Source organism: Drosophila bipectinata, chromosome XL (genome assembly GCF_030179905.1).
Source record: "Drosophila bipectinata strain 14024-0381.07 chromosome XL, DbipHiC1v2, whole genome shotgun sequence".
Lineage (NCBI taxonomy): Eukaryota > Metazoa > Arthropoda > Insecta > Diptera > Drosophilidae > Drosophila > Drosophila bipectinata.
The window spans coordinates 14,982,278-15,037,804 of NC_091734.1; the positions used below are offsets into that span (position 1 = coordinate 14,982,278).

The window sequence follows — 55,527 nt, forward strand, 5'->3', positions numbered from 1 at the left end:
ATCAAGCCCATAAGGGCAAAAATATATACGAATCGCAACACTCACCATACAAGGAGTTGGGGGCAGGCTGCTCGGCGTAGATGGTCGGTGACTGCGTCTGCGGCTGTTGCAGGAAGATGCGTTGCAACTGCAACTGCGGTTGCTGCTGCTGCTGTGGGTGCTGGACGTGCGAGGCCAGGGGCTGGAAGATGAGCTGGGTGGGCTGGTAGGAGGCCGCAGGGGGCTGGTGCTTCGCGTAAATGGCCTGGAGGTGCTGCTGCTGGTGGTGTTGCTGCAACTGCTGGGCGGCGGCCAGCAGGATGCTGGTGGGTATTTGAAGATACTGCTGATGCGGCGGACCCCCGGTGGGTGCCGGCGCACTTGCGGCGTCCGATTGGTAGTAAGGACGGCCCAGAGGACCAAGGAGCTGCACCGCCGGATGCCGCAAGGCGGGGGCCGATGGAGAGGGCGGCGGTGCTGCACTCGAGGTTGTTGTTGTGGTGCTGCTTGCTGTGGCCGTCGGTGGCGCCAAGAAGAGTTGCTGCTGCTGCTGTTGCTGCTGCTGCTGCAGTTGGCGCATGTACGACAGTGGTATGGCGATGATATACTGGATACGTTGTTGCTGCTGGTACTTGGGCGACTGTTGCTGCGGCGGCTGCTTGTGGCTCAGCTGCGGTCCCGCACGCTCGTAAGTGGCGCCACTTGCGGTGGCAGGCTCTGCCTGCTCCACCTCCCCGTAATTGAAAATCTGTGGCGGGTGCGGGGGGGCGTGTGTGTGAGCGTGCGGGTGGGGCGGCGAATTCGATGACTTAATGGCCACCGGACGCTGATAGAGCGCCACTTGCGGCGGCACGGCGAAGCTGAAGCGGTGTGTGGGCGAGGGTGCCGAAGGTGGCGCTCCCTGCTGGGCGTATTTGGGGCCGACATAGCGGAGGGCGGAGTGTCCATTATCCGGTCGCTCGAAATAGGACTACACCGGAAAAATTGAATGATTTTTTAAATAAATAAATATAGTTTATATTTATATTAATTTTTTTTTTCGTTGGATTTCTTTATATAATTATTTTTCTTTTAAACTAATACTATTTTTCTGTGTACTTATCAAGTGTATATAAAGTTAGTAGGTGGTAATTAAAAGAAAGTGTCATACCTGTGGAGCCGCCTCGGCCGCCGTATAGCGGATTGTGGTTGGGCCGAAGATGGGGGTTTGTGTCTCCGCTGTGGCCGCCTCATAGTAACCGCTGGAGGGATAAAGAGGCCGGAAGGGTGAGTCCTTGGGAGTAGGACCAATGAAAATGCCACCTGAGAGTTTAATAAAAATTGAAAATATTAGTTTTTAAAATTTAAAGGAGAGTGGCGTGTTAATCTTAAAAACTAAATCCAACCTGTCTGATCTGAAGAGTCCCTCTTCTCAGTCTTACTCTTGGAATCGTCCGAGGTGCTTGGCGTTAACTTTGTTGTGGCAACTGCAGCATCGACTTTCTCCGTCGACTTTGTGGCAACTGCCTCGAGGTCCTCGCCACTCGCCAGGCCAATCAGGAGGCAGGCCAGCGTGGCGAACAAAACCTTGATGTATAAACAGGATTAAGGAAAGGATTAACATTTTTCAAAAACAATTACAGTTTAAGCGACAAACAGAAATCAACTCGATAAATTATTGGCCTTTTTTGCTGGCGAGTGCCAGTTAATTAAAAATATTTGCACTGTAATTCATAATTATGATTTAATTAAATTGATTTGCAAATGCAATTACGGAGCTGCCATTAAACCATTGGAGCGAATGCAAACATTATTTTTATGTTTTCCGAATTGCAGTGCACACAATTAATAACTAATACTCGTAATTATGACGACTCCGTGGACAATGAACCTGCCGCCAAAGGTAATTATCAATTTTAATGCCATCTGGGCCCAGGGGCCTTGCCGCTCTTGTTGATTGTTTTTGTTGGGGTTTATGGTAATCCCGCTTCACGGATATTTATTCATATGCCGTAAATCTGATCCGATCAGGTTTACGGGTCTTGTGGGGGTGCAGCTCGGGGGGGATTGCGACTCCCATTTGTTCTGAATGATTGCCGTTGCAGGCCTCTCCTATCTGCGATGGCATTAATATTCTCCAAGGATGTTGGCAAGGGTTTCCCATCGTTGAATTATCCTTGTTTATGTAGGCATTGTTCTGGTTTTAGGGAGTCACAATGAATGTGCCTTAGGGTCATGCTTGTGTAGGTTTAAGTACTAGGCATAGGTACTAGATCTTCATAGGTAAGTAGCATAGCAAAACTTAAAGTTAAACTTAAAGCATACCTTTTTATGACTTGATTATTGTACTGATGTTTTACTATTTTTATCATTCATTTGTTTTTAAATTTTTTTGGAAGACAGTTTTTTATATAGATATTAGTAGTATTGTATAATAGATATGCTTGAAGTTCAAAGATACTTGTTTTATATCTAATGAAAACTTGCAGTGACTTATCTGAAGAAAATGAGAAATCAGTGTTCTAAAATAAAAAAAAATCTTTCAGCATTGAGAAAAAAATTAAAACCTTAAATACTTCTAATAAAAAATATTTGATTACTAAAGCATTTCCAAAAAAAAAAACCTTTTATTAATTATCTACGATATAAATGAATGTTATTATTCAACCGAAATAAACTTTAACAAATTACAGAATTAAAAATATCTTTTTTAACATCTATAACAAAAAAATACCCTTACAATTTATGATATCTGAGACCGTTCTAATAAATTTAAACAGAAAACATTTATAAAATGAAGAAATTATAAAATAACAAGCGCCCGAAATCAGATATGATGGATTTTTTATGGACCACTCGATACTATAGTATACTTTATTCAACCATTTATTTCCCTTCGCTGGAGTGGCAATCGAGTGGAAATAATCAAAACAGTGGCCGGTTCATATCATTATCAATATTTGATGGCCGACTCTCGGCGAGTTTGATTTCAGTTTGTGTGATTTTAATCCCATTTTGCATTATTCACCCGTATGGAAGACATTATTCCAGCGCCAGTTGCTGCCTTTTTATTTATTTAGGCCAGTATATACACAGGCTGGCGTATATATATGGTAAATAATATATATTTAATTTATTTGTGTGTATGCACTTTTCCACTTTAATTTCGTTTCCGTCTGTCACTCAATTAAAATTCCCTCCATGGGGCGAACGAAAAAAAAACAACAACAAATAACCAAAAAAAAAAAAAAAGGAAACTAAAACAAATAAATTTCATAAACACTTTTCACGCAGTTATTTATTTAATGGAAATGAATGTTAGTTTGGACTTCTGCGGTTAAAACAGCAAACAAATGGCAGGGAGTCGCGCCGAAGTCGCGCGCGCGTTTAAAGTCGCTGGCTCGCGTGTTGGCTAACAAAGTGAGAGTGAAATGGTATCGGCGTCTTAGCGGCGTTTTATACTCGATGCTGGCCACTTGCCACTTGCAGCTTGCAGCTTGCCACTGGCTTGGCAACATGCAGGCTTACAGCGCAAATTGCAAAGCCATAGCCAAAGCCGACTTGCCACCGTTGGGGGCAAGCACCTTGTGGTGTCGCCGCGATCCGTCTGTTGCCATTTGTGGAGCACAATCACGGCCATTAACCGACTGCAACAAGATGCTATTCCGATTCCGATTCCCATCCACCGTCCATTGCCTTGGTCACTTTTCAGTTGCATCATCTCGTGGCAAGCGGGTCTCAGGTGGCGCCCCGAAAGGTCTCTGAATTTTTACTTCAATTTAGTTTTATTTGGAATTTAGCATCGTTGCGGAAAGAGTGACTAGTTTGCTTGGTGTCTGTAATTACGCGCTCAGAGTTAATTTGTTGCTTAATTAAGGCTGAATATTTGCAATTGTTTGTGGCAAAAATTAGAGGCACTCATAAATTGTTTAATTGCTTTCAGTGTGGCTTTTTGCGGCTATTCTGTTTAAAGGTGATTTATTAGGAGCACAAATAACTACAATAAAACTTTGTTTATTGCTGCAATAAGTTCATAAATGTTTTTAGTATTTTAACAATTCTATTTTTGACTATATGATACCCGGTACTTGCCTGCACTTTATGTTTTATGTAATAAACAAATAGAAACTTTTTTTTATTGTTTGGGTGTTAGAAACAGAGATTAAATATAAATGTTATAAATATCAATAAAAGTAAATACCATATCATAACCATTTTTTATTTTATGGAAATGTATAAATAATAAGAAACTATAATACATAGTTATGAAATAGTTAAAAAAAAAGCTTAAAATGCACTTACTAAATAATAATAAATATACCTTGAGAACTTGGTTGTTTAAAGCTACATGACACCCTATACTGAAGCAGTTCTTTTGTCTGTTACTCAACCCTAATATTAACTAAATATTTTTCAAGTAATAAATATGACAAATGTTAAGTATTGGTTTACTATTTGATTCCCTGTTCTTTACGTAAATTTTTTCTTTCCTTAACAGCCTAAAATAAATATCTGCAAAAAGAGTTTAAATACAAATGAGTAAGGAGTTTACCTAGTAGTTTCAGAAACAAAGATTATTAATTTTAAAATAGAATAAAGAGATTCGCTTTTCTTTTTCCACCCATTTTAGGTGCAATATCGATAACACTTTGAAAGAGCTCTTCTGGGGCTCAATTAAATTTCCACTAATTCTCCACATTACTACTAATGGCCGTTTGCCACTCACGGGATTAACTTGGCACTCATTAGGAGTTTTTATTCGCTGGCTGATATCGTAGGGCTGCCTGGCAACCCTGGGCTAGACGGTTCTCCGTTTCAGGTCCCCTGGTTTTTGGCCATTTGCGTTGAACGGCGAACGAAGCGTTTACAACGGACGATGATTTTACGAGCACTCCTAATAAAATCAAGTGGCTTTCCGTAAAACTTAACTGTTACTTTGGCAATAACAACATGCAACAACAGCAACAGCAGCAACTACATCCACAACAATTGACAGACACTCTACACTGCCACAAAAAAAGGGCCAGGAAACCTGTAACTTTTACCTTCTGGCATAGGAAAAAGGGCCATGTTGTGTCAAATAAAAGTCTCCAATTTGCACAAGGATATAGGGATATAAAGCGGTGTGTGGTTGTGTGTGTAAGGGACCCAGCTCCTCGCCTTCCCACCCCCTTAGAATGTAGTTAAAAGTGCCGCCCCCTTTTGGCCCAAAAAGTCTGGTAACATCCATTTAATTGTTCTTCCAAGAGAAATGTCGAATGGACAGGAAAGTGTTATAATTAGTAATGCCAGTGGTGCTGTTTGGGTGGTTTAAAAAGTGGGTGGTGCTCGGGTGGTGCCGGGCTTAGTGGTTGGCTAGGCGGCCGGTGGCTGGGTGGAAGTTGGCAAAAAGATGGGGTCTTCACATGCATGGTTAGTTCTCGTTTAGCAAGTTTGTTGGTTTGAAATGTTTTCCCAGATTCAAAGCCAATGCAAAGTGATGTGGTCTGGCTATTAGACGCAACGAGGGCCACTCTCTCCCTCCGTAGCCGTATTTATTAGCAAATATTTGAACAAAAAGTTACATTTACATGAAATTCAAGTTATCATGAAAATGTGAATTTTTCCAAAAATTCGAGAGCTGTTCAAGGGGCCTGTTTTTATGGGCCCGGGAAATGGAGAAGAGTTTCAACTATAAATTCAAGGCTCTACTTGCGCTTTAAAATACTCGGCCTTTAATGTCGATAAAAGTTTAAGAAACTGAGCTCTTAATGGTCGAGAAAGGGTAAAATTGAATAAATTTTTATTCATTTTAACTTTAAACTAAAGACTAATTAATCTTTTAAAGTCTTGTCATTTTTATCGCAACGATTAATCGTACAGCCCGTTAGTTAAAAAAAAAACAATTCTTCCAAATAATTGGCGATTTGAAACCATAAAATATTCATGGGAAAATGAGTGTAATCGAATTGCAGTGAAAAAAACTAAAATAATCGAATCGCAGAGCAACAAAACCAATTTGCTGCCACGAATAATTGCATCAGATTCATAATGAAATATTTTAATTTGATCCCCGCGTTGGAATACGCACCAAATTATAGACAAAGTTCTGCGTGTGGCGCCACCTACGTGCATAACTATAGGTAGTGCAACAGAAGCTGAACATTCGGAGCCGATCGGATAACAAATTGCGATTGTGTCGACAGTCTGTCATTTGGAAAAGGGGGGGCACTGCATAATTTATGCGCCAAAAGGCTAATTAGGGGGCCAGGGGGCGTACATTGGACGCTGGGCGTTCGAAACTGGGAGGTGGGCGTGGCCAGGAAACTGCGATGCGTTGGGAAACGGATTCTCTTACGCAAGAGGAGAAAAAATCAACAAAATAAAACCAATACCAATCCGACTCGCAATCGAAACTAAATCAGTGCGGCGGGAAAAACCTGTTTCAATTTGCAGAAGGAAGCGTACAAAGTCATATTTTTTTTTTCAACATTTTTGGATACCCTTCTTTAGTCATTGAGACTCCTATAAGATTGTTTTAAAGAAAACTTGTTCATTAGTTTTTAAGCTAACTTCAATAAAACTAAACCGTGTTTAGACAATTTTTTAAAATTCTAGAAGAGGAATTAGCTTCAAAGTCACTTATTAAGTCTTAATGACTCATTGTAATTTTAATGATCCCATGGAGATTCTAAAAACATATAAGCTATAACTTCGAATATACCCCTTATCACCTTTCCATACTTGTTTTTGCTTTTTCTCGGCCAGCGCCAATTATTGTCACGGAAATGCACCTCGGGCTGTCGGCATTTTGGGTGAAATATTCGTACATCAGAGGCCCCCATCCAGGTGGGGATCTTATCCCCTCTCGACGGACATTTGAACTGGTTCCGATGCACTCACTCCTCCTGGACAAGTGCACTACTAGCCTTCTTGGCTGAAACACAGAAAACTAATAATTGGTACCCTATTATTGAGTTACAAGTCGACTCGAATGGCTGTGGGGCTCGCCAATTTTCAAAACTACAAGCTACCACTTTGCAGGCGACAAAATCACTCTTATTACCTTGAAATATTTAGTTGGTAAATAATACAAAAAAGGTTTCAAATAATATAAATTACTTTATAGAGTCTTGGGGCTATAGTTTTTGATTGATTTTTAATCATGTAATATTTAGTTTATTATACCCTTGCAGAGGGTATTATAATTTTGGTCAAAAGTGTGCAACGCAGTGAAGGAGACATCTCCGACCCTATAAAGTATATATATTCTTGATCAGGATCACCTCCTGAGTTGATATGAGCATGTCCGTCTGTCCGTCTGTCTGTTTCTACGCGAACTAGTCTCTCAGTTTTGAAGCTATCGTCTTGAAACTTTGCACACACCCTTCTTTTCTTTGCACGCAGTATATAAGTCGGAACGGCCCGGATCGGCCGACTATATCCTATAGCTGCCATATAACTGATTGATCGGAAATGGTTAAACTTTGGTGTTTTTAGAGTTAGAGAGTTCAAATTTGACACAAGAGCTATTTTTGGCAAAATAATATGACGTGCCAAATTTTATAAGGATCGGTCGACTATATCCTATAGCTGCCATATAACTGAACGATCGAAAATGACCCAACTTTCGTGTTTTTGAAGATAGAAAGCTGGAATTTAATACAGATTCTATTTTTGGTCAGTTGATCCAACCTATCAAATTTCATAAGGATCGGCCGACTATATCCTATAGCTGCCATATAACTGAACGATCGGAAATGACCCAACGTTCGTGTTTTTGAAGATAGAAAGCTGGAACTTGGTACAGATTCTATTCTATATTCCGGTTTTAACTGCAAGGGTATATCAACTTCGGCTCCGCCCGAAGTTAGCTTTCCTTTCTTGTTTTTAAAATATGTATGTTGAGTCCGATATAGCGTTATAGCAAGAGGATCGATTTTTTACGAATTAGATGGGATTTCGATTTATGGACAGAGGATTTGAAGTACTTTGGCTTCCGACTTACAGGGGGACGACTTATAACTACTTCTAGACTAATAAAACAAATAAAATAAAATCTTTAACCAAAGTTTATATTTTTAGCTTCGAAGTTTTAACTTAACAATACTCTTATCGTATATAAATGTATGTATATAAAGTTTTTTATTTGTTAAATGAATTAATGTCATCTGAAACGTAAAACATGAAGTTTAAAATTTCATTATATCATAGTAGATGGTAGTATTTTTTAATTCTAACTCTAACTCTAGTTAGTGATGGAATTAATCAAAAAATATAAAAACATGAACTCGTGTTTAAGAAAAGAGTAGAATAAATTTTTAAAACTACTTTTAATAAATTTTTAAAGTATTTAAAAAAAAACTATATGTTATAATATAAGTATAAAATTTAAATATTAAAATAAAAGCTTATGGTAAAAGATTAACAAATTTAAAGAAACGTTTAGCTCCTTTTTTAAACCCCTTTGTAATAAATCATTTTCTCATTTAAGGTAACCCCATATTACGCATACGCCCTGTGGCTCTGAAATAATCCGTATTATTTTAAAACGGCTCTAATCCCCTGAAATTAAATATATATATTTTTTTTGGCCAAAACGAAATCAAAAAGCGACTATCTTGCAATTTGCCATTTCTGTTGGAAAAAACAAACGCGATTGCATTTTGTGAGTTGTGGGTAGCCCGTTATTGGCTTCCTATATGTCTTTCGGGCTGAGCTCTGACGTGCTGGCCCGAAGGGGGCTGGTGTTTTAGCCAGCTTTATGCGAGGCGAGGGAGAGAGGGGGCAAGGCGCTGCCGCCTCTGGCCGGATTTAAAGTGGTTGTCAACGCAACTGAGCCGGGCCAAAAACTAAACCCCAGCCATCCAAACCAGATTGCGTGCCACCATATCTTCGGGCTAGCCCCTCCCCCGGGTCTCCCCCCTTCTGGCCAGGTCCCCCACCGTACTTTCCCCGTCCCCTACCTCCCATCCCCTCTCTTAGCAGTTAAAAGCAAAATTATTCATTACAATTTCCGCGCTGGCGAAAAATAAAAAACGCACACCAGGGGGAGAAGTGAGATTAGAGTAGGGTGGGGGCGGGGGTTCAAAACTTTTCCATGGAAATGCTTCAAATGCTCATTTGAATCTGCCAAGTAATTTGGCTTGCGGTTAACGGGGGAGGAGCGTAACGCTGCTGGGAGGGGGCGTCGTGGAAACGCTCTCGCGTTTTCGGCGCTGTTTTAAACGCGTCGCGCTCGCAGCAATTGACTTTGAATAAGTTTTTGCATTGAAACGATGCCAATTTCTCCTTTCGGCTTGTTTGGCTGTCTAACTGTGGCTGTGACAGTGGCCTCACATCGTTCGGGCCTGGTAAGCGTTTTTGCCTCAAAAGACATTGCGAGAAAATGAGTTAAAATTGTGAAGCAGAATATATTTTTACCAAAGTAGGTGGATAGCAAAGAATAGTAAATACAAATTCTAAATATATATTAAAATATCAAACATTTTTTAACAAAAAAATGAAGCTTAAAAATAATGTTTAACATTGCATATAGTTTATTTTAAAAATTATAATTAAAGTAAATTTAGAATGCAAAATTTATTAAAAATTAACATATTTTTTGGTAACATTTGATAAAATAAACTAAACTATTACCGGTAAGCTATAATATACCAGTTTGGGTCTCTAAATGGAATAATGGTAAGTTTATAATAGTAGTTTAATTAGCAAAATTTAATGCCCATTTAAATATTTTCACTAGAATCTTACTGTTTATATTAACACATTTTTATATATTAGACCAATAAAACTATAATTAGTAAATTTAATAATATAAATAAAAAGTACTAATAATAAATTTGTATCTTGTCTTTTGGATATTATTTTTAAGCCACTTTTCTCTCAGCGCACTGGAATGTCAAACTTTGTTCTTATTGTTATTTGCCAAATTTTAGGATTCTTTTTGCTTACGCAGCTTATCATGCATTCCGTGGGTTACATTGTGTCCTTGGCCACTTGTTGTCACTCCCTCTTGGCCAACACCCCAACGCCCTCCTCTCGCTGTCACCCTCCCGCCCCCCACTTGATCCCTTGACTTCTGAGCCAGGCCAAAAACTTTCTTTAATTTTAATCAAAAAACTTTTTGTTGTTGCTGGTCGTGGCCCGGCTTTTTGTGGGAGGCTGAATAAAAAAAGCGTTTAATTGGACAAGGGAATACACACTACAAACAATCAAGCTACAAACAACCAGAAAAAAAGGGGAGGGGAAAAATTAACGAGAAGCGAAAAACTGCAAAATGTTTATGAAGAACGAAAATGAAAATAAGCTGACAACTAATTTAATCAAAAAGTAAGGCTTCGATTCCATTTCGGCCAAAACGCTTTGGGGCATGACACTTGCAATGGACAAAGAGGCAATTGTCTGGCCACAAAATTGTTGTATTCATTTCAGGTTTTCTGCCACATCTACCCAACTGGCTAAAAACAAAACAAGGCTTGCTGCAGTTGAGTCGAGGGGGCAAAGTTGAAGAGCTTCTGCTGCAATTGGCACAATCTTTTGAATTTCTTTGGGCCAACTATCAGTTCACACAAAATGGCAATATATATTGTTAATTAAAGAACAAAGGGCTGGCATATTAATTTTGTGGGGAAATGTATCTCTCAGATTGACAACCTGCAGGCGCAAATGTAAGCTACAAAGGATTTGCCAAATTTTCAAATTTCATATTTTATTTCACTTTCAGTCTAAGCTTCCGTTTCGGTTTTAATTCAGTTAGCATTTTGAAACGCACTCAAGCGTTTCAAAAAGTGCCCCGCAACTAAGCCAATAAACAAAACAAACGAACAAATGAACAAACATGACATTTATCTTGGTATAAATCACAAAAACCTGCCACTGACAGTCCTGCAACCTTTTCGAATTAGAGCGGACTAGATCGAGGAATAAAATGCCAAGTGCACAGAGAAAAGGTTTGGCTAATAAACCCTCTCAGCCACGCCCACGCCCTCGCCCCGCCCTCTGGCAGTCCAAAAAAAACAGAAACACAGACAAAAATAAAAAATATTCATTGGCCAAAAGCAGTGGCGGCCAAAACAGAAAACAGCGAAAATGTTCAGTCAAATGAAAAACTATTTAAATGCAATTGCTGGCCAAGCGTCGATTTGTTCACTGAATATTTTGTGGATGCATTCCACGGCGGTTAGGGGGCCACGTAGAGCGAAAAGGGCCAACAGGGGCGGGGGAACATAACAGGGCCAAGTAAACATTACGAAACCAGTTAGCAGATAGTATAATTTCCGCTATCGGCGTCTGTGTCCGGAGAACGACAAGGGCATGTTGGCTGCAGGACATTTTCAGTTGCATGGAATCGAAGTGGAAACACTTTACACCGAAAAAAAGTACAGAAACATAGAAAAAGTACTTAACCGTAATTTAATACTGTTTAAAGAACTTTTGGGTATGATTTACTTAATTTAAATTATAAATATAATATGACTGTAAACTTTTTTCAAGTGCACTAAAATAATGGCAATTGGCAATTGCAACGAGCAGTCCGTTCGAGGAGCCACGTTATGAATAAGTTAGCGAATTTGGACTGAGTGCCGGCAATTGAACAAAGTATTTCGGTCATTCCAGTTCAGTTTTGTAAGCCGTAAGGATATAAAAGGCTTCAGAACGACTTGGGTTGCGCTTTTCACAGTGCGATTTCCACAATTTTCGATCGCACCATTGAAACTATTTTTATGCATCAAAGAACAGCTTGTATTTTGTGGCTGCAGTGCACTGGGAAAACAAAAAATATTTACGAGATCGTATGTATTTAGAATCTAAATTTTAGATACAAATTTTAATTGGCGGAGTTTGGAGTTTTTATTTAAATACGTGTATTAAATTAAATTAATTAAATGAATGCGAATATTTAATAGGAATACCAACTTTCGTATTTTTGAAGATAGAAGCTTGGGGCATTTTTCAAATTACATATTTATTTAAATAAATGGGATTCGTAATAAAATTCTTATAACGACATATATCCGATCATAACTGCCAGGGTAAATCAACCGAAGCTAGCTTTTTTTTCTTATTTTATTTTAAGTCTAGAAAAGATTGTATAGGATATTATGATTTGTCGCAGTCGAAAATATCTCCTAATCTGCAAGCCTATAAAGTACTTCTATTCTTGATCAGGATCAACTTATACGTCGATTTAAACATTTCCGCTTGTCTCTTAGTCCGTTTCTACGTTAAAGGTCAATCAGTTTTGGAACTATAGACTTCAACTTTTGCCCACATTATTCTTTCTGGACCACCAACGGATTAAGCCCTGTAGCTGTTATCAAAGATTAAAAGGTATTGTAGTGTCTGAATTGTACTATATAATCTTTGCGCTACGTAACTAAAAATTAAATTATTCTTGTGTTTTTAAAGATACATAGCTATTTTTTCCTAAAGCTACATTTCTATTCAAAATCGTTATACAATGTTTCATAGAAGCTTGGTGCATTTTTCTAAGTTTATACGATATTTCTCTAATATCTCTAATATTAAGGATCATGCATATGTACATATCGCATGTTTTAAAAACGCTTATGTATATGTACATATACCTTACTTACAATGAAATAGAATTTTAACTGCAAAGGGATATAACGTTTAGTAGTAGGTTTAGTAGGAAACACTAAACTATAAATAATGTAAAATAATATAATATGTCGTAGATACACATACTTCGTATTTTGACTATAAGTAAGATTTAACTTTTTCTTTAGTTAAAGTTTATAGCCCTTTACTTACCCATTTATTTGTATTTATTTAATTAATATTTTAATGTTACACAGTAGCACCTCAAATGGTCTGATAACTCCGTTCATGCGGATCGGTGGTTGAAGCGGCGAAACTAAAGGCGGAAAAGTGGGAAATGCGATGCCGAGCCGACGTGGGGCCCGTTTGTAATTGACGCCCCACAAAGAAAAGGGGGCGAAAAAAGGCAAGGGGTGGGCGAGTGGGTGGGGGTGGGTCGGAAAATGCTTCTGGCAATTGGGCTGCTGCTCTGGCAAACCGTGTAAACCAACCGCACACCCCGCCCCGCACACCGTCAGGTTGCAGGCCCATCTCCCAAGAGGCAGTCAAGTGTGCAACACTTTGGGGGCATTCGCAGCATGCGCGGCGGCAACTTTGCATTTAACTTGGCTCTGCTGCCTCGTCCCGCTTATACCCCTGGGTTTTACTCTTTTTTTTTTTTTGTAATTTTTATTTTGAAATTTTCCATTTTTTGCGCAAAGTTGAGTCGAGTCGAGTTGAGTTGAGTCACTCACTCAGTCAGTTAAGTTTCCTGCCCCAGCAATTATATCATTTCCCCAATGCCAAGTGGCAGAGTCTCGTTTCATTCGTGCGTGAACGAATTTAAGCTAATTTGCACATTTTTCATTTTTCCACTTTTTTTTTGTATTTTCTCCTGAAAAAAGAAGCCCATCTCTATACCTCTCACCGCCCACTTTCTGTTCCTTTGAAATGCCGCATTTTTCATTAGTTCCAAAATCTTGTTGCATTTGCCAGCTGAAATGTCGGGCTTAGTTTGTTTTTGACAGGAAAACGGAAGGAAGTGCTACTCCCACGCAATATTTTCAAACACATATAATTAAGTGTCGATTGGAGTAATATTGTTAATTGCTCTAATAACTTCATTCAGGGAAATTTAACGGGCTTTATGGCGTGATTCGGTTTTATATCGGATAATTGTAAACGTTTATAAGAAAATTTGAAAAGTAAATGGGAATATCTTCTTCGCGTTTTATAGATATTTGAATTTAAAAACAAGAAAGGAAAGCCATCTTCGTTATGGGTATTCGGGTATTTTATTTATAGTAAAGCTGTAATGGAGACATCCTCGCCCCTATAAAGTATAAAGTATATATATTCTTTATCAGAATTACCTCCTGAGTTGATATAAGCGTACTGCATTGTATTCTTAATAAGAAGAATCCTAAGAAGGGTCGTTCCATTATATGCGTTATTTTCGATATATGTATAAGTAAATCAATGTATATTGAATTCTTTCTGGTGCTTCCAAACGTATCACTGGCTACTAGAAGAGAAGAAAAACATCCTTCAGTAGTTTTAGTTTTGGCCGAAGCGGGTTTTATTCTACGAGTACCGGGTATTATACAGAGTTCACACTAGAAACCACAATTATTTTGTATGTGAAAATAAGCACATATTTGAAAAGAGAAAGTCTTTAAATTAAAAAAAAAACATACTTAAACATTAATAAGACTCAATTGAATGAATTTTAAATCTTTATCTTTCTTTAAAGGGCCCTCTAATTCCTAAATATAATTACAATTATCAAGCTGATTTTTGGCTTTGATTTTTAATTAATTTCCTCGAATCTCTAAGTGACAGGAATCATTATTTTTGTCTTATACAAATTAGTCAAGTGCTTGTTCATTCGAATGCGAATCAGAATCTGTGACTACGCACACATGCACACGACACTGCCGCAGTATGTGTCCTCCTCGCCGGCCAACGTGTGGTATGAGTAATGAGTTTCAAGCGAAACGCGACAAGGCAACAAAATAAATGAGCAACTGTTTGCGTTCATTTTCCCTCCAAAACAAAAAAAAGAAGTAAAAAGTAAAAATAAAAAATAAAGGGGGGAAGTGAAAGCGACGAGCCGGCTAAGTGGCAAAGGAAATCCCATCCCGACCCAAAGGCGGAGGAAACTCCAGCGGAAAACCTTTAAATGACCTAGAATATTCATGAATTTCTCCCTCAAAATATTAGCACATTGTGCCAAAAACACTATGAAAATAACCATAAATCAGGTATTTTACAAGGTATTTTCCGCACACATTTCTTTCAATTCAAGAAAGAAAACATGATTTTATTTTCCACATTGTTTTTACGAAACCCGGAAAAATGGGAAAAATATTTGCTAGAATTTCACATTAAATGCTACTGTTGCACTTTTTGCACGTTCTGTGTGGTGTTTTCTTTTTCATGGAATTTGAATTCTATTTTATGAATATACTGGGCGTATTCAGAGGTTCATTTTATTAAAATACATTATACTTTGAAATCAAATATTTGCATGGGAATTCTCTGTACAAAAAGTTTTGTTTAATGAAATCAGTTTTGAGTAAACCAATATTTTAATAGTATTGAAAAACAATTGGTTTTTTACAGAATTTGTGATACATACGAAGCGTGAGTTTTCTAAAGCGGTGAGTTCCATTCCTAGCATTGAACAAAACATTCGAAATCCAATTTGTTGTTCACAAATTTATTTATTTATTATACAGATTAATATAGAATTTCTATCTAGAAGCTTAAATTTGTATCAAAATTCTGGAAGATCAAACTTGATCTTGATTTTTTTGATCTGTTGGAAATGGCTTGTGCATCAATTAATGCATCAGTTGGCATTCCTGCATTCATCATAAAGCTTAGAGGCCATGACGACCGAGGGGCGCTCGAGAAACGATTTATTAGTATTTATTAAGCTATTTGTTATTTATTAAGCTAAGAGGAGTTGAAAAGGAGTAAGGAAATTGAAAATACTAGATAGTAAGTTTAAAGGACTGGAAAGAGATGTTATAGAGTGGAGACCAGTGTAGTTTGAACAACAATCTAAGGAATACAGGACTAAAGTTTTGAGTCATTCTATTGGGAATGTTGAAATTTAAACGTGTAAGTAAATGCTGGCTATCTACATCCCAATTGATTAGGTTATGAAGAAAAACTATATCCAGCATTGTCCTACGGTTATTTATTATAAGCTTGGTAATTTTATCAGTAGGAGTCTGCTATTATAACTTGGAAGATGAAGATGTGCAACCCAGTTAAAATTCTAGGTGAAAATTTTAAGAAATTCTGTTGTATGCGGTCCTGATGTACTCCATATTGGGGACTCCAGACACATAAACCGTACTCCAGTATCGGACGGACCAAAGAAATGAATACGGTTTTAGTTATGTAGGGGTCTTTAAACTTTATTGACCTCCTTTAGCGTTATTAACCATTGCACTATGGTTCCAGAAGTCAACTTTTTTGGCATTAATTCTAAAAATAGAGTTACAGACCTCAAACAGATTAAGCTGAATCAGCTGGTTAAATGACCGCGCTAAATTAACAGGGCTGCAATAAAGCTAAAAAAAATGTACATTTATATTTATTTGGAAGATCATTAACCTGAGTTAATTTTTCTAAGCCAATCCCATAGAACGAATACGTAGTCTGCAGATCGATAAAAAGACATAAGCTTGCATTTGACCCATTAAGTATAATCCATTAAGTTTTTAAAAAAGACTCGTTGTGTTCTTCCATCTATGTAGCTGGAGATCCACGTTAGGAGGTCTATAGAAAATCCCAACATATTCAGTTTACTCAACAGGAGAGAGTGATTGACTGAATTGAATTCTTAACTGAAGTCTGTTTAACTAACATCAGTTTGAAATCCCTTTCGGAAGCCATCTATGACAAAAAATGTCAACTCCAGAGAAATGCAAATGTGTTGCAAATGGGGAGTAATTTATTTTTCAAATAACTTTGTAATTTTTCGGAGTTTTTCCCTTTTTTATAAAAGGGAATTATGAAAGATTCCTTCCACTTCGGGGGATTTTGCAGTCTTTATTACAAATACAATGTTCTCTATAATTGTTCTTCATATGTTTCTATAATTTTTTTTTAAGTTATGTCAAGTTCGAAAGTATTGGATGTTTTTGTTGTGGTACAGTAAATGCTTTATCTAAAAACTGTTATATTTTTTACAAATTTACGTAGGTTACATATATATGCTGTACTATCTTTATTATAATCTATGGTTAATCAAAGCTAAGCTTTGTGGCTCCATTTGTATTCATACATTTAATTCTTGGAGTTTGCAACAAAAAGTAAAAGAAGGTTTTTGTTTTGCCCACAGTAACGGTTAAATGTTTCAAATTCTGCATGTCGAATCATTTTACGCTTTACAACACTGGATGCCAACGGACTACCTTAAAGATATTGTATCATTACTAGACACTTTACAGTCTACAAGAGTATACGACTAATTATTTATGCTTTTAAAGCTATGTTTAGCACATACCTTTCATTCTGTCTAAAACTGTTTTTAAATTTAAAAGTCAAACAACACACGGTTTTTTCGGAAATTATTATATTAAGTCTAAAATAAGGTCTGTGACCTTAAATATTTGTATACAATTGTTCAGAAATATGCATTCTAGCTTAAATGTTCTTAATTATAACAGATACTAGCCGTTTATTTAATTTCTGCACAAAAATTACGGGCAATTGTAAAGCTTAAATGGAATCATGAAATTTGCAAGGTAAATGGAAAGTGCCAAAAACGCCAACTTCCCCTGGGCTAATAAGTTACTTACCTCGACCTTCTGGAGTGCGAACTCCAGAATATATATTTTATAAATATATATATTCCAGCTCATCTAGGACCCATTTAGCGGGGCCTTAACACAATATTGCACTGAAAGTGGAGAACTTTTCGGCGAGGCCACAGGAAGTCAAAGTTCGAACGATAGATAGGAGCAGGAAGTGGCGAGGGAACGGTAAGGGGAGACTTAATGGCACGTACACAGACCCACACAGAGAAAGAGGGGGTCAGGACACTCGGTTGAAAGGGATCCTCCCTGGTAGGTCCTTTAATACACTTTCCTATTTGGCGCCTTCGCCTTTTTACATATTTAATGAAATTATTTTCAACAATTTATAATTGCCACGAGCAGTCAGCTCTTGGCCGGGAAACTGGCCATCCTTCGTCCACCACTCTCCTACACACCACCGCCCCGCTTCCCCCTCTTTCTATTATATAGCACCCCATGATGTCCTTGGCAGCGTTTAGTTAAATGCGCCCCGGGGAGAATTTCGCCGGCAAACAAATTATTATAAAGATATACACGAAAATATGTATGTGCCGGAATATGCAGATGTACTGGTTGTTCAGGTTTGGTTCCTGGAGACAGGATACAGGTAGCAGGACACAGAATCCCGTGTCCCTTGGCGGCAATTATATATGCGATGTGATGCGATTTGGCCACCGTTTTTTGCTCAAACGATAAACAATCTAACTAATAAGTTTCTGCATCTCATCAAAAAGACTCCAAGGACAATAGCACAAGGACCAGCGTTCTGAGAATTTGAGAACGTCCGCTGCCAATAGCGGAAAATCGCAATGCTAGGTTCCAAGGCAAGGTTCCTTACTAAACGAGCGCAGTGGAAAACCCTATGGTGGGCTCTCTTCGAATCTGATAATAGTGTGGAGGAGGACAACAGTGGCATGGTGATAAGCGCCATCTGCGAAGTTTTTTTTTATCAACTCTCCCTTAGTTGATAACTAGTTGAACTAGACTTAGTAGAGTCAGATAAGGTACTGGCACTTGGCACTACTGGTACTTGACCAGCTAGAAAACCGAAATTGCGGTCTAAGGCGATGGCAGATACGTATTAGATCCATGGAGAAGCCCCGACTTTTTGGGGTACGAGTAGTTGGCACTTTGGAGACTTTTCATAGAATTTCTGAAGACTTTGAACTGTGAACTCTCAGTATGATAGGCTTTGAAATTTGTCATTTTGTCGAAGGAATCTTTGTCGAACATTTTAGAACTATAAAAATCCTGCCATGTTCAAAATATTATCCTTTTACATAACTTTCATCGAAAGTGTGCATCACAGTGGGGGAGTCATCTAGAATAGAGGAGTGAAAACATCGATGCATCAATGTCTCCATACATCGATGTTTTTGCACCTCTACCGCTTAGTCTGAATTTGGCTTTACAGATGTAAATTAAACTTTGGAATAGATTGGCATTTAACATAGTTAAGGAAACTAACTTTCCTGTACGGGCTCCATAGACAGGGTCAAAATATAAATTTATTTCGTTATTGCTGTATTGCAGGACCCACCAAGCAGACTTTCCCCTCATATCAGAAACGCATTTTACCAACAGATCATACTTGAATATTAGAGGATACGACCTCAATGCCGCTAACCACCCGAACGGTAGAGGTCGCGGGGCGCGGCCATCCTAATTCGCAGCTGCATCAAGTATGAGGCACTTCCAGCCATGTGCGAAGACTGGGTGCAATGTGCCCAAATTAAAATCTCCACTACCAACGGTGACATAACAATCGCTGCAGCATATTGCCCCCCCCAGGCACAACATCCACGAACAGGAATGCGGCTTGCTACTGGATTGCCTCGGCCACAAGTTCATAATCGGAGACGACTTTAATGCTAAACACCCCTGGTGGGGCTCCAGGATTAGGAACCCAAAAGTCTCGGCCCTATACAGGCAGATTCAGTACCGAAACTTCAGCTGTCATGCGATCGGTGCACCCACATACTGGCCTACGGATCCTCACAAAATCCCAGATGTCCTAGACTTCGCCATCTCCGGAGGACTGGATTCTGCCGGAATTCAGGCAAGAGAAGTAGAAGACCTCTTCTCGGACCACAGCGCCTTCGCCATGTCACTTTCCACCCCAGCCTTGCTCAGGTCAGCCCGCAAAAAGCTGATCTACAAGACAACAGACGTTGACAAGTACCAATCTTACCTGAACACATTACCGACCCCAGCCCGACACTTGACTCCCCATTTGACATCGACCCCGCTGTAGAGGAGTTAACCACCTATATCCAGGTGCCAGCTTCTGAAGCCCCTCCAACCGCCCAAGATCCACTGACAGGGACATCCACTTTTGGAGCCCAGAAGTCGAAGAACTCAAATCCTAGTCCCCGGGCGATGATGGTATTAATGCAATAGCATTAAAAAGTGTTACCACCTCCAAGCATTCAGCTAATTATGAGGATCTATAATAGATGCTTGGAGAAAGGGTACACATTCCGTCCACATGGAAACGTGCCCAGGTAACTATGATGCCTAAGCCCGGGAAACCCGAAGCGAACCTTTCGTCCTACCGCCCAATAAGTTTGTTACTAATGTTCTCCAAAATACAGGAACGAGTGTTTTTAAGCAGAGCACTGCCAGTATTTGACGAGGCTGGACTGATCCCTGACCACCAGTTTGGCTTCAGGCGGCGACACGGTACCCCAGAGCATTGCCATTGGGTGGTGCAGTGCATCCTGGACGCATTTGAAACCAAGAAGTACTGCATGGCCATCATGATGGACGTGAAGCAGGCGTTTGACCGAGTCTGGCATCCCGGTCTACTATATTAATTAAAGACTTTCCTACCCCGACCATACTTCCACTTCCTAAAGTCGTTCTAGGAAGACCGTAAATTTGCGGCTAGATGTGGCGAGGCCATCTCCGGTATAAGAGAAGCTCAAGCTGGTGTACCCCAAGGCAGCGTTCTTGGCCCGTTGATGTACAATGCTTACACGGCCGACTTCCCTGTTCTTCAGAGGCCTGGTCTGCTCGCAGCAACCTATGCAGACGACACCGCCTTCCTTACCACTGCCGATAGCGCCATGGGGGCAGCCGAAACGATGCAATTGCAGCTTGACTTGCTCAGCGACTGGCAAAAGCGATGGAACATTGCCGTCAATAATGAGAAGTCCACTGACACCACATGTTCTCTCTGCAAAGCCAACTGCCCTCCAGTTAACCTCAACGGCTCCCCAATCCCACAAGAAGACAATCCCAAGTACCTTGGATTCACCCTAGACAGGAGGCTCACCAGGAGCCCCCATCTGATTAAGAAGAGGAAACAGGCTGATCAAAGACTTCGATCCTTCTACTGGCTCATGGGTAGAAGATCGAAGCTGAGAACTTCCACGAAACTCCTCATTTACAAGGCAATAATACGCCCAATCTGGACGTACGGCATACAGCTCTAGGGCACCGCGAGCAAGACGAATGTCCGAACTATACAAATGTTCGAAAATATAGCCCTTCGAATCGCCACTGGGGCCCACGTCTATCAATACAATCGCACCATCCACGTGGTTCTTAATTTTCCTTGGGACAAGGACGAGATCCAAAGAAGCAGCGCACGCTGGCCGAGCAGCCCAGAAGACTTAAAAGGACACACCCGCTGGACCTCCCCTGGATATTCTAACCATAATCTTTACCATAATAAGCTAAGCTAACTTACTACTCTAATTTATTTCTTCAATATTAATATGTACAATTATCTATAAGTCAAGTTCATGTGATAATATTTAATGGTTGTCCCTAAAGGATACTTTTAAATAAACGTTATCCTGCAATTACAAAAAAAAAAACTTTGGAGTTCATTCCAGTAAATTCCTTCTTTTCTATAAAGTCTTTATTAGACCTAGGTTTGAGTATGCCTATATATCATCAATTCCCCAAATTTTCCCCATTTTCCTATTAAATAAACTCCAGTTGAAATTATTTTTCATCTCGCTGCTGAACTCCCACCCATTTACAGAATTGAATTTACCACAGCTAAAGAGTTAGCCAAATCCTTCGCGTACAGAGTTCCAACTGCTTCACTCTTACCTCTTTCATACTCATAAACTAACACAAGTTTTAGTAGAATCTATACTAAATAAAAAAACATTTTTAATCATATTGCTCTTATCAACCCTATTTTTACTTTCCATTAAAAATGGTCTTTAGACACGATTTTTTTTAAAGGTATCTCCGTTTTCAAAAATCAAGCTAATGAAGTCATTATTTTTACTTTACCTTATGAAAAATTGAACATGGATGAATTAAATGAACATGGAAATTTTCTACACGAACGGTTTGGTTTCAAATACAGTTGATAGTTTCTATACTAACAAAAAGCTGTCGTCTATGACCACTAAAGCTTTGGAAAGACCAATTGATTTTGCGATTTCCAACTGCTCTTCAAAGATAAACATGTTGACGGATAGCCTTGGCGCTATTCAAACGCTTAAAAATAACAGCTCCAACAATTATATTGACCGAATATATATACCAAAATATAAAATTGTACTAGACTATCAAAAGTAGTAGTTCAGCACATACCCAGCCATGCAAACATTTGGGAAAACCAAATAGCTGATTGAGAAGCAAAGAATGCTTGCCTACACGGCTCCTTTTTATATGTTAGATGGACATAAAATGATGCGATCAACTCTGTATTTAATAGAATTCAAAATGATTGGGAAAGACATTATAAGGTTTTCTCTATGGAGCGTAATAAAGGCTACTCAAACAATTGGCCTTTCATCACCAAAAAGCCCTGGTTTCATATTAAAAATAAAAAATAAAATAAAAATAAAATGTTTTTAATTTTTTTCTCTTGCTTTAATATAGTATTAATATTCAATTATTTCATATATTTATTTTCTCTTGCAAGTATTAATATTCAGAATTTTCCAATAGTTTTCATAGGGTTTTCTTAACCTGAGCGTATTTGGTATTTAGTACTGGAAACGGTCAAAGTCGCGTCCGCCTCTTCTATTTCCTCCAAAGCGACCTCCGGCAGAACCTCCGTCCCCGTCACCTCGTCGGTTCTTCATTGCCTGGAAGCGCTTGGCCATATTGTAAAGTTCTTCAGGAACCTCTTGCTCCGCCTCCTTCAGGATGTTGATGAGCTCCTTGGCCATACCCCAGTCTTCGCGGGTAATAAAGCTAATGGAGGTACCTTTGCGTCCGGCGCGTCCAGTTCGGCCCACACGATGCACATACTCCTCAATATTACGCGGAAAGTCATAGTTAATAACGTGCGAGATGTCCTCAATGTCCAAGCCTCGCGAAGCCACATCGGTGGCAACGAGAATGCGGACAACACCGGACTTAATGTCGGCAATGGCTTGCTCACGATCGCTTTGGTCCCGGTTTCCATGAATGCACTGAGTGTAAAAGCCATCCAATGTCAGATCACTGGACAAGTCGTCGGCGCGAGCCTTCCGCCCGCAGAAAACGATTATTTTATCCGTTTTACTCATACTCTTCACAAAGGACTTGATTGCTTTTAGTTTTTCGTCATCGTCCTCGAGCAGTTCAATTATTTGCTTCACCGAATGGGTGGCCGCCAAGTCCAATGAACCGACACACAGCTGGATAGGATTCTTCATGTAGCTCTGGGAAAGCCGACGCACACCAGGTGGCCATGTTGCCGAGGTCATGATTGTCTGCCGATCCGGCCGGATGTCCAGCAGTACCTGACGGATCTGCGGCTCGAAGCCCATATCCAGCATACGATCGGCTTCGTCCAGTACCAAGTACGTGATGCTGCTTAAATCGATCACTTTCGCCTGCACTAGGTCATTCAGCCGTCCCGGAGTGCAGATGATGATCTCAGCTCCGCGCTCCACGACCGAGATTTGCATGCGGCGATCGCCTCCGCCGTAAACACACACTGATCTCATGCCACGGAACGGGTATTTCTTGACCTCCATTTCGATCTGTAGAGCCAGCTCTCGAGTAGGGGCCAGGATAAGGACGTTGGGGCCACCCCTCTGTCCCCTTGGAATACTTTGATACTCAGTGTGTATCATCCCGGGTAGCAGGAATGCCAAGGTCTTGCCAGTTCCCGTTTGGGCTATCCCAATCATATCGTGACCTTTTAGGAGAATGGGCCACGCTTGAGCCTGAATGGGCGATGGTTTGGAGAATCCCTGTTTCATGATCTCGTTCAGCAGGTCCGGGTACTTTGCGAAGCATTGCTCAAACTTCCAAACTGGATTGGGTATAGGAGCCAAAGTTTCCCCATCTTTTGCCCCAAAAACATGCGACACCGTAGTCCCGTTGTTCTGCATCCGTATTTTTTCTGCCTTGGATGGGCTTAAATTAGCCACTTCGGGTGATTCCTCGTAAAAGTCCTTAGTTAGAGGAGGAAGCTTTGCCCAACGAGCTGCAGCAGCTTTTTCCGAAGCTTTGTTTAGAGCATCCCAGTCAATGAGGCCCGTAAGATCACCAGGTTGGGGTGTGTCCACCTTGGGCGGAGGTGCAAAATCATAATTATTTCCACCGAAAGGCTTTCTAGATCCGCCATCGCGACGACCGCCATCATCACGATCACGACCCCTTCCGGAATCGGATACTTGTTTTCGTACAAAATTCATTGCATCGCTTACATTGCTTTGGAGCCTTCCGCTGATTTTAACCGCTGGGTCATCCGTGTCCACCTTGACACGGACATTGAAATCATTCTGAATCCGTTTGATGTTTTCGCCGGCCCGTCCGATAACCTTTCCAATCATTTCAGGGGCAATAGAGAGCGTCTCACTGAAGTCATTTAACTCGAAGTTACTACGACGTGCTCCACTTCCGCCGTAATCACCACGGTGGCTCTTCCCATATGTTCTGCCTCCATCTTGATAGCTACGCGGCTCAGCATCACGCCGCACGCTTCTTTCATACTTTTTATTCATCTGGACAGAATCTCGGGGCTTTACGGGTCCTTCAACATAGTTCGGATCGTCCCAATCGAGGTCGCTCATTGCAGATTCAAAGCAACGTATTATTTTAATGAAATTCGTTTGACTAACAAGACGCACGTGGGAAATTCTGAGTTTGCAGTTCCTTTGACAACTTTGACAACGCTATTTGCGACCAGGGGTGCAAGAAAATTGAGTGACACATCGATACTATCGGTGTTTCCAAACAATCGGCACAATCGAGTTTTTCTTCGATGAATCACTATTAATGTTTTTTCTAATAAATCTGATATAGGTCAGTAAACTTATAAGCTTTTATTTGTAAGTATTTTAAAGTACAACGATATTTATCGCTTCTTTGCAAATGAACCAATCGACAACTACGTATCGAAAACTTTGTTCTTAATGCGTGCCAAAATTAATATACATATAATCATTTTTTTCTTTAAAACTAGCGCCTTTTTGATCCCTCGAAATGAGATTTCATGCTTTGGCTGCGGCGTTAGCCCGTTCAAACGGGGAGGCCAAATAATTCTTCCAACATTACCAACAGGAAGTAACTTATGTTGTAGCCGATAGAAATAATCGGGCATCGAACCTGATGGAGATGGAAGGCCCCAGTAATGCCACCTAGTTCTATGTAGGGATATTCCGTAACTCTACAATTTTTTGTCCTTATTTTTGTGACAATAAATTGGTCAATAAATTGGAATCTTTTGAGGAATAAGAATAAAACCCAAATAAACGTTTTGTTCACAAGCGCCCAAAAGCGAAACCGAAGCTCCGGAACGGATTCAAGTAAGAGGAAATTTGTTCGAATTAAATAAAGCTGAACAGAGAAAAAAAATTGAGTAACGAAAAAAATGCTTCTTTTGCTTTTTGTATAGACAGTTTAATATTTTTTAAAGTTATCAATTTTTTAAATTAAAACGTTTTTTATATAGTTTTTTTCATAACTTTAAGTAATTAAAGAAAACATTCAAACAAAAACTGCTCAAATTTCTGTAACAAATTTCCCAAATTTTTTTTTTAGTAATTTGAAAGACAAAATAAAGCAAACATATAATACAAAGCCACAAACAGATGAATCACTTTATATTTCTTGAATAACTTTTGAATGAATGGAATGGTTGAGGGACCGGAATGGTTGAGGTGTCAATCGACGCATATTTAAAATAGCAGAGATTACGGAATCAATGAGGGGAGAGGTGCCAAATAAAGCACACGGAGGAAGTGGGTCAAAAATCATCCAACACGTTATAGCGTAACATATAGACAACCCCTAATGTAAACATTTTTTTTAAATACATGTATATTTTCATATGTACATGTATACGCTTATTTGTACTACTTTTTTCAAACTATTCATAGACGGTACTCGTAAATAAGCCTTATAGGATCGGTTGAGTTTACCGGTGAGTTTACCGGAGTTTACCATTTTTTGTATCCCTGTATCTCCATATCCATATAAACTACTTTCAATTCATATAAAATTTTTTATTTTTGCTAATTATTTAAAGAATTTAAAGTGTAGCCGGCCTTGTAGGGTTAAGGAAATGTAATCTGGTCACGGCCACAGCCAAGCTCAAAACTCAAGCTCGAGCCGAAAGCAGAGCTCTCGTTTTTTGCCGATTAGCATTCCGCTCTGGGAACTTTGAACTCCCCACGATAAGGCTGAGCTGAACGCGAGCTGAAACTCGAACTGAAACCCAATTATGAGAACGCACATTCATTCAGTTGGCATTCGTTGTTTGGTCAATTGCGCGTCATGAAGCTGTTGCCAGTCCTGTTGATTGTTAGCCTGGCCGTGTTCTGGACCACGGTCCAGGGAAATGCCGTGCCGGACTCCAAGCCGGAGGGTTCCGAGGCCGTAAACGAAGTGGACACCGAGGACACTTCCGAGGAAGGTGAGGCCAAGCCACTGGGCGTGGCGGCGATCAAAGTACGGCACGTCAGCGAGGATCAGGAACTGTGCTCCAAGCTGTCCCGCTACCACCCACACCACCCACTGTGCCACAACTACTGCAAGCGGCAAGGTCACTGGGTGGGTCAGTGCAAGAAGGAGCGCTGTCATTGCTTCAATATCTGAAATAAATATTCTGTGAAAAGAAAATATAAAGCCTAAAGTTTCCCAAAAGTTCTACTCTTGAATTATTACTGCTTCTTAGGTTCTAGTGTTGGAGGCTTATATATTTTGCAAATTGTTCGTGAAAGTTCATTTACGTTTCATTTCCGGCCTGGTCTCACTAATTAATCAGATTTTCAAACTTAACAAAAACAGGAAATGGTTAGATTATTAATTTCTAATCACCCGCCTCTTATGAAAACAGTACTTCCGCCCTCAGTCCCCCAGTTACAGTTGTGCGAAAACAATCTTTGCAAATTTTATTAAATTTTTCTGCATATTTGGCACTTTGGGTTTCCCAAGAAATTCGGGAAGAAAAATAAATAAAAAAAATGTTAAAAGAACAGGATGAAGGGAGAAGAATAATAGCGACACTCACAATATACATAGGTTCTGATGTTAAAAATATTAATATTTCTAGATCTTTAAACAAAATATATTTTATCTGGAGAATTACCTAACGCTTCTTTCGAGTAAAAATGAAACTTTTTATATTTTTTTTTTGGACAAGCCTCTTTTGGACAATAAGTGTCCTCATCCAGCTAAGTTCAAAATAGTCCTCCTATTTCAAAAACTTATATTAAAAAGTCAAAAGTTTTTCTAAAATTTGTTTAAGTTTATCGCCTGTCCCCATCTGTCTTGAGGGGCAGTGTGCTATCGCTTTCATATGCTAATTTCATAGTAAACAGTGCCTACATAAAAAAAACCGCCACAAAAATAAACAAAACAGTGAAAAAATGGAAGAAAAAAATGCTGCGGACTACATGACGACAGTCACATTTTTGCATGGATACCCCTTTCCGTGGAATTTATTTTTGTGTTTTTTAAAAGAATGGAAACAAAAAGCCGCCGCCACAAAATGGATGTGCATGCGAATGTGCATGTGTATGTGTTGCGAGTGACAGCTACTAATAGCATATACACTCCCAAACACACTCTGCCACAACATGCATTTGCACACCGGCACTTTTGTTGTTGCTGTTGGGGCGCTCATGTTGCTGCCGCTGTTGGGATGTTGCTAATGCCGTTGTTGCTACTTTGCTTTGTGTATCTGATGACATTGTGTTGCACATACACTGCAAAAAATGAGGCAGATCTTTTTTAAAACTAAAAATGTACCTTTAAACTTAAGATAAATTTAAGTTTAAAGTTTCATGTCTAAATGCGTTTTATTTTAATTGTTATAGTAAATGGAATATACATTAATTTTTTAAATTTTATCGATTCGAATCTTTTATTTAAAATTTAAAATATAATTTTATTTATAATTATTATTATAAAATGTATAATATACATACATTTTTAATTTTTAAGAAACAAACATCCAGAAACAAACTCAAAAATCGGACAGTGAATTTATTTAGTTTATAAGCAATATGATAGCCGGTAACTCTTTTGACCTTTCAGTATAATATTTAACAGTAACGTAAGGAATTTCCTCTATCCTTCTGGCTTATGCCTATAAGGCATTCCCTCTCTCCTTCTGGCTTATGCCTATATGGTATAAATATACTTTTTCCAGTGTACTTTCCCATGTTACTATTTGCTGCCGGTGGGCAAGCCAAGAACAGAATATGAATATTCATGAACTGAATGCAGGCAGGCACTCGCCGTATTTTGAAGCGGCCTTTGTACAACTTTTGGAGACATCCTGCAGTACTGCCACATCCCACGCTCCTGCCCCGCCCTCTTCTTTGGTTATCCTAGCCTTTTTGTAAAACATTCAGCTATCCTAATTACCAAAATTGGGCCCACATTATATCATAATCTCGGGGCTTAATGTAAATCAACAATTAACGCAGCCGCCAGGTTTTTCCAGGAATCCGAAAATTCGAATTTAAATTTAAATTAACGAGACGTCCAGGAGTCTGGCTGGGAGGGGGAGTCGGGATTCGGGAGCCGGGAGCTACTTACTACTTTAATGAATGTCAGAGGAGACACAAGCGTGCCAATTATCTAAACTAGTTGACATTTGCCAGAAGATGGGTTCTGGGGGTCAAAGGTCGCTGATATTCGCATTATTAGCCAAGTTTGATTGATGGCATTGTATCTGAGAGTGCTGTTCCAATTCAATTTTAATGAACAATTTGGCAACCCTTTCCCCATCTTTTCTCAGATCCATTTCCCATTTTTTTAAGTTTAGATGTGACAAGGAAAATGGGTAAATACATACGAAATACGAAATAGATTTTGTTGGCTTGTTTTTGGCATTCGCACACACACTGGCTCGAAATGTGTGTTTGAAAATGATTTTGGCTCAATACAATGTGACGTCCCTCACTTTTGATAAGGGTTACCGGATCCTGTCAAATGATAAGCAGCCGACAAGCCCTCAGCCTCGAAAAGGTCCTGCCGCCAGATATACCAATATTGTTATCATTACAACACTCCTGCCCATCCAGGACAACACCAGCCACCAGCCCCCAGGACCAGCCAGCGGGCTAGCAAGGCCTGTCCAATTAAAAATTCAAAAGCCTTTTTTCAGCCACTCGCCAAATTGGTGAATTACGTGCCAAGCCAGAAGCCAGAAGGTTCTAAGCAAAATCGAAAAGTATGATTTATTTATAGATCTATTTATGTTTGGATACTCCCCGAAGGTAGGCAAATGCCAGCATACCTAAAATACTCTCCACATGCAGCCAAAAGTATGTAAATATGTACATATGTATGTATTGCAAAGGTTATCCAATAGATGATGATGGGTAATTGCCTATTGAGCCTAAAAGATGGAGATTGGGTAACCTTGATCGTTATCTCTTTCGGCTTTATGGCGGTTAAAGTTTTGTTTTTGAACAAAAAAATCAAAAAAAAATTGGACACATTTCTTAGGTATATTTTTATACCAACTCTTGAAGTAATTTTAATAAAAAATATATATAATTTATAGAATAAATTATAGGCTTCTAGAATCTAACATAATCTTTTGTGGTTTGTTTTTTTGTGATTGGGGTTTTTTTTAATAAACATAAGTTTATCAACGTTTATCATCGATGTTTTCATCGATGCTTTTGCAACTCCACTGGAAAGCTCCAAATTTTGGAGTCCAAAATGTCGATATATTTCACGGTCACATCTTTAGCATCAAAGACCACAACTGCGACTATAAATTCGCAGCTTTTTTACTTAATTTCTTGTACACGTTTATATAAAATAATTCAAAATGGAGCCGTTTCAGTCGAAGGAGGCAATACTGAAATCGTACTATACACGATTAGATGACGACGTCCAGGGCATGCTAGAGAACTTTCAAGGTAATCTGAAAGAATCAACTAGTTCTTTATACTAATCTCCCTATTAAACCTTCCCTTCCCAGAAATATTGAAGTTGGCGCGTAGAAAGACCCACACACAGATCCCAAAAACAACGCCATGCGAACAGGATGCCTTGGGAATGCAAGTGCGGGCGGCCAACATAGGTAAGTTAAGCCAGGAAGTGCCCCTAAAATCCTATGCTACGACAACAGATTTAACATTCCAGTTTGGGCCGGAGAATCCCTGATGAAGCTGATCTTAAGCAATACCTCATCATGAACGACTTCCGTTCGATACACGAGGTAATCACCAACAACTCGCAGTTGTTCCGGCCACCCATTTAGAATGGGATGAGAAGCTGATGAAGCTCAGGTATGAAATGACCAAGGATCTGTACGACCTGGAAGAGGAGTACTTTACCAGCATATTCAAGTAGTTTTTTTTATGAAAATGAGCAGCAATAGCAAGCTTAAATGATTCAATTTTCACTTATTTTCAAAATATTGCCAATGTTGGAGTTTAAAATAAACATTCATCATATATTCAAACTATTAATATTAATCATACTATTAATAAACTATTAATATATCAAACTATATATTTATAATTATTTAAACTACATTCATATATACATATGTATATGACATGAAAAACCGAAAGAAGGACTCGCGCGGCAACACCTTGGTGATACCAGACCCCAAAGCATCTAAAAGTATACAACCAAAATTTTATTAAAGCTCTGAACTAGGGTTGTTGATAATATATCAAAATATCAATATATCGATATTTTTTTCTAATAATGATATATTCATATCGTAATATTTTTTTGCCTAAATATCGATGTTTGTTTTTGATATTTTTGGATATTTTTTCCTTGGTCACTGAATTTCAAAGCCACGCGGATTGAACTTCTGTACCAAGTTGAGCAGTGGGATATGGGATTTTATGGATGGGATCGTTAAGTTTATACAATATATATGAAAATATAATTTAATAATTATTTAGGAAACTTGTCTTTTTAGTTAGAGATTCAATAAATAAGGGAATCCGCTAATTTTGCAGGAAAACAATTTATTCAAAAAATATCAAATATATCGATATTTCCCGGTGATATTTTAAATATTTTAAATATTAAATATTTTTTATAAAAAAAATATCATCGATACGATATCTTTCAAAATATTAGACAACCCTATTACAGACCTTTTATTCACAAATAGCAACAAAAATTACGATTTTTAGGTGCAATAGTAAACATTAAAAATTGTAAGTAACATCTGGTAACGTGCAGCGTATAAGTTAAAAAATTAATTTTTTTCCAACTTGCCTATCGCGAGATGAATCTGCTGAGTAAATCGAATTGGAAAAAAAGACTTAAACTTTTCAAATTGGGGAATTCCCTAGAAAAGCCAATGCAATCGCGAGCGCAAATATTTTTGGAGAGAATTCAGTCGCCTTTAGAACGTTCTCAGAGACGGATGTCTCCATTTTATAGTAATCCGCAATTCTAATCAAATATCAACCATTTTTTTCACCTACTATAAAAAAAGTTAAATGAAACCATTTTTGTAGAAAATCATAATAAAAACGTCGCTTGAAGTGTTCTTTAAAACAAAAGTGAATTATTACAGTATATACAGTATTATATTACAAGATCTGCATACATATGTAAGCTCAGTGAAATATGACATAGTTTTTTTGACGATAATACCCTCTGCAAGGGTATAAACATGCCCTTCTTTCATGTAATTGCGTTTATCTATGCTGGGAGCAATACCTGTACAAAATACATATATGACTTTGCTTAACCAATCCAACAAAAAAGGAGGACCAACGGACAATCGTTTCTCATTCCTCACATTTAAACACCCTAAAAAATAGTTTGATCCCTTCCCAAAAAGTTTTCTATTAAGTTTTTATTGTGCTTAAACTATTTAAATTATGTTACATTGTGACTTCTATGGACATATAACAGAGCAAAGACAAATGTTTTTCAAGTTCGCAAGTGTTATATCAGAACGTTTTGTTAGTCCAGAGTAACGGAAGTCAAAAAAAGCTATATTATTAAAAAAAAAAATTTTCTGCAATAGGGGATGAAGCGTAGGAATGAGATCAGACTGGACACTATCCAGGCTGGGATCAGAGGGCAGCAACTATGACGTGTTCCGGTGATGAAACGCTTGCGATCTTGACGTATATTAACACGTCTTATACACCTGTAACGATTATAATTAAATGTGACTAATTCACTCGTTATCTGTGTAAGTTTAAAATAGAACGATCCTAAGAAAACTTTTTCTTACTCTTAAGAGTAATAGTAAGCTTAAAAGAGAATGAACTTTCGATTAGACGATTAGTAAAATCCGGATATTTCATAAAATATCATAGATAATTAGAATGTCAGGCTACTAGTGTTGAAGTTTTTAATAAATGCATGAGAAGCATGGAAGCTTAATACGCATATACATACATACATACATATCATTGAATTTTTATCAGCTTGGAAAAATGTAAACAAACGTATTGAAGAGTAAAAATCTGGAGAATCAGCGTAAATCGAGAGTGGGGCTATAATTACGTAATTTGCTACACTTAACAAAAAAATTTCATTTCCGAACATTTAAGCGCTTAAAGAAGCATCCTTAAAACGAAGTACATAAATCCCAATGTACTTGCATTTAAGAGGAATCTTAGATATTTTTTAAATAGTATTAAGAAGTAAAATATATATATGTTTAATGTATAGGTACTCCTACAAAGAACTTTTATTTTATGTCAAGTATTTTATATTTTATTTTGTGTGTTGCTTTAAAATATTGAGAACTGAAATTTAAACACACTTTCGACTTCCTCGAAATATTTACAATACGTATATATGTATATAAATGTTGAGCTAACAATTTATGTCGAAATTTGATTTTTATGTTCGACTTGAGTTTGTGTGCTCGCACATTTTACTTTGGTAAAATGCTTTCTCCAGAAGTTAGTAAAATTGATGGGCAACGGACAGGCAGTTAAAGGAACATAAAAAATATCATTTCTTGGGTAATTTTTGGCATTTCCTTCTTACACACGCACACAGAAAACATACCACACGAACAACTCATTTGAGTCTCATTTGTTTTAAAATGCAGAAACCATAACAATAATCATGATAATATGCACAATAATAATAATAATAATAATAATAAGAACACTCGGGATGTAATATACCAGGGAACAGCTGCCAAAGAGTAACCCACTCTCCTTCATCTGGCACTTCCGGACACTTTTCCTTTTTGGAAAAGTCAATAAAAATAATAATTCACCATTCCATTGCCAAAAGCTTGAGTAATTTGCTTTATTTTCGTATCTACATACATTAGGGAGCAGCAGTTTTTAACGGCAACAAATTCAATTGATTGAGTTGATTAGTTTATGAACCTACAAAGAGGCCAATAATAGGCACCACTAATAGTGAAATTGGGAATATAGTATTGCAAAAGGAATATGCAATATGGAAGTGTCCTTCTTCCATGGACTTCCATGTCCTTCTGTATATCGAATCTGCTCGGCTATGATTCAAAAGTAGTTTAGGTACTTTCAGAAAAGTTATTGGTACCTACAGCTTCCTGCCTTCCTTCCAATATCTAAGGTATTTATATAATGTTTGTTATATAACATTAAACATTAACATTAGTCATTCACATTAAAACACTGTGGACTGCAGTCCACGGGTGACGGAACCGCATCCCCTAGCGTTCGCTCTACATATCATACATAATTATGTTATACAGAATTAAGAATTAACAAAAAAAAATTATTCAAAATAAGTACATATGTGCCGAAGAATTAAAAATTTTCTTTTTGCGTTTAATTGGTATTTTTTTTTGACTGATATACAAACGAAAGGTATTGGTTTAATTAGATCATTTTGCAAAGCAATTTCCAAATATATATCAATATGGAAGAGATTCGCGTAAAAGTAAAAGTATTTTGATTCACTAAAATTACAACACTCTAATTTTGAATACGCGTCGACCCTTGAGTCAGCCGGATCTTTACAAAGCAATCTGTGTATGTTTTTTTGATCATTTTCATGATAAAAAAAAAAGAAATGATAATTTTCATAATTATAAATTCTTAAACATCTTTTGTTCTACAATGTTTCTTTTTACAACTAACGTTAAAAATTAAGAGAAAAAAATTCCAAACCGGATAACTTCGGAACCAGTAAAGCTACGAAAATATATATTTTATTATTTTGCCTACAATTAATAACTTTAATAACAAAATGAATTTTATTTTAATTGGCTCTTACGATTTGAATAATATTCACGTCTTTTTTGACGGAACGTATCTGCGATAATCCCCTAACTGCGCAGCTGTTTAAGCTTGACGATACATCAACGTCCACCCAGTGGACCACAACTTCATAAAAGATATACAAAACGAGAGTAAGAATAGAGGTAAAAGACGGGTAACGAGTGTTATCTTAATCACGATTCATATCACAAAAACTCAAAAATTAATATTATTAGCAACACACTGCAACAAAATATTAAAAAGGATTTTAATACCATCTTACAAAAGTGTACAATGCAGGGAAGGAGTCATCACCGACCCAAAGTATATAGATATATTCTTGATCAGGATCACCATAAGCATTTCCGTCTGTCTGTTTCTACTCTAACTAGTCTCAGTTTTAAGGCACACGACATGAAACTTTGAACACGCAGTATATATGTAAGTCGGAACGGCGGGGATTTGCCGACTATATCCTATAGCTCCCTTATAACTGAGCTATCGGATAGAAAGCTGAGCTATTAAGATAGAACGGTGGAACTAAAAAAAAAACAACTATTGAATCTCTCTAAACATCTCTTACGGCACGTGAAAGGATTTTTGATCTTCGACTTTCCTTCAGACCAAACGTAGAAATAGTTAGAAAAATAAATGCACAAAAATAAAATATTTTTAGCTTTACGATTTTACTAAATTATTCATATACCATTCATCTGGGATAATTCGCTTTCTCAAGATATAGTCCGATAAGTGGGGCTACTAGTTCAGTGGTGCCACCTGTGAAGCTTAGCTTAGTACATAAGCATATATGTACATACATTAGGTACATACATATATGGTTGAAAATTTACTTTTTGTATTGAGTTAAAAATCTATGGCGATCTACTTCGCCCATACTTTCCAAAATTTAATTTTCAGAGAATTTAAATGTAAGTCTTTACTATACTGAAAAATCGGCCAAAATTCCATTCATCTGTATTTTTAATGCTTTTAATGCACAAATTTATTGTATATTTATTAAAAATACTGTATTTATTTGGTTTATCAATACATGCAGTTAACGTAAAGAATTCCGCGAAAAACTTCCGAGGCAGTTCAGTGACAAACAGAGACTTTGTTAGTTCAAAACGCTTTTTGGGCAAAACAGATTAATTTTCGTTTTTTGTTTTTTAGATGGCCGAGAAATCAAAAGTGCAAAAGGCATTTTGTAATTTTGCTCACGTTTCGTGTAATTAAAACTTAAGACAGCGGCTCTGGGGCCACAACTACTGGGACTCGGATTGGAAATGGAACGGCGGCAGACAAATCAAAAAGTTACTCAAGATTTTCCCCTCAGCATCCAATTTTCTCCCTCTCTTTTTTTGTTTTTGTTTTATTCTTCAATTTTTAATTTCATTTCGCCGTGAAAAGTTCTTAACCCAAGATATGGCCGCACATAAATCAGTCAGAAACTCCGCCATCCGCTTGCTGGCGGTGCAAATGCGCAAATTGGCGGACAGACGGACAAACGGAAAGAGGGACACAAGGTCAGGATGTGGCAAAAGTTGGCCATCTAGAATGGGTTAAGTCAATTCAAAAGTTGCAATTCAATTTCTCAAATAGTTAAAATTTCGGGATCCGGATCGGGATATACATATGTATATTTTTATACTTAGACTGGGAAAACGAGTGATACACCGAGAGAAATAGATTTGGAAGCTAAGGCTCCGACTCAACATAGCAATAAAGCCAAGCTAATAACCAAGCAATAAAGCTGGCCAATACCTTTTATGTAAAAAGGCAAAGGTAGTAGAAAAATTAAAAATAATTTGTATTATGTTTTTATACCCTTGCAGAGGATATTATAATTTTGACCAGAAGTGTGCAACGCAATGAAGGAGACATCTCTGACCCTACATAAATATTTGCGTTACATATATTCATGATCAGAATCACCTCCCCCTGCTAGAAGCATTTCCGTCTCTTACTTTTAAGGATTTAGTCTCATGTGTGAGGATGAAAAAATCGATTTTATTTTTTTGTCACATATTTCGAAAGTACTGTTTATTAAGAATGTACTGTTAATGTTTCAAATAAAAATATCAAATAATGACAGCGATACAGCCCATAATCGAGAGCGCACCTACACCGAAAAGTATGAGTTTCTCGATAGCGTCTAAACTTTAAACGCGTTTTTCTCCGAACGACATTTTTGTGTGCGGCGCAGGTGATTCACACAATTCTATGGTACCGATCTAGCTGAAATTTGGATATGTTTTTCTAAAAAGTAACACCTCTGTCCCGTACTAGAATCATTTATTTTTAATGATTAGTTTTTTTTATCATTAATTTAAGATAAATTTTTTTAATTTTTTTTAATTTTTTGTTTTGTGAGTTCGCCATTTTGTTGTTTGTTGATGAAAATATTTCATTCTAGTACGGGACAGAGCCATAAGCTTACTTTTTTTTTTTTTTTTTTTTTTTAACAAGTTAAATTTTATTTTAGTCGCCGGAATCGTTCAGAACCATTTGAACATAACCGGGCGCTTAGAAGGTAGGGTGAATATGGTACATATGGGATATGGGCCTAGACTTTATACAATAATTTACAGTTATTTACATTAGTTTACAATATTATTGAACAACACGGGAAGACAGATCGCTGCGGTGAAACCTCTTAACGCGCCTAAGAGTTTGCGAGCCATAAGCTTACAAAACAATAATCTATTCTAATTTTTTGTTTCGGATGACTCTATCAGTCGAAATCACCTGCGCCAGGGACCTACCTTTTTTTTTATATGCATACTTTGGCATGCTATAAAGTGTATTAAACTACACAAGAATAAATTAAACAAAATATTTTCAAATAGTTTATAGGGCCTATAAAAACATATTTGAAAATTGAAACAATCGCATTATTTTTTATTCCAAAAAAATTTTTTTTAAATAACCTCTAAAAAGTAGGCCGGAACATGAGACTACATCCTTAAAGCTGTTGACTTTAAACTGTGCACACACTCTTATTTTTATTTTTGGAAGCCAGAAACAAGAAATAATGGAGCTCAGCGACATTCGTTTGCGAAACCTCTTCCATTACGACCCGGAGAGCAAAAAGTTGTCACCGATTTCCGCCATTAAATACTTTCGAATGCCAGAGGACAGGGAGTATCCCTTGCATCTGGACAAAAACTACGAAACCTATGTCCATCGAAACCAAGAATATCCCGGTCTCCTCGACATGATGCAGTACTACTCTGGGCACGTCGATAAATCGGCGTTTACTAGACACAACTTTGACGTCTTTTGCTGCCGCGGTGTACTAAGAAACCTAACTGAGGCCGAGCCTTTAAGCTCGTTTAGCATCGATTTATCGTTGGAGGCCTTCAGGCATAATGGGTGTATCTTTCTAAAGTTGCATAGGAAAGAAGAGGAAGCTAACGCTCGTAATTCCTACAAATTTAAGGCACGCCAGTACCTATTTAGTGGTAAGACCCCGTCGCAGTTTTTTTTTGGATATACACAAATGGTACGATATTTATCTAGATGCGCCAGGAAAACTTCCCGATACGGATGCCTCATTAGATGAGAGGGACCAGATGTATGGAATGTTCTCCGCTCAATTGGGGCAATTCCGATTACTCTACTCGTCCGAGGTTGTGGGGGTTACAAACACCGAAAAGCTCGGGGATCTGTAAGTTGAAATCAAATATCTTTGAACGAAATACAGTTTAGACCATTTATAGTAAACTAATTCTTATTACCGACAGCACTGAACCCGAGGAGCTAGAGAAGTGCTCTTTGACCACCGTAAGGGTCGTTAAAAGTTATGTGAAATGGCGAACCTCTTTTCGCTGTGCTTCTTGGGTCCTTCAGGCCTACCTTTGTGGAGCCAGTCAGTTGGCTGTAGCCAAATTCGATGAAAATGGATGTGTGTCCGAAAGGATTGAGGTCGAGGCCGTTGGGGACTTTCTCAAGGTAACCATTTAACTATAACCTTAAACTTTGTAGTCTATTATTTTCACCTCGCTTCCAGTCTAATCTGAGCCATTACCAGACCGGCTTCAAACAACTGAATGGCTTTTTAGAGCAGATCAGACAGAAATTGGACGAGATCGACAATCCGAATGTGGGACTAAAGTTTACTCTCGTCGGAAATGTATTAATTTTCGATGAGGCTTTTAAAAGTGATTTCCTTGAAAAAGCCAACATTAACTTTTAAAGTATTATTTTATCGAGTTAAGAAATAAACGCCAATATATTTTTTCGTATTTTTTTGGAAAAATAATATTTTCTTTAGGAATAAATTACAAGTATATTTTTTGTTACATTTTCTAAAAGAAATGTGGGTCAGGCGTATAATGTTGTTTACTTATTTGGAAAAAGTAGTGACTAATGGGTAACATTTATAACACTGTCTTAATATTGTACATACTAGGTATGTAGGTTGATTATCTACGGGCTTTAGTACCAAGTATCATATAGTACTATATAGAACACTGTCTTGTATTCGATGCAAGTCTGAGGTAGCATTAAATGCCAACTGTCTTAATGTCAAGGTTTTTGAGTTATAAGGCGGTATTTAGTCACCTTAAGAGCCCTTTAACCCGCTTAAAGGCACTGGACCATGGCGATGAAGGAGTCACCTCCGCATCCGCATCCTGAACTTCCTCATGTGTGTGTGGTCTGTGATTAAAATGATATTTTCAGACAATGTCAAACAGCGTGTGACTAATGGGTCTATGGGTTGTCCGAAATGTCTGTTATTACTTGATAAATCTTGTCGGTCACACATTTTGGCATCGCACAATGGCCAACACACACTTAGACACACACGCATGTAGGCCAGGCTGTGTCCGTTTGTTTTATGCAAATTCTTGGTCCATTTCGGTCCGGCCCCTTCTGCATTCAGCTCTAATGACAAATGGTTCAAAAATTTGCGGCTAATGACACAAATATGCTGGTTTCGGCCTATAAATTTTATGCATAAATAAACCAAAGGGCAAAGCACAAAAAATATATTTGCTTGTGTATGAATTGTATGGGAACTTTCTATGATTGAAGACTTGCGGCTAAGGACCTTATGTCCTGTGTGTCCCCGTCCATTAATCAAGGGACAAATAAACATGCAATTTTCCCAAATTGACATTCAGCCATCGACCATCGAACTCCGAGGGCTTTTCATATTAAATGTCTCGGCTAAGGGTTGAATTTTCGTAAATGTGAAATATAAATGTAATGCATCAAAATTTTAAACTAAAAATTCTCATTATTTAATTTAAAAGATTTGAAATAATAAATATATATTTAAGTTTAAGTTTATGAAAATAGTTTTATGCTTACCATAAAGGTTGAAATAAAAGAAGCTAATACTGAGTAAATCAAAATTACAAAATTAACTTAAAATACCTTCATAATTATTTTCAAAAATAAATTTTTTTTTTTCAATTAAATAAGTTTGGTTATTCCTGTGAAGCACTTCCTATGAATGCTTTCTGTGAAGCATTCCTCTTGCACTATTTCCCTTTTAAATAAAATTAAGACACCAAAATCTCAAAACTCAAGTTCTTTTTTTATAAAATTGTATTATTAAATAAATATGAAAATGTCTACATATTACTAAATATGTTTCAAATTTAATATATACTTAGAACTAAATTTATCGTGATTTAAAAAAGTGGTCCCTAAACAAATAAACAGCGACCGTGACAGCAGGTGGATGCTTGGAAACCGGAAGCGGAAGTGAAAATACCAGGCAGAACCAGGATAGGCGGGGCATTGGCGGATGGTGGGTGGGTGAATGTAAAGGACACTGTCACACAGTCATAGAGCTGGAATTGCCTTTATTTGTCTTCATTACACTGTCCCACCAACTCATCGGCCATTCATCTGGCTTTGAATAGTTTCTGGCAAGGCGAAGTCAATGAAGAACTGAAACCAGGAAATTCAAATACGCTTACAACTCGCGCAACAATCCAAATTTTGGGGCCAACGCATGCAAATATATGCACTACAAAAAATTCTTTATGTACAATAATGAAATCTTAATTAAATATTTATTAAATATTAAATCTTTAAAATCGAGAGAGCCAGATTTTTAATAATTATTGTTATATATGACATGAGCTGAATATTTGAAAGTTTTGTAATATTTCTTTTAGGATTCATGTATGTGTAAGTTTCAACATTTGAAAGGTACACATAATTTATTTTTAAAACAAAAATTTAAAACAAAAAAATATAAAAATAAATATTTAATAATTTTTTTAAGTGATCATACTACAATGTTTCCTTGTTTTGCAGCCCTTCTGCCTTTCTTTCTGTTTTTTATGCCATTTGTGCTTTTCTGCTTTGGGGTTTTGTTTTTCTGTCTTTCCTATTGTGTTTTTCTGGTTTTTTGCTTTTTGCTTTTTCCGATGGCGCTGGGCTCTTCCGCTCCTTTGACTGTTTAGATTAGGCGACATGGCAGGAGGTTTGTTGGCCAAGTTTTTTGCGGCTTCGTCCTTGATAATCCCACGTCCCGGCAGGGAGACATCAAAAGCATTAGCATGTGATATGTGAAAGCAACTGCTCGGACCAGGACTCCGACCAGGACCAGGACCAGGACCAGGACCACGGGCTACGGCCAGAACTCGGATTTGGACTTGCTATTTGGTATTTGGATTCGGATCTAGATCTGAAATGTAAATGGGTTTTGGCCAACAGCGGGGACAGCATTATGAAACTTGGCCAGAAACTTTTCTTTTTTAATTTTGTTGGCCAAAAAAGTTATATTTATTTATTTATTTTTTTGGGTTAAATGGTGTTCCTGTTTAGGGCACCACCTACATATAAGCTGTTTTTTAGTTATGAATGGAAACAGGAAATTTTGAAATAATGAAATATTGGAAGGTTCAACTAATTGGAACTTCGTTACAATATCATATCACATAGTTTCTGGCACTACGAACCCGGTAGTAAATGGTTAAAATACATACATCTATAAAACATGTTTTCTTATTCTCTAGATGTATCGGGTATAAAATATTGGAAAACTACACAAAATATTCCGCGGGTTAAATACCCCTAGGGAACAATCGCCATTTTCGTAGGACAGTGATCATATAATAAGCCCCGACTTGAAGCTTTTCTATGTGAGGTACCCCTTAATCAAAAAATATACGGAACCCCCTGATAGCTCTATTTGTCCAACTGTTGCTTTTGCTTTGACAGCTCCAGTCGTAAAAGGAGGAACCATTTGGAAATTTATGCCCATCTTCCATTTTGTCGCCGGCTTACGGCGAGGAGGATCAGGTGAAGTGGACGGTGGACTTAGTGGGCGTAATGAAACCAGTACCGTTACTTGGTCCTAAGTCAACACCACCCACTCCCACTGCCACTTCCGCTTCCGCTCCGAGATGCGAGCTGGGAGTTGGGAGGTGGGCAGTGCGCACCTTTGGCGGTAATAAGCTGCAATTTTATTATTACATTTGCGCGCAAAACTTTAACAGGCGCGTAATCAGCCGGCCCCACCTGTCCGCCTGCCTGTGCGTGGTAATTTCAGATAAATGAGAATACATAAACAAAGAACTCATTAAATTCAGGCCTGGCCGCAAAGTAACCGGACTCCCCGCAGCCACCACAGCCGCCACCTCCCATCCACCACCAGGCCAGGCCGTGTTTTTGCGGCCCTGGCAGCCCGAATCTGTATGTGTATCCGAATCTGGCCATAAGCCTTTTCATGCATTCATAATTTCCATGCAAAGTGCACTTGGAAATGCGTCTTCTGCAAATAGAAGTGACACTTTTCAACCTTCTCCTCCATCAGTTCTCTTGGGTTCTCGGTTGGAAAGCAATATCCTTGGTGTTCTTGCAAACCCTTTGGTTTGAGGCAAAAGGACTTGAAATGTTTGGAAAATTATATTTTTACTTGGAAAAGGAGTTTAGGCTTTAACTGTTGGGTATTAAAAGTAGAGGATAGAGGTTTTTGGAAATAATTAATCTTTAAAGCAGATTCAGGGATAAAGGAAATCGAAATGTTTAAGAATCTAATTTTGAAGAAGTATTAGTTATTATTTTAACACTATGAATCTTTCTATTAGACCTTCTATTTTATTTTTGGAAAACTAGACTCTTTAACCTTGAAATAAAATTTAGAAAATTTCCAGGACATTTTAAAAAAATTCAAATTCTAAACAATTACATGACAATAACATTACTTTTAATCTAAAAATATATAGATTAAGATTAAATATTTTTTTGAGTGCCTTTTTTGGCAGCCAAGGGGTCAAGTCTGTTCCATTATTCCCATTTTCCATATTCATTACGACCCGACCTGGCCATCCAGTCCGCCGTGGGCTCTGTTCATTGTTCATTGTTTGATTTTATAATAATTTCGTTTTTGGCATTGAAGCGATTTACACTTAAAACTTTAAGTCTCGTTTGGGCCACCGGTTCGGGGTCGGAACGGGAGAGAGTCTTGCGCTTCATTAGCATTCTGGTGGCGAGAACTTGGCCTTTTGTTTCGGCCGCGACTTTGCATTGCCAATTAACCGAAAGCCTGGCCAAAAGCAAACAGTGGCCCCAAGGTGGAATCGAGTGGGGGGGAGTGGCCAGGGAAGGAGGGGAAGTAAGAGGGTGATGGTCCTTTATGGCTTCTCAAGAGCATCCTTGGAAAATTGATTTAACGGTTAAAGTAAGCTCAAGAAGAGTGAGGACTATTTTAAAACATTACCTTTAAATGCCATGATAAAGTTTAAGCTCTTATCTTGAAATAAAATTAATTGAAAACAAGAAGGGAATGGTGTCTTCGAAGCTTTTGTACCCCTGGCGTTTTGGAAGCTATATCGGATATATCGGAGAACAAACCAAATATCAAAATTAGTTGGCCGATTCCAAAGGGAATTTGAGTATCATTACAGAGGTGACGAAATACATGCCTGAGTGTATAAATCAGGGGTGCTCAAATTCGTCTTATGGCAGTGCGTTTACTAACACAGACACAAGAAAACGTGTACATACATATGTAGCGGCGCTTTAGTGTTGGGGCGCAGCTGTGCACTGAGAGAAAAAAAACAGTTTTAAATATTTATTTATTTTTTTTTTTATATTTGGCTTAAAAAAGATTTAATATTTATATTAATTTTAGTGGTTGATAATTTTAATTGAGCTTCCAGATTATTATTATTTAGTCCCACGAAATAAATCAAAAGCCAAAGCAGACAGAAGAATAAGTTCCAGTGCATGTGCTCGAGGAAAAAACAAAAACAAAATACACTGCGTTCAGCGAAGTGTGACGACGGATAGAGATGTAATGAAGAAACAAGCAAAATTGTTTTTGTTTCGCATGGTAATCGAAGCCCATATGCACGGTGCTTATGGGCGCACTAGCCATAAGCACAGAGCATCTACAAAAACAAAAGTGCACTCAGTGTATAGGCGTTGAGCACCCCTGGTATAAATGTATGATAGAGTTATACAGCTGAAGAAATGAATATTTTCTTTCTACATACATATGTACATTGTATGTATGTAGGAGGAGGTCATCATGCTAAAGAATATACAAAAATCCTTTATACGAGTCACAGATGTCTCATTCATTGCCTAACTCTATTCTTATAATACCAAACATACCCAAATTTAATTAAAAAATACCAAAAGTATTAAAAGCAATTAAGATAGTTAACAACTACCACGCCCTTCTAATAAAATAAAAATTGATTGGTTCTGAAGAACCAAAGCTACACATAGCTTCCAAAATGCATTTGATTAATAAAATTCCACTGACATTAAGAAAGATAAAGAATGGGAAATGGAATTACTTTTTAGTATTCTTTCCTTTATTCTTGTTTTTAATTTTTGTTACTTTTCACCAGGAAAACAAAGAAAATGGAAAAGATGCAAGAAAAAATAGTAAAGCGAGTGAGAGAGATAGAAAAAAGAGAAGAAGAATTTTGTTTTCATTTCCTCCTTTTCCGGCTGCTTGACAATTTATGAACTTTCATTTGTCTTCTGTTTTGGTTTATCTCGGACATGTTCGGACATGATGAATGTTGCTTTGGTTTTTTTCTTTTTTTTCACCTCCCTTAAGGAACTTTTTACATTTTTGTGCGACTTTAAAAATGTTAATTATTATTTATGCCGTCTGATGCCAAGAGTCGTGTGATAAGTCATCGGATTATTGGGTCGCCAAATCAGGTTTATTTTATTAATTTGAATTTGGGAAGGAGTTTAATACTAAATATTATGTACGTATAATGTTATAATGTTTATTTTACGCACTTATTCTAGTAATTAAATTTATGAATAAAAAACGAAAAACAAAACTTTTCCTTTATATACCATAGATTATAAAACAACTATTTCATGTACAAGGTTTGCGTATTTCTTGAATTTTACGCCCTTTTATCCCAAATATAAAATATTTTCTGTGATAAAAGCAAATTTTGTATGGTAAAAAATCGCGTCACCTGGTATGGCAAGAAAAGGTCAAAACCCTATATACATATAATGGCGAGAGACGTCTCAAAACTTTAAACGCGTTTTCCTCGAAACAGTGTTTTTACGACTAGCGCATGATGTTACTCAAAAACTATTAACTATTATTAACACGTTATTCTATACGTACATATATAGCTCTGGTATGAACTAGGATAAATCAAATTGGTGAAGATCTTCTTTACTTTTCAGCTTGATTTGTGGCTAAAAAAAACAAAATAAAAAAAAAAATGTTACAGTCCTAAAAAATAATTTATGTTCATTTGCCAGCCCATTGAAAATCGTCAAAATTTAAAATCGAGAATGGGGGGGGGGTCCCCTTAAAAGGGTTATTCAGGAAGAATGGAGTAAAATAACGGCAGAGGATACGGCGAAATTGGTCCACTCAATGCCAAATTGGTTGACTGAAGCTATTTAACTAAAAGCAATATTCAGAAGCATTAAAGAGAAGACAACATTTTATTATACTTCCATCAGTTTTAATTATAGAAAGAGGCGAAAATAATCCATCGTCGGGGCTACTTTATAGGTATTGTATCGGGGTATACAGATTACTGTAGTTTTTCAATTAACATCAGAATTTAAAGCGAAATATGTACCTACATTTCAAGTTATTTAGTTTTCAAGATTTTAGTTTTTTAATGTTCCAAACGACTTGAATATATATTCCCAATAAATCGGTAAACCTCTTTTTAAGCATACATATGTGCCCCCATTTATTCTTATAAACACCATTGAGGAAGATACAAAAAAATCCTCAATCAGAACTGGACGATTGCATATAGAGCGAATTTTGTGTAAAAATAATGCCAAAATTGTTTGTAATCAGCTTGCCACTCAGGAGCCTTGTCAGATTTATTATCAGCTTTCCATTGAGGAGCTTCGTCAGTATTATTGGGCTGCAGCCAGATGATCATCCGTCAGTCATAGGATGGGGGTTTTTAAAAACTTCCATCAGAATCTGGGGATCCTGGGTAGATCGAATTTTGTGTAGAAGTAATGCCAAAGTTGTGTGTAATCAGCTTTCCATTGTGGAGCTTCGTCAGAATTGTGTGTAATCAGCTTTCCATTGTGGAGCATCGTCAGAATTGTGTGTAATCAGCTTTCCATTGCGGAGCTTCGTCAGTATTGGGCTGCAGCCCGAGGATCAGACATCAGGCGGAGGATGGGTGTCATTGACAATGGGGGGCATGTTCTTGGCCTGGAACCGGATCACTTCGTCGTACTATTGCGGACTTCCTTCCAGTAGCTTCAAGGATCGTGCAGAATGTCCTGGATGGACATCGGGATGCCAGCCTTCATCCCGTTCCAGTATTGAAAGGCAAACTATGGCCGAGGGAAAAATATTCGGATGCAGCAAAGCCGGTACGAATTTGCATACAGGTGGCTCCTCGGAATAATTCACGATGAAGATCTTCAGCCACTACTGGCTGCTCGCCCAGGATGTAGACTTCCTGCAGGGCACAGCGCATTGCCACACCACAAGGTTAAGGGATCCGTCGCGTCTCCACAACGAGTGTGCCTCGAATCCCACGAGACTACTTCGGTTCTAGGACATCCTCTCCATCCGCAAACGAAGAATGGCCTCCTCCGTCATGATAGTCCTGTTACTAATATTCATTAAAGGAGCTTTTATTACTTACCAAAGAATATTACTATACTTACTTTTTTTTTATTTTTATTGTTTTAAAATTTTAATACAGAGAATTTTCACAGGCGCTGACTGGTCGAAACATTGAATGAGACTGAACCCGATATGGGGACGACGACACTACATGGATTTTCCACCTACTAGATTCGAGAAATTTACAGGCTACTTGTGTTGTTTTTGACTGTTTGAAAGCCAGTTATATGTAGATATGTTTGGAGCGATTTTGGCGAATAGGATGTATATGAAATATTAAGAGAGCTTTAATCTTCAATAATGAGAATAATAATCTAGTTGTTCTTTTTGATTTTTAAGCTTGATTATTTTATAATAATATTTTATTGTGTTCTTTTTTTTCAGTGTTATCGGAATTGTTTCTTATTCTTTTGCTGGCGATACATACATAGCTTACATTGCAACAGTGCCAATTGCTTATAATATTTACAAAAATTATTAAGCTTAGTTAATTATAAACCAATCATAACTAGGTCTTACGTCTTGAATACCTCATACCTAAAAAAATTATAAAAGGTAAAAAAATGTATAAAATTTATGGTTTATCTTTGAAATTCCGACAAATAAAGTTTATAAATTACCTTTCCCATACAGGCCGAGTGCCAATTTATTGGCTCTCAGATGATGTTATTTTCGTGGGCCAGGACGCTGCCAGGACATCGCTGGATGCCTGTTTTTTATGCACGAATTTTTCATTGCACATGTTTAGCAAGGCAATCGAATGCAAACAAACTCCAGTGGAAAAGGCAACAAATGCAAAGGGACTCGAATCCGAAACGCAAAATGTAAAAGACATTGCACAGCGGAATGGAACGTGATTTTCATTTCGATTTCGATTTGCATTCTACCCTGCAACCAGGACTCGACTTCAGGACTCCCTCACCCAGGATCCCCTTGCCCCTCCACCTTCGAGTGTTTGTTTGTTGTAATTGCAATTGATTTGGCTAAGAGGGGGTGGCTGGGAGAGGCGGGTAACCATCGCGTACCTGAGGGACTTGCTATCTTGGCTAGATTAATATTTGCTCAGCCCCGATTCCCGCTTCCCGATTTCCTTCGACTCGCCGTCTTCGGATAAAGAGGCAATGTTGTAGCTTCAGTTGAAGCCACTTGATTTGGTTCCTGGTGACTGGACTTGGGATTTGCACTGCAAGAAGTTATATGTCTATGTTGGTCAACTACCTTTTATTCAAAATATGCTGAAACTATAATAATATTCTTAGACTACAAAAACTGATACAAAAATCGAAATGTAGGTAAAGACAGTATTTCAAACTTAGTAAAATCTCTGTTAATATTATTATAGAAGTATAACCAAATAAAAAAATTAATTATGTATACATATTTGAAAAAAATCAGCACCTATAATTTATGTTCCTTTTAAATCTGATAACATTTATTGAGGACTTTAATGGTGAATTGTTTATTTTAATTAATGATTAATATTTATAAAAAATGTATAAAAGACATCTTACCCATACTTTTGGCATTAATTCAAAATTATAGTTCTAACAAGCAATTTGTGCTTACAAGCTAAAATTTATAATATAACAAAGAATTTATGAAAAAACGCATTAAAATGTTATTTTGGAGGCCTTTGTAAATCAAAATGGCTTTAAATTATATATTTTTTAAAAATAATTTCTTGTCTTTAATTTTCATTTCACTTGCTAAAGTTATATTCAATAAATCAACACTGAATTTATATTTTCTTTATAGCCACAACATACACGTATACATGCATTTATATATTTAATTAGTTATCTCCAAGTATATTTAATAAATTCTTATTAAGAATTTCAATAAAAAGTTTATTAAAAATCATTATTTATTTATTTATTTATTATTAAAGATAGAGAAGTTTGCAAAACTAGACTAACTTAATTGGTAAAGCGCTGGCAGCGAGGCCTTCGGCTTTTAGGGTTAATGCTATTTAAGTCTATTATTTTAATTAAATATTGTTCGTTGTATTTAGGCAACTTAGTTGGTAAATTTTGATGATGTACAAAAATCATTATATTTTTAAATATAACTGAAAACTTATCGCAAAAATTTTTACAGTGTCCTGTGAGGCCAAATACTTGCCAACAATTCAAATAGGATTTGTATTTGTTTGCCTTTTGGCTGAGTGTCGTTGGCAGTGGGCTTGGCTCTGGGTCTGGCTATGGCTCTGACTCTGACTGGCTTTGCTTTTGCCGTTTCCTTTGCCCCGCACCCCTTTGCTGGCTCTGTTTGAGGGTCAAAGGTTAGGGATTGGCTGCAGCTATTGCAATGGGGACACAGCCAGGTAAAATCCGGCACCGACGAGGCCTGAAAAAGTGAGAAGTGAGTGTTTTGTTGGCCAAATAGAATGGTTTTGTGGCTTTGGAGGGCGCTAATTTGATGTGCTTCAAAAAGTATCTGAAAGTATCTTTCAGATACAGCAGCCAGTCTGTGAATGTGCGGGTGTGTTTGTGGGGGCTCGTGCCGTGTGTGTGTTCGCGTGAGTGGGCAAATATTTGGTCACATGCGGCGTATGAGTAATGCGATGATGGAGTGCCTCTCTCTTTCTGCCTTTTTTTCCCCCTTTTTTTGGCAGGACTTTTCTCCTCGGGCGCTATTTTGTGTCCTGTAAAGAGTTATTGCAAACAAGTGTAGCATACCCTGCGGCGTTTGTGGTTACGGTATATACATGGGTATGTGTGCTCTGTATTTTGTATATGTATGTTGGGAGAAGCGGCTGCGGTTTCCTGAGACAAATGAGCTTTGATTCGTGAGCGATTATTAAGCAGCTAACCGCAAAGTCAGCCGCCAAAAGTGGCAAAGTAATTAAAATTTTCATTGCTGCTGCGAGGGGAGCAGGGAGAGCTGCAGAGCGAGTGAGATGCCTGGAAAGAGACAGGTGACAAAAACTTTAAGGACTGGGATCAGAGGAATTAAGGCTTTCGCAGTTCGCAGATGGGAATAATTGAACAAAAATGAAGCTCTCGCGATGGTGGCAAAAAACCTGTTCACTTAATAAAGAATATATTCCATATTTTATTGTAAATCACCAAAAAACCAATTCAATAAATCCATATCCCATTGAGCAACTATTTGCGAAAATAAAACCCAGAAAAAGGGATTTACGTTCGCGGCGTGTTTGCTGAATTTTTTCCCTGCCCAGATTTATCATTAATTTCGTTGATACACTGCAACAAGGCTATTTATTTATTGTGAGTATGTGCTTGGGGTGTGCGGGTGCGGCTGTTTATTTATGTGTGTGTTACCATCATGCTGAATTAATTTCATTGCCTGCCGGAATGCGCTGGAGAGCCAGGAGCAAATCGAAATCGTGGGGGAGATACCCTGGTAAACCGGGTTAAATTGTTTTCAACAAAGTGCAAAGTGTGCAAAACTGCGACTGTTCGAGGTGTGTTCGAGGGGGGGACGGAGTGGTCAGAGGTTGCCAACTGTGATGCAAAAAAAAAGTGCAAAAGCAATGTGGAGGATATCGGGGCGGGAGAGTGCAAGTAGATGGATGCCCGTGCAGCTGGAAAGCTTCAGAGTCAGTTGAATGTGAAATCTCAAAGCCCGCTTGTAATCCCGGCGGGTGACATCATTTCATATGCTGGCTCCAACACTCTTTTTAACCTCCCCCTCTCACTCAAGGGAGGGCACTCACCCAAACACCCCCACACACCAGCACACACACACAAAGTATTGTTGAAGTTGAGAGCTCGTTGGAGATTTTGTCGTCATGCTCTGTAGTTGACATAATTATATTGTAAAATATCGTTGCACATCCCATATCTCACACTAGGATACCCTCACATCCATACCGCTCCCAGTGCCACACCCCTTTTTGGCTTCTTAGTGTAAAGTGTGTAATGATATATGATATGTGTACGAGCAGCCATGGGTCTCTGTAATAGTGTGTGAAACTATAAAATGGTCACTCGTTTCTCTTCTTCCCATATATTCAATTTTTAATACCGAGTTTTATGAAGCTGGCTGGGGCACTGCGAAAAAATTTTGTTTGTTTTTTTTACTCAAGTCATTTTAGTAGTTACAGGTATTTATAGTAGCTAATTTTTAATGTAATTTTTACTCTGGGAGTTATATTGATTAGTGGCGGATGTTATAAACTTATATTAAAGTGATACATTAAATTAAAGGTATATTATATGTACAAGAATATGGGTTTTAATCTGTTCTTTATTTTAAAGCTTAGGTCACGTTATTGAAAAGATGGATTATTAGACGGGACAATTTAGCTCATTTAAGAATACTTGGTACCAGGTGTACCTTGTAGTAACTTGGTATTTATCAAATGATGTAATGGTATATACTTTGAGCTTCCAGAATAGTAGCAAATAGCACATTTTCATTAAAAGCTTTAATTTTGTATCTAATTATTTGTATAAAATATATGTTTTGTTTTGAAAGGATAACTTTATAAATTAATTAAAGAGGGTAAGAATAAAGTGAGAAGATCTTATTAGATTCTAATTAGAATTAATTATTAATTTATTATAAGAAACTTACAAATTAGTCCAGTCCTTAGAACTTGGATATTTTATAAAAACCCTATAGATCGTAGCATATCAAGCGTAGAACCGTCGTTCACTTTGCCTGTATTTGAAATATAAAATTACAAGATAATAATTAAAAAGTATCAGGTATCTTAAGCTTAATTCATCTTAATTTAATATCTATCTATTTACCTATACCTATTTAATATCTTAATTCGTATCACCTTAATTTATTATTTTTTTTATTATACCTCCAAGCATATTATGAAATCTACAAACTAATATTCCTAGTGTATCTCGGTGGGTGTGTGCATCATATTCGACGTCCTTTGTAAATCAGCTGGTGGACGGAGCCAGCTGTGAATCGAGCGGAAATGACTCCATTCTCTTCGTTCTCCATTTTGTGATTTATCAACGCCAGCAAAGACGAGGGGAAACCCAGAAAAAAACTAGGAAAGCCTGGCAAAAATTGTGAGGAGAGACTGCGGACCATAAAAACGTAGACGAGGACGAAAGTTGGCATTTTCAACTTTACATTCACTAAGTGGAAAACCCCCGAAAATAAACCAGTTGTTTGCAACAATTCGTGAACAGCCATCGAAAAACCATAGGACCATAGGAGGAAACCATTCGAGTTCCCGGTTCTCATTCCTGGAAAGCGAATTTCCATTTTCCAAGGACACGTGTCGCTCCTTTCCCCAAAGAAGAGAAGGGTTTATTTATTTACTTATATTTTATTTTTATTCTCATTTTTATTTTGGTTTGCGGTCAGAGGCATAAATTAGCAGATGTGTGTGTTCTGGGCTGTAAGGCTTTGATGTGGAGCGACCCACTTAAGACCCCTGACCATATGGAAATCGTGTTTCTGGCTAATTATGTCAGACCTCTTTCTGTCCAAGCTTTGCAGAACACCTCGGACTTTATTTGTCTGGGGTCTGGGCCTTAAAATAGAGCTTCAACAGCTGCATTTTGTATATATTTCAAATATATATAAGCACTCTCACTCCCCTCTAGTGGCCTGTGTCGGAGGGTGTGCAGGAGCATGCACTTGTCAAAGAAATTGTTTACGCATTTTAAGTTTGGCTCGAACAGGAGCTGCCACAGTGGCCAGTAGTGGCCTTTGTTATGTGCCCTGCAATGCAGGCTCCAGCTACAGGGTATAATGGGTGGGTTAGACTGTGGGGGATTAGATGATACAGATAGAGATTATTATCTTAATTATCATTAATTTCTAGATTATCAGAAATTTTAATCAAAAATATTACTGCGTTAGTACCGAATTATGTAGTTAAATATTATTTTTCTTAAATATTTGTTATTAATATTACTTTTATCCACTAACTTTTGAAATTATTTATGAACCGGACTGTCTGGAATATTTTGCTACAAGAGTAACACTTTTATTAAGATAAAAACTTCATAAACTTGACACTTATAGCGTTAACCTTTATCCTTAAAAAAAAAGAACAAGGATGAACGCCTTGTCGTGTGGATGTTGTCTTTCGCCTGTTTTGTGGTTTTTGGCTCAAACATTCCCGTTGCCACATTCACATGCACGTTGGCCTCCCTAGCTCCTCACGGGCTCCGTTGCCGTCCTGGCCGCGCAAGGCGGTGGCGCCTCCCCGGACTGCGGCTTGTTGGCAATGTCACGTAAGCAACAAAAACATGGCCTGCAACCACTGCGGGCAACTCAACAATGAACTGGGAACAGCGTTGCACAAATTGTTGGGCAAAAACAAAAACAGAAACAAAAACAAAAAGAAGAAAAAACACAAAAACTCTAAATAAATATTTAAACTATTTGTAACTTTATTAACTTTGCTCAAGTGGCGCAATTTATTGCATACCAAAATGGGGGCAACACCAACAATGGCGGCAACGTGCAACCTGTAACTCTGGCTGCAAAAAAGAGAAAACAGAAGCAGCAACAAAAGTGAAAGCTAAAAAGGCAAAAAACAACAAAAATTAAAGCGCATTTAATGGTTGTTGTTTAAGTTGTATGTATGTGTGGGTGTGTGCGAGTAGTGGTGTGTGAGTGAGCTAGTGTGTGCGCCATTTTGTGCGGGCTTTATGGCCGAGCTCAGTTCCTGTTATCCCTGTTATTGTTTAGTTTTTGCCGAGCTGGCCGAGCAACAATGGCCGCTCCGCCCGCACATCGCGTATACGCAGCGTTAGCCCGGCTCCAACTTTGGGGTAGTCCTTCTCTAATTGGCTTCTAATTGGATTGACCCCTGTCCAATTGTTGGTCCTCTTCCCCCTCTGTCTTTGTTGCAGAATCCCATAAATATGTAATGCATTCTGCCAGTGCAACAAAAACTAGTTTGTTAACATTTTTAATTGTTGCATTAATACGAGTCAGCCCAACTAAGTCCAACGTCCGAGAGGTGGCTTTGTTTTGCTTTTAAATATTTCACGAGTTATTTAAGCTTTGCGAAAATATGTTTGCATTTTTTATCGTTAATTGCTTTGACTTTAGAAGCATTAACTTGTTTGTTTTGGTATTATTCTCCTAAATATTATAAATAAAGATGAGTTTAATTTTGGAATACAAAGGTAAGCTTACAAAATCTAAGTGTGACGATGCTCCAAATAAGGCTTGTTGAAGTTTTAAGTAACATCATTATTTTGTAAATTAAAAAATTGTTATTTTTAACCATACATATGTAGATACGTCATACATTTATGGTTAAGAATACAAATTAATGTACAAAGGCAGGGTTTTTCCTTAAGGGTCCTTAAAGGACCAATCATTATTACATATGTATTAACAAGAAAGGAAAGCTGACTTTAGAAGAGTGTGCAAAGTTTCAAGTCGATAGCTTTAATGCAGGAAGATGGCCATGCTCATATCAACTCAGAAAGTAACTCTGATCATTAATATATGTAACGTATATGGTATATTGATGTAGGGTTAGAGATGTTTCCTTCACTGCGTTGCACACTTTTGCACAAAATTAGAATACCCTCTGCATGAGTATAACAACCGAAATTGAAAAAAGATTTAAGTAGAGGAGAGTAAGGCAAATGAACTTCAAAAATAGTAAAATGTGCTTTGTTTTGATTACAATTAATATTAAAAAGCATAAATTGGTTTTTAAAATATACGGTGCTTGACTCGAAGGACCAATCTTGGTGGTGTGTTAAAGCAACAATGAAACTTGAATAGGAGAAAGATCAAGTTAAAGGTTTAAAAAAATAAATTATTCATATACTATTGCATTGTAACTATAGATATGAGATATTCTACTTGGCACGAAGGACCAACCATTTTAGGGCTCAAGAAGGATCTCTTCGGAAACAAAACTTTAGTAGGGAAGAGTAAATCGGGTGTTATTCCTAAGAAATTATTTGCTAAAAAGAGTAAATTCTTGCATTAATTTAATTTATAATATTTAGTATAGACACAAGCTTGAATGGCTTTACATTGTAATATCATTTTATCTTACTTCAAATATTTATACAATTTTTATTAATATACTAAACAAAGCATATTTTATTTTTGTTGAAAATCCTTCAGCACACTCTCCCCTTTTGAAGCTCTTTGTGTTCACCTTTTTGGATGCCCTTCTGCAAATTGTTATCCATCAGAAGAGCCATCAATTGTTGGCTCCGAAAACTTGAAAGGCTTCCCAACGGAATCGGTTTGGGAAATGGGGGGGTGAAAGTCGCCGGCGTACTTTCTCCCGACTCGGGCGAGTGTGTTATGTAAATAACAAATATTCTTTTTGGCATTTTGATTGCATGTCAGTTGTTGGTGTTGCTATGAATTACACGAAGGTTGGCGACGCAAGCAACAGGTAGCCTCCCTTTTTACAGGAGCAGATACATGTTCAGATACAAATACAAATGCGGACAAAGATACAGATACGGATACGGGAGACAACGACTTGCCAAAAGGCAAAAGTGAAAGTCATCACTTTTATTTCATAAAATTTTTATTAGGCCTCCATATTTCATTCACTTAGCCCGAAACGGGATTTCTTTGGCGTGCCCCCCCTTGCCGCAGCTGTTGCATTTGCCTCACACCGCCTCCATGCAACAAACACACACACTCCCATGTCTGCTCTATTTACTTTTACGACACGTTTGGGCCAAGGCCCAAAGCAACAATGCCATTAAACTTGTAGATACCCATCGTTCTGGACTAGAAACAGACAACACGAAAAAAAGAAAGTGTCGCAATTGTTACATAAATTATTCAGATGCTCTTCCCCGGGCCCCTAAGGTCCTTTGGCACTCTCTGGTCCCCTTCCCCTCTCCAGTTCTCGCTCCTGCTGCTGGCTCGGCCAAAAAGAGTTACCGTCGGACTCGCACACGTGCAAGTGTCTTCCTTCTGCTATCCTGCATATTTCATTCCAAAATGTCAGTTCAATGTGTTAGTTTCATGTTCGTTTCATGTGCCCCCTCCCCACAACCTCTTTTAAAGTTTTTCCGCCCCTTTCTTGGCGTTTTTAAGTCACGTCGCTGGTTGAAATATTAATTGAGAACCAGGGCCATTAAGCCAATTACCAAGGCCAGAGATTTTGGTCGAAAAACCGCTGAAAAATTGGCCCCTTTGGCCGCAAAACAGAAAAAGTTGCACTGCCTTTCTGGGCTTTGTCTTGTGTTGCGGCTTTGGTTGCAGTTGCAACTGTAATGAGGCAGCATTGTGCTTTGGCCAACAGCCAAAGGAGAATGTCAAAAGTCAAAGGTTGCACAAAAGTTACTTTCCCATTTAATGAAACCATAAATTCCAGCGGAGAACAAGAGAAACAAATAAATACTAACTTAAGTCACCTGCCATGATTTAATTTCACCTTCTTGCGATTTCCATCCATTATTGCCCATCGTGGCAAATGCAATAAACAGAATATTTTGATTACTTGGTGAGTTGACACTTCCAGGCGTAGCAATCACAGAAAACATCTGAAAACAATGACCAGAGATACGAGAATCCGAAGCCAGACCGCTTTGGAGCCAAGACCATGGGATAAGCTCACGTGGCAGAGGACCGCCATGCGAGCCACGTGTCAAAGGAGCTTCTGGAGCAGAAGGACCTCCTCAAT

General features: G+C 37.9%; 4 protein-coding genes, 1 long non-coding RNA gene and 1 pseudogene across 6 annotated transcripts in view; 3 read left to right on the forward strand and 3 right to left on the reverse strand.

Annotated features, from left to right (window-relative positions):
• Positions 1 to 3,001, reverse strand: part of LOC108119323 (mediator of RNA polymerase II transcription subunit 15) — a 3,906-nt gene extending 905 nt beyond the window's left edge. The window contains exons 1-4 of the mRNA XM_043210067.1: positions 2,987 to 3,001; positions 1,365 to 1,545; positions 1,130 to 1,281; positions 46 to 949 (exon numbers count right to left, since the gene is read on the reverse strand). Coding sequence (XP_043066002.1) covers positions 46 to 949; positions 1,130 to 1,281; positions 1,365 to 1,545; positions 2,987 to 3,001 — 1,252 coding nt within the window. The remainder of the gene's footprint in view (positions 1 to 45; positions 950 to 1,129; positions 1,282 to 1,364; positions 1,546 to 2,986) is intronic.
• Positions 3,002 to 22,168: 19,167 nt separating this feature from the next.
• On the reverse strand, positions 22,169 to 24,388 carry LOC108119326 (probable ATP-dependent RNA helicase DDX43). The gene has a single exon (XM_043209976.2). It carries the CDS (start codon positions 24,278 to 24,280, stop codon positions 22,256 to 22,258), a length of 2,025 nt encoding a protein of 674 aa, XP_043065911.1. The 5' UTR covers positions 24,281 to 24,388; the 3' UTR covers positions 22,169 to 22,255.
• A 1,548-nt stretch (positions 24,389 to 25,936) lies between these two features.
• LOC108119327 (uncharacterized) lies at positions 25,937 to 26,354 on the forward strand. Its single transcript, XM_017232479.2, has one exon. It carries the CDS (start codon positions 25,986 to 25,988, stop codon positions 26,304 to 26,306), a length of 321 nt encoding a protein of 106 aa, XP_017087968.1. The 5' UTR covers positions 25,937 to 25,985; the 3' UTR covers positions 26,307 to 26,354.
• A 3,148-nt stretch (positions 26,355 to 29,502) lies between these two features.
• LOC108119324 (mediator of RNA polymerase II transcription subunit 22-like) lies at positions 29,503 to 30,088 on the forward strand (annotated as a pseudogene).
• Positions 30,089 to 31,058: 970 nt separating this feature from the next.
• On the forward strand, positions 31,059 to 38,124 carry LOC108119325 (decapping and exoribonuclease protein Rai1-like). Of its 2 annotated transcripts, none has more exons than XM_070280064.1 (5): positions 31,059 to 31,261; positions 36,896 to 37,341; positions 37,400 to 37,547; positions 37,624 to 37,831; positions 37,890 to 38,124. In XM_070280064.1, exons 2-5 carry the CDS (start codon positions 36,912 to 36,914, stop codon positions 38,073 to 38,075), a joined length of 972 nt encoding a protein of 323 aa, XP_070136165.1. In that variant the 5' UTR covers positions 31,059 to 31,261; positions 36,896 to 36,911; the 3' UTR covers positions 38,076 to 38,124. The 2 variants fall into 2 exon arrangements, with proteins under 2 accessions (XP_070136165.1, XP_017087965.2); XM_017232476.3 differs by having other exon boundaries at positions 36,900 to 37,341.
• A 6,894-nt stretch (positions 38,125 to 45,018) lies between these two features.
• On the reverse strand, positions 45,019 to 46,151 carry LOC138926613 (uncharacterized). The gene is made up of 2 exons (XR_011443193.1): positions 45,995 to 46,151; positions 45,019 to 45,939 (listed from the first exon to the last, which is right to left on the reverse strand). It is a non-coding gene; the product is annotated as an uncharacterized lncRNA (long non-coding RNA).
• Positions 46,152 to 55,527: the final 9,376 nt, after the last annotated feature.

What these genes read in the sequence shown, in the direction of transcription:
- LOC108119325 (XM_070280064.1), top strand. Translation starts at nt 36,912, where the DNA reads ATGGAGCTCAGCGACATTCGTTTGCGAAACCTCTTCCATTACGACCCG. An exon ending in ACGCCAGTACCTATTTAGTG is followed by an intron (nt 37,342 to 37,399) that starts GTAAGACCCCGT and finishes ATATTTATCTAG; the next exon opens with ATGCGCCAGGAAAACTTCCC. An exon ending in ACCGAAAAGCTCGGGGATCT is followed by an intron (nt 37,548 to 37,623) that starts GTAAGTTGAAAT and finishes TATTACCGACAG; the next exon opens with CACTGAACCCGAGGAGCTAG.
- LOC108119326 (XM_043209976.2), bottom strand. Translation starts at nt 24,280, where the DNA reads ATGAGCGACCTCGATTGGGACGATCCGAACTATGTTGAAGGACCCGTA.
- LOC108119327 (XM_017232479.2), top strand. Translation starts at nt 25,986, where the DNA reads ATGAAGCTGTTGCCAGTCCTGTTGATTGTTAGCCTGGCCGTGTTCTGG.